The sequence below is a fragment of the Diceros bicornis genome, chromosome 35 (assembly GCF_020826845.1).
Source record: "Diceros bicornis minor isolate mBicDic1 chromosome 35, mDicBic1.mat.cur, whole genome shotgun sequence".
NCBI classification, from domain to species: domain Eukaryota; kingdom Metazoa; phylum Chordata; class Mammalia; order Perissodactyla; family Rhinocerotidae; genus Diceros; species Diceros bicornis.
The window spans coordinates 27,890,068-27,961,319 of record NC_080774.1 but is presented as its reverse complement, the minus strand read 5'-3'; the positions used below and the strand labels follow the sequence as shown (position 1 = coordinate 27,961,319).

Here is a 71,252-nt window from a genome sequence, read left to right as displayed (position 1 = left end):
CCTGAACCCATCAGTTCCCTCTGTTGAGAGTTCCCTGTTGTTTTACATATTAAAAGCTGACCTGGTGACTCTGGAGAGAGAAAAGGAGTTAGTAGCTGAGTGGTCAGAAATCTACAAAGGGAGAAAAGAAGATAGATTTGAATGAGGATGAACAAGCAGAAAGGAAGGGATCAGAGCACATCTCCTCACACCCCATTAAACCAGTTCCCCAATCCTGGGCATGAGTCAGTGCAATAAAATGGGTGGGCTTCCCTCATCTGATGGAAAATATTAATCTTCTCTTTAAGTAGATGTGAGTTAGATACTACTTGCCCTGTTTGGTTCACATAAAAGCAGCATTTTCCACTGATGACTGCACAAGCTGCTCCTTGCTGGGCAGTCAGTGTGTCCAGAGCACATCGATGTTTGAGGCCCACAGAGGCTAAGCTGTTCACCTCTGACTGGAGTATTTTCAAGGTTTGCTTGGTGGTATAGGGGAGGAAGAACTGTTACTCTACCCTCTAGGTCCTTCTGCCTGGTCTAAGAATTAAGGTGACATGAGACAGAATAACAGGAGAAAATCAAAGTTTATTATACATGGGAGAAACCCAGCAAAACTGGGTAACTCACCAAAATGGCAGAAGCCACCACCTTAAATACCATCTTCAGCTAAAGAGAAAGGAGGATGTTGGGGGCAGAGGTTTGGGACTTCAAAGGGGACGAGGGCAATTTACACAGAGATGGAAAAGCAAACATTTTATAACAAATGTTTGCTGGGCCATCTATAGACAGTGTGATGAGAGAAAGAGGGAGGGAGAGAGAACTTTGATAAAATTGGGCTTAGCAAGGATCCTCCCAGTCTATTATAATCAGAGTTATCTATGGTGATGGCTTGTCATGGGGATAGGCCTTCTATCTTAAATTCTTTTAGGTAGTTAGAGGGGAGGTTAAAGCTTCTTTCACAGCCTTTTGTCTTTAAAAATAATCAAGTCAAACAGACACATTTTGGGGTGGCCAATTCTGATCCACCAGAGTAGTGTTGAACTCTTGTTCCATTATCATGGAGAGATTTAAGATCGCCTTTTCCAATTCATAATTTCCAAAGATAGAGAATAAGGCTCTCGATGCTGAAAAGAACTTGGAGTTGTCACACACAAGTGGATTCTCTACGATTCTCAACTGTGTCGTTTATGTGGCACAATCTTATGAAGAAAGGAACCCGAGGTTGCAATGTGGCTGGCATTTAGGGTGGAGTGTCTGGTGACAGAAGTTTCCAGGTATCCAAGTCCACATAATCCTGACCCATTAGGTAGGAACCCTTTCTATACTTTGTTGCCACACAAAATAAAAAGACCAGTGTGGTTTACAGACAAGGTTAGCATGGAACCTGTTGTTCCCAGGGTCTGGAGTATTCCATGACCTTTGCCACTGGTACTGTTAGTGCCTAAACAGCTCCATTTTCCACACATTCCTGTCAATCTGAAAGAGCAGAACACATTGTGGAATAGCTGGTACAGGAGGCCTGCAGTCTGATTCGGCAGCTGTAAGGCCTGGTCCAGTCACCTGACCAAGTGAGTCCAGAGTTTGGATCCACCCCTATATAGTTTGTGGTTTTGGGCAGCTTTACCATGCTGGCAGCTGCAATACTCCAAGTTGTACAAGGGTGGCTCATAAGCCATCCAGAACATTTGGTGATTTGGCAAATGTTTGTGCCGAAGGGAGGAGTGTTAGAGTCACTTATAATTTCCCTGAGAGGTTTGAAGATCCACCTGTGGAATCAAACCACAGAGTTTGATTGCAATATTGTCCTGGAATGTCACCCAGGAAAGGTCCAGTGTCATGTTTACTTTCAATGCAAAGGGAACAATTTTCACCTATTGTCTTTATCTGGGCAAGGGACAGTCCTTGAGCTTCTCTAGAGGTTTTCTGAGGCCCAAGAGACTCACCAGAAGGAGAAGCAGAGCGATGTTTTCCTTGTCATGGATACCATACCCTGTCGTTCACCCATCTTCCGTACTTAGTCCACCAGGTGTTCACATCAGCAGGAACAGAGACTAGTTCAGGTTCTTTTGTGCTCTCTATCTCTTGACATAACCAACAGCAAGATTGATTAGTTAGCTTGGCTGTGGTTTGGTAAACTGGCATAGGGGATGTTTGGACTGTGTTCGACCTGTTGAGAAAGAGAGGGTTGAGAAAGAGACTTGTTGAGAAGGACACAGATGGGAAAAGAGCCCGTAGTGGAAACTTAGAAAGGGGAGGTAGGACAGATAGAGACCAGCACTCTCCAGTCAGCTTTCTAATAAATGGTGAAGAGAAATATATATATTTGTTAATAGGAAAGGTGTGTGTGTGTGTGTGTGTGTGTGTTTAGGGAGTTTTAAAAGCAAGGGGGAAAATAGGTGAAAGCAAGATTTCTTGATCCATGATCTTGGGAAAAACCAATTTACTCTGTGAGTCTGGCTGATTCTCTGATCTGGGAATTGGCCCTGGAAATCCTTAGTTTAAGGTCACCTGTGGGGACTGTCTCTCAGTTGTCTTGTGGGTAATATTCTGGATCTATTTTGGTGTGGCTTGCATGGATCCAGGGAGACTTTTCCTTTATTTTGATGGCAGTGTAGGTGGTCAGTAGGACTTCATAAGGTTTTTCTCAGTGAGGCGACAGTGCATTTTTTCTTCTAAAGACCTGGATGTGCACCCGATCTCCTGGTCCAAAGGGATGGCAAAGCGTGTCACAAGGTGAGGGCCATGCTTCTTTTCCCTGTTTACCATATGCTACAAGTAGACTTGTTAATTTTTGTCTATGGCTAGTCATAGCATGAAATTGTTCACTTAAGTTTCCATAATATTCACTTAATCCAGGAATGGAAGGTGTAGAGATGCCAGTAGGTATCAGGCATCCGAAAACTATTTCAAAAGGAGTCAATCTACGTCTCCTATTTGGAGTATTCTGGATCTTTATAAGGGTCAAGGAGGAGCTTCTGCCCACTTAAGTTCAGTTTCTTGACAGACCTCTCTTAAAGTCCTTTTGATGTCTAGATTTTTACACTCCACTTGCCCTGATGATAGAGGGCAATATGGGGTATGAAATTTTAATGAGTACCCCAGAGTTTCTGCAAGCAAGTGGTTTATCTGCTGTAAAATGAGCTCCTTTGTCTTATTTGATCCATAAAGGAATGCCAAAACAAGGAATAACTTCAGTCATTAATTTCTTTACCACTGTTGTGGCGTCTGCAAGTCTAGCTGGATAGCATTCAGTCCATCCACTAACCATACAGACCATAACCAAGCAGTGAGAATAGCCTAAAGATGGGGGCAGGTCTATAAACTCCATTTGGAGTGCCACAGAGGGCAGTGTGGGCCTGGGAGGACTTCCTGGGTACACTGATTTCTCCCAGAAATTCGGTGAGTTTGGCAAGCAGTGACCTGGGAAACAGTTGGGTCAGGAATTTTGTGGATGCCAGGCAGGGCAAAACCAACTGTGTTTTACTTCCTTAATTTTCCCCTGTCTGCACATATGTCCCATTTAGGGGGAGATAAGTGCAAGCCAAAAAGCCAAAGGAAAAGGAGATACAGGAAGTCCTTTTGATCCAGTGTCTAATCCACCTGATCATTATTTGCTGTACTTTTGTATCCAATTGTCTTTTTCTGATTCTGGCACATTTGCCTGATAATTAATCATATCAGTCAGGGATTAAGGCAGGTTTAAGAATTGGATGGAGAAGTGGCAATTTGAGAAGGGAGGTGAATAGCTTGTAATGGGGCAGCAATTAGTGTCTGCTAGCAATAGGAGTTCCTGTGGAAGTTCAGAATCCACAGGATTTCCAAATTGTGCCAAGCAGCATGGCAGACTCCAAAAGTGTACCTGGAGTCAGTGTAAAGAGTGGCAGTTTCCCTTTAGCTCTAGAAGGAGCTATGACTCCAGCAGCTTGGGCTGATCTTACAGTGGACCAAGAACAAGCTTCAGTTGTTTCATGTGGGGAAACTGTGGCATAACCAGTAATTATGATTCCCTGGAAATTCCACTTACAGGAGCCGTCACAATAAAGAAGTAAGTCTGGAGTGTCTAAAGAGACCCTTTCGTGGCTTTGAGACCATTTCTGTAGCTGCAGGGCAAAGAGTGGGATGGAGTGGGGCTCTCCCTCAGCATGGAGGGGTCATAAGGAGGCTGATTCAAAGTGTTACAAGGATGTAAGATGGTGGAAGGGTTAGTTCAAAGAGCCTGCTCATAGGTGGTCTGTCACCCTGTAGAGAGGTGTGGTGCCCTGTGAACTTGCAAAATAACAGACAGAGCATGGGGCACATAGAGATGAATGGGAGAGCCTAACGTTAGAGTACTGGCTTTGTCAGTCAGGGTGGCAGCTGTGGCTGCTGCACATAAGCATGGGGACATGCCTGATGCCACAGGGTCTAGTTGGCATGGGAAATATGCTACAGGATGTATCTGAGAGGCAAAAGACTGTCCTAGAATGCCTGCAGCAATTCCATTATTTCCATGGCAGTATAGATGAAAAGGTTTGTCAAAATCAGGTAAGCCGAGAGCCAGGAGTGTGGACAAAGTTAATTTTAAGGCTTCAGAGGAGTGTAATGGCTCTGAAGGCCAGGCAACAGGCTCTGGGGTGATATCTGGGAGAACAGCACACAGAGATTTAGCAAGGGCTGCAGAATTAGGAATCCATTGGGGCAGTAACCAGCTGCCCCTAGAAATTTACACAGCTGTTTTTTTCATTTTGGAGAGAAAGATGAACAAAATGGACTCAAGGTGTTTGGGGTCAGCTTTTGAATGCCTTGGGACAGCTCATGTCCTGAGTAGGTAGCAGTCATTTGCACCCACTGAAGTGTAGATCTGGAGGGTTTATGGCCTCGAGCAGCTCGTGCCTTCAGGAGAACGAGGGAGTCTGTAAGGGCTACCTGATGAGTTTGATCACAGAGTAGAAGGTCATCCTCATATTGAACAGGAGTGGAGCCTGAGTAAAGTCTACAGAATCCAAGTCGGCTGTAAGGACTTGGGAAAATATTGAGGGGGACTCACAATATCCCTGAGGTAGGGGAGTCCCTGTGAATTGCCTCCGTTTAAACGTAAATGCATAAAGAACCTGTGACTCGGGGTGCAAAGGGATTGAAAAGAAAGCTGAGCAAAGGTCAACTCCTGTCACCCAGGCTGCACCTGCAGGAACTGAGGTCAGGATGACAACTGGATGAGGGACCAGGGATGCTGAGGAATACACAAGAATTTATGGCCTGAGGTCTTGTACGAATCGATAGATTTGGTTCCCCTCTGAGTCACACTTGCCTTCTTTTTTCACTGGCAAGAATGGAGAACTACAAGGTGAGGAAGTCAAAACTAGTGCACCCTGTTGCAGAAGGGAGTCTGGTATACATTCAATTCCTTGCTCTATCTCTGGAGAGTGGTTATGGGGCTACTGATGGGCAAGATTCATTCTTTTTCTAAGTGCAAGGGTTCTGTACTAACAATCCTACCACATTTGTATGTGTAGCCCAAAGACAAATTGGGACATCTTTTAAAGACTTGTCATCTTCAGAAGAATTTAAATCACGATGAGTTTCCAGCAAGGAAAGTAGGAGATTTGGGGTTTTGTCTGAAGGCAGGGAGATGAAACATCTTTCTCATTACAATTTCTAGTGGTGTTAAATTTACAAAACAAACTTCCGCCAAAATGGTTTGCTTGTGAATAGTGGGAGACTAGAAAGGCAGGATGAGTGTCAAGGGGCCTAAAGATACTGGAGGGGGTGAGATACGGGCCATGAAACAGGTTGCCTAGAGACTCCAACAGCTTGAGTAGAATCAGGGGTGACAGGTAGAGATAAATCCTCTGAAGGAGTAGTAGATAATATCACACCACTGTCAATTAAGAAATCCAGTTCCATATCCTCTATTTTAAGTTTAATCGTAGGCTCAGGGGTGAGACTGAGGATCAGCTGACCCCATTGTGGCTGGAAAAACCAGGGACCCTGTCACCATAGCCGAATCAATGAACACAATGAGAAGGGATTCAGGAAAATAAAAATGGTTTAATTTTGCCAGCAAAATGAGGCTGCGGTGGGCTTGGGCTCCAAGACCCACAGTCCTCCTGAGGCCTTAGGAGTGGAGTTTTTAAAGGAAAGTCTGTGCGAAAGACTGTACTCTTCGTGACTGTGATTAGAATACCGTGGGGCTCCCAGACCTTCTGGCAGCAGACCAGCTGTTATCTCTATCTATGGCAGGAGGTTTAGGGCTCCATTGGTCAATCTTGCCGTGCCACCCGACATTGGGCCCTGGGGAGTGGAAGGAAACTGCCCCCAATTAAGGATGACAAAGTTTACAAGGTTTAGATAGGGGAGGGGGAGCTGTGGCTTTGCAGTTCAGTGTCCTCCCGTCAGCCTGCGTTTGGCTGAGATAAGGGAAGCTGCAGGTGTCCTCTGTCTGTCTCCGTGAGGAATGGTGGATTCGGCACCAGGAACAAGAAGTTGGGAGCTTCCGCTTCTTGATAATTTGAAGGTGTCAGTCTCCTTGTAACAAACCTCAAGAACTGGTAATTAGCCAGAACTTCAGTGTGTAATAATTTATTACCTCCACTTGCCTTGTGGAATTCAGGGACACAAAGGCTAAAACAGCCAATATTTACATGTGAATGTACCTTAGAGAAGCAGGAAAGGGGACTGAGTGCTTTCTGGTTTTTAACCCCATATATGCTGGGTTCAACGCAGGGGAACTGATATCAGGGCCAGCATCACCATCATTTAAGGGGGAAATGCCCCTCAGGAGGAGAAAACAAGCCTTCTGGGGGTGCTGGGGCCAAGGGAGGGGTATGTTTTCAACTTTCCCTTCTCTTAAGAGCAGGACAATCTCTTTTCTGATGCCCTGGTTTCTTTCAAAACCTGCCATTGTCTGGAGACAAATAGGGAGGTCTCTGAGTGGGCTTTATTTTACTCTCAGAGTTATATTTTTGCTTCTCTAAAGATTCAAGTTGTAAAGTCAGAAGACTTGCTGTTAATTCCTTTTTCCTTTTACTTTCCTGTTGATTATTTTCAAAGAATTGTGTAGCAGCCTCCATTATTACACTTAATGGTTGCCCTGACCCACGAACCACACTATTTTGAATTTGTTTTTTATATCAGGAAGACCATTTCCTACTAAAGCAGAAATTAGGAGGTTCCTGTGCTCTGGGGCTTCCGGGTTTAATATAGTGTGCCTTTGAAAAGTTTGTATGAAACGTTCAACACAGGCTTTTGGATGTTCCCTCTCATTCTGAGTGCATAACTCAATTTTTGACCAATGAAATAACCAATAACCATTCTATAGATAAGAGAAATAAGGTGAGTTTACTTGAGCCAGAATGAGGATTATAATCTGGGAAGGCCTTAGAAAGTGTTCCAGAGAAGCTCGATTTTCAGTACAGTCATATCTTTTAAGAACAAAGAACATACATGAAACACAACAAGGATACATTTTCATCAAAATTTCAAAGAGGTATCCAGTTGCAAATTAGCAGGTCAAGGAGGCCCTGATGTCAGGAAAGGGATTAATTGGACGTTACCAATAGGGCCTGGGAGGGAAAGTGTGCATTCTTATCTTAAGAGAGTATATTCTTTAATGGTTAAGCAGATGTACAATGTATGCTTGATAGGCCATAAGTCAGACATTTTAGTTCAAGCCCAATCTGTTTTGAGCCAAAATAGTTACCCCACATACCTCAATATGTGAGAATCTCTTGTCATAACTTTAGGAGGAAATGCCTCTAAAATCATTCCTATTAAACCTTGAATATCAGGCTCTAGCAGCACCACTTCCTGGAAATTTGCAGGAGGGCCTGGGAGAGAGTCTGGCCATTTATTTCCCCTATGAGGGGGGTTTCCTCCAGGGGGCCCTCTGGCTTCTCTGATAACTACAGTGTAATCCTGGGCTGGATGAACCCCCCCTTAGCAGTCAGTCAAGATCTCTGTGGGTGGGGTTATGAATAGCCACTAATCTTTCAATTCCTCTCTAAATTTAGTGGCATCTTCTGACAATGGAGGCAGGAGAGTTTTATAATTTAATAGATCGGCTGCTGTCCAGGGGACATGAATTCTCTGCAGTGGAGGTCCAGGACACAGCCACAGTGGACACTGTGAGGAATGACTGAAGCTGGCAAGGCCTGATGACAGAGCCCTGGACAGTAGGAGGACTTGGGAGGGACAGCAAAGCCAGCCTTCCTGCCTCTCCTGGCTGCTTCTGCTGAATTCACTTTCTGGCTTTCAGCATTTACACAAGTCACCTGTATGCCCCCAGCTTGGAGGGCAGGCCTGAGTGCCCCTGTAAGTCTGCTAAAGAGAGGGAAGGGAAAATGGGCAGCTGAGTGCTGTTTGGAGAAGGTGGGGTTTTAGGATCTAAGGGAACTGGTTTAGGAGCTAAGTCTTGAGATGGGGAGTTGAAACCGGGGGTCCATAGATCCAACAGATTTTCTGGGGAGTCATGGACAGGGAGTTGGGGATACAGGGGAGTATAGGAGGGAGGAGAGGGGAATTTTCATTAAATTTGCTTTTTTTTTTTTTTTGCTATATGCCAGGCCCTCTTATTATTTCATTTCATCTTAACAGTGGTCTCATGAGGCAAGTACTATTATTTTCTCTCTTGTGTAGATGCAGAGACTGAAGTTCAGAGGAGTGAAATAACCTGCCCAGGACCACCTGGCTGGTAAATGTTCACAGTAAATTCCCTCTGGTTGCTGCACAGAGAATCAATAATGTAGGGGTGACAGGAGGGAGCAGGGAGACCTGCTAGGAAGCCGGTGCAGTGATGCAGATGAGAGAGAAGATGGTGGTGGTGGTGGTGGAGGTGGTAAGAATAGATCACATTCTGGATATATGTATATATTTTTTATTTAGTTATTTTAGTGAGATCATATTGGCTTATAACATTGTGTAATTTCAGGTGTACGTTATTATATATCAGTTTCTGTGTAGACTGCATTACACTCACCGCCAATAGTCTAGATTTTATCCATCACCATACATATGTGCCCCTTTACCCCTTTTTCCCTCTCCTAACCCCCTTCCCCTCTGGTAATCACTAATCTGTTCTCCTTATGCGTGTGTTTATCTTCCACATGTTGGTGAAATCATACGGTGTTTGTCTTTCTCTAGCTTATTTCGCTTAGCATGATGCCCTCAAGTTCCATCCATGTTGTTGCAAATGGCACAATTTTGTCTCTCTTAATGGCTGAGTAGTATTCCATAGTATATATATATATATATACACATGACACCTTCTTTATCCATTCATCTGTTGTTAGACATTTGGGTTGCTTCCACGTCTTGGCTATTGTGAATAATGCATAAATCTCTTAGAATTGTTGATTTCATGATCTTTGGGTCAATATTCAGTAGTGGAATAGCTGGATTGTATAGTATTTCTATCTTTAATTTTTTGACAAATCTCCATACTGTTTCCATAGTGGCTGCACCAGTTTGCATTCCCAGCAGCAGTGTATGAGGGTTCCCTTTTCTTCACATCCTTTCAAATTTTTGTTATTTCTTGACTTGTTAATTATAGGCATCCTGACGAGTGTAAGCTGATATCTCATTGTAGTTTTGATTTTCATTTCCCTAGTAACTAGTGACATTAAACATCTTCTCATGTGTCTGTTGGCCACCTGTATATCTTCTTTGGAAAAATGTCTATTCATATCCTCTGCCCATCTTTTAGTGAGGTTGTTTGCTTCTACTGTTGTTGAGTTTTATGAGTTCTTTACATATTGTGGAAATTAACTCCATTATCCCAGACAGATAAATGATTTGCATATATTTTCTCCCAGTTGGTGGGTTGTCTTTTCATTTTGTTCTGTTTCCTTTGTCTTGCAGAAGCTCTTTAGTCAGATGAAGTCCCATTTGTTTATTTTTTTCTTTTGTTTCCCTTGCCTGAGTAGACATGGGATTCGAAAAGATATTGTTAAGACTGATGTCAAAGTGTATATTGCCTATATTTTCTTCTAGGAGATTTATGGTTTCAGGTCTTACATTCAAGTCTTTAATCCATTTTGAGTTAATTTTTGTGTATGGTGTGAGATAATGGTCTACTTTCATTCTTTTGCATGTGGCTGTCCAGTTTTCCCAACACCATTTACTGAAGAGACTTTCCTTTCTCCATTGTATCTTCTTTGCTCCTTTGTCGAAGATTAGCTGTCCATAGATGTGTGGTTTTATTTCTGGGCTTTCAATTCTGTCCCATTGATCTGTGTGTCCGTTTTTGTGCCAGTACCATCTGGTTTTGATTACTGTAGCTTTGTTGTATATTTTGAAATCAGGGAATGTGGTGTCTCCAACTTTGTTCTTTTTTCTCAAGAATGCTTTGGCTATTTGAGGTCTTTTGCTGTTCCTTATAAATTTTAGGATTCTTTGTTCTATTCTCGTGAAGAATGTAATTGAGATTCTGATTGGGATTGCATTGAATCTTTAGATTGCTTTAGGTAGTATGGACATTTTAACTATGTTTATTCTTCCAATCCATGAGCATGGAATATCTTTCCATTTCTTTATGTCTTCTTCGATTTCTTTCAATAACGTCTTATAGTTTTCATTGTATAGGTCTTTCACCTCCATGGTTAAATTTATTCCTAGATGTTTTATTCTTTTCATTGTGATTATAAATGGGATTGCATTCTTCACTTCTCTTTTGCTATTTTGTTATTAGTGTGTAGAAATGCAACTGATTTTTGTATGTTGATTTTGTACCCTGCAACTTTGCTGTAGTTGTTTTCTTTCTTTCTTTTTTTTTTTGGTGAGGAAATTTATCCCTGACTAACATCTGTCGCCAGTCTTCCTCTTTTTGCTAAAGAAGATTGGCCCTGGGCTAACATCCGTGCCCATCTTCTATTTGACTGGCCACCAAGGTGCACTCCGGTAAATGCACCTTCTGGATGCTGGAGACCAATGCGAATCTTCTCACTGGTCAAAAAGCCAAGTTCTCAGGACATAGAACAAGATGGAAGGAAAAATCTCACCTGTTTTTTTTTCTTATATGCACAATAACAGCTTTAGTATACCTTGGATTTCTTGGAGCCAAACTAACACCTAGGAGGGGTATGTCACAGAGTGGGGGATTGTGTGTGTTTCATAGAGTACTTCATTGCACAGAAATACTCTGGAGGTCGTTGGGGGACCTGTTGTCATCTACCCTGTTCTGTGTTCAACCTACCCTATCACAGGAGTCTTCTTGAGGAGGTAAGCACCCTAATGGCTCTTAACTGCATGACTCATGCCCACCAATATTGTGGCCTTTTGGCTTCCAAGATATCCCTTAGCAACAGCTTTTACCTCATGTGTATATGAACCCAGAGCAAAGTATGTCTCAATAGATGCCAGTCTGATGAGACTGCAAACTCAGCAGCCTCTGGGGCTGGCCCAGGCAACAGGCTTTTAGGGCCTGTGCCTGTGTCCTACCCTATGGTATTTCTTTCTTATCACATATGACACAAAAGACACAGACAAAAAAGAAATAAAACAGTGACCACCTCTGTGAAGAAAAGGACCAATAAAGCCAAGAGTACTCTACCACTTTTTAGTACTCACTAAAAAGCATAAGAATCTAGTTTCCCAAATATTCTTTCCTGCAAATCTAAATTTAGAAAGACAGAAAACAAATTCTCACCACTTACTTCCACTGGACCCCGCAGATAGAGATTCCAGGAGGCTGATGTGGTCAGAAATCTTAGCTCTTGCTGCCTTTCATCAGGCGACCCAGAATCTCCTCATCTGCAGTCATCCTGGGGAGAAAGCAGTTCTTCCAGCCAGAGAAGGCAGCTTGCCAGCCAGTGTGGATGCTGACAGCCATGCCAAAACTGTAGGAGAAGAGGGAGAATTCCCCCCACCTTTTCCCTTCTGGTTCTTATGGCTGGTCAAAGAATTAAAAATGATATAAGGCAGGTTAGCAGGAGAAAATCAAACAAAGTTTAATATGTGCACATGGGGAATTCACATAAGCAGGAAGAATTCCAGAGTCAGGCAAAATCAGGTTTATATGTCTTTCTGGACTAAGGAGATGGAGATAGAGGGCTGAGACTTCAACGAGGGAGAACGTAGTTTACAGGAAGATGAAAAGAGTTCATATTTGGTAAACAAATGTTTGCATTATCCCATCTATAGACAATGACACCCCAAAGAGATCTTTTGAAAAAATGGTCCTTTCTAGATGCCTTCCTGCCTACCACATCTAGAATTATCAGTGGTAAGAGTTTCTTTCTGGGACAGGTCCTTCTATCTTAAATTCTTTTAGGCAATTTGTGGGGGAGGTCAAATGTTCTTCCAGAGTCTTCTGAGCCTTGATTATCTCCAGCTCAAAATAATCCACATACCAGAGTGGCACATCTTGGGGCAGCCTGCCCTGAAACCCATCAAAGGTTTGTGGCAACCCCACATCAAGTAAGTCTATTGGCACCATTTTTCCAACGTCATTTGCTCATTTTGTGTCTTAATCTCACGTTGTATTAATTCTCACAATGCTTCAAACATTTTCGTTATTATTAATTTGTTATGGCAGTTTGTGATCAGTGATTTTTGATGTCAGTGTTTTAATTGTTTGGGGTTGCCATGAACCGCATCCACATAAGACAGCAAACTTAATTGATAAATGTTATGTGTGTCCTGACTGCTCCACTGATGGGCCATTCCCCCATCTCTCTCCCTCTCCTCAGGCCTCCCTATTCCCTGAGACACAATATTGAAATTAGGCCAATTAATAATCCAATCATGGCATCTAAGTGTTCAAATGAAAGGAAGATTCATACCTCTCTCACTTTAAGTCAAAAGCTAGAAATAATTGAGTTTAGTCAGGAAGACATGTCAAAAGCTTAGACAGGCCAAAAGCTAGGCTTTTTGCCACAAAAAGTTAGCCAAACTGTGAATGCAAAGGAAAAGTTCTGAGAGAAATTAAAAGTGCTACTCCAGTGAACCCATGAGTGATGAGAAAGTGAAACTGCTTTACTGCTGATAAGGAGAAAGTTATGGTGGTCTGAATAGAAGATCAGACCAGTCACAACATCCCTTAAACGAAAGCCTATTCCAGAGCAAGGCTCTAATTGTCTTTAATCCTATGAAGGCTGAGAAAGGTGAGGAAGCTGCCAAAGAAAAGGTTGAAGCTAGCAGAAGTTGGTTCATGAGGTTTAATATAAGAAGCTGTCTTCATAAAATAAATGTGAAGGTGAAGCAGCAAGTGCTGATGTAGAAGCTGCAGCAAGTTATACAGAATATCAAGCTAAGATCACCAATGAAGGTGGCTACTTTAAACAAGAGATTTTCAGTGTAGGTGAAACAGCTTTATTTTGGAAGAAGATGCCGTCTAGGACTTTCATAGCTAGAGAGGAGAAGTCAATGCCTGGCTTCAAACTTCAAAGGACAGGCTGACTCTCTTGTTAGGATCTAATGCAGCTGGTGACTTGAAGTTGAAGTCAATTCTCATTTAACATTCTGAAAGTCCTAGAGCCTTTAAGAATTGTGCTAAATCTATTCTGCCTGTGCTCTACACATGGAACAACAAAAGCCTGGATGACAGCACATCTGTTTACATCATGGTTTACTGAATATTTTACACCCACACAATTGAGACCAGCTGCTCAGAAAAAAGATTCCTTTCAAAATATTGCTCCTCATTGACAATGCACCTGGTTGCCCAAGAGCCCTGATGGAGATGTGAAATGAGATTGATGTTGTTTTCATGCCTGCTAGCATAACATCCATTCTTCAGCATCTGGGCAGCCTTTTTGATCATGGATCAAGGAGTAATTTTGACTTTCAAGTCTTATTATTTAAGAAATACATTTCATAAGGCTATAGCTGCCATAGAAAGTGATTCCTCTGATGGATCTGGACAAAGTCATTGGAAAACCTTCTGGAAAAGATTCACCATTCTAGTTGCCATTAAGAACATTCGTGATCCATGGGAAGAGGTCAAAAATATCAACATTAACAAGTTCGGAAGAAGTTGATTCAACTCTCATGGATGACTTTGAGGGGTTCAAGACTTCGGGAGGAAGTAATTACAGATGTGGTGGAAACAGCAAGAAAGCTAGAATTAGAAGTGCGTCCTGAAGATGTGACTGAATTGCTGCAATCTCATGGTAAAACTTTAATGGATGAGGAGTTGCTTCATATGGATGGAAGAAGAAAGTGGTTTCTTGAGATGGAATCTATTCCTGGTGAAGTTGCACTGGAGATTGTGGAAATGACAACTAAAGATTTAGAATATTACATAAACTTAGTTGATATAGCAGTGACAGAGTTTGAGAGGACTGACTCCAATCTTGAAAGAAATTCTACGGTGAGTAAATGCTATCAAACAGCATCGCATGTTACAGAGAAATTGTTCAAGAAAGGAAGAGTCAATTGATGCAGCAAACTTCATTGTCTTATTTTAAGAAATTGCTACAGCCACCCCAACCTTCAGCAACCACCACCCAGATCAGTCAGCAGCCATTAACATGGAGGCAAATCCCTCCAACAGCAAAAAGTTTACAACTTGCTGAAGGTTCAGATGATGGTTAGCATTTTTTAAGCAATAAAGTATATTTTAATTAATGTGTGTACATTCTTTTTTTAGACATAATGCTACTGTACACTTCATAGACTACAGTATAGTATAAACATAGCTTTTATATGCACTGGGAAACCAAAAAATTCATGTGGTTCACTTTATTGTGATATTTATTTTCTTGCAGTGGTCTGGAACCAAACCCTAATATCCCCAAGGTATGCCTGTATAGTTTCAGCTCTTAGATTTAGGTCTTCTTTGATCCATTTTGAGTTAATTTTTGTGTGTGGTGTGAAGTAGAAGTCTGACTTCATTCATTGGCATGTGGCTATCCAGTTGTTGCAGCACAGTTTGTTGAAAAGACTATTGTTTCCCCATTGAATTGTTTTGGCACTCTTGTCAAAAACAAATTGACCATCAAAAGAATGAGAAGACAAGGCATAGACTAGGGGAAAATATTTGTTAAAGACATATCTGATAAAAGATTCTTATCTAAAGTGTAGAAATAGCCCTTTTTTAATTTTCAATTTCTTTGTACACTACATGATCTTCACCACTCATAGACTAATTGTAATCCTTCACCACACGCATGTGCATAATCCACCCTTTCACCCTCCTCCCTCCTCCCTTCCTCTCTGGGAACCACCAATCCAGTCTCTGTTTCTATGTGATTTTGTTATTGCTTTTATCTTCTACTTATGAGTGAGATTATACAGTATTTGACTTTCTTTCTCTGAGTTATTAGCTTAGCATAATATTCTCAAGGTTCAAAGTCCATCAATGTTGTCATAAATGGCTGGATTTCATCGTTTCTTATGGCTGAGTAGTATTCCATTGTGTATATATACCACATCTTCTTTATCCATTCATCCCTTGATGGGCACTTAGGTTGCTCCCAAGTCTTAGCTATTATCAATAATGCTGCAATGAACATAGGGGTGCATGCATCTTTACACATTTGTTTTTTCATGTTCTTTGGATAAATACCCAGCAGTGGAATATCTGGACCGTATAGTAGTTCTATCCTTCATTTTTTGAGGAATTTCCATACTGTTTTCCATACTGGCTGCACCAGTTTGCACTCCCACCAGCAGTGTATGAGAGTTCTCTTCTCGCCACATCCTCTCCAACACTTGTTGTTTCCTGTCTTGTTAATTATAGCCATTCTGACAGGAGTGAGGTGATATCTCATTGTAGTTTTGATTTGCAATTCCCTGATAGTTAATGATGTTGAACATCTTTTCATGTGCCTGTTGGCCATCTGCATATCTTCTTTGGAGAAATGTCTGTTCAGATCTTTTACCCATTTTTTAATTGGATTGTTAGTTTTTTTTGTTGTTGAGATGTATGAGTTTCTTTATGAATTTTGGATATTAACCCCTTATCAGATATATGGTTTGTAAATATCTTCTCCCAATTGTTAGGTTGTCTTTTTGTTTTGTTGATGGTTTCCTTTGCTTTGCAGAAGGTATTTAGTTTGTTGTAGGCCCATTTGTTAATTTTTTTCTATTGTTTCCCTTGCCTGGTCAGACACGCTACTTGAAAACATGCTGCTAAGACCAATGTCAAAGAGCATACTGCCTATGTTTTCTTCTAGAAGTTTCATGGTTTCAGGTCTTAAATTCAAGCATTTAACCCCTTTTGAGTTAATTTTTGTGCCTCGTGTGAGATAATGGACTACTTTCATTCTTTTGCATGTGGCTGTTCAGTTTTCCCAACACGATTTGCTGAAGAGACTTTCCTTTGTCCATTGTGTGTTCTTGGCTCCCTTGTCGAAAATTAGCTGTCCTTAGATGTATGGGTTTATTTCTGGGCTCTCACTTCTGTTCCATTGACCTGTGCGTCTGTTTTTGTGCCAGTAACATGCTATTTTTGTTACTATAGGTTTGTAGTATATTTCAAAATCAGGAAGTGTGATACCTCCATGTTTGTTCTTTTTTCTCAAGATTCCTTTGGCTGGGATCTTTTGTTTTTCCATATAAATTTTAGGATTCTTTGTTCCATTTCTGTGGAAAATGTTGTTGAAACTTTTCTAGTGATTACATTGAATCTGTAGATTGCTTTAGGGAATATGAACATTTTTTTTTTAATTGATGTTTTAATGGTTTCTAACATTGTGAAATTTTGGGTTGTACATTTTTGTTTGTCCATCACCATATATATGACTCCCTTCACCCCTTGTACCCACCCCCCACCCCCCACCCCCACTGCCCCTGGTAACCACAGTCCAGTTTTCTCTGTCCAATATGAACATTTTAACTATGTTAATTCTTCCAATCCAAGAGCACGGAATATCTTTCCATTTCTTTGTGTCATGTTCAGTTTCTTTCAACAATGTTTTGTAGTTTTCAGTATTCAGAGCTTTCATCTCTTTTATTAAGTTTATTCCTAGGTATTTTATTCTTTTTGTTGCAATTGTCAATGGGCTTGTATTCTTAATTTCTCTTTCTACTACTTCGTTGTTAATGTATAGAAATGCAACTGATTTTTACACGTTGCTTTTGTATCCTGCAACTTTACTGTATTAATTTATTATTTCTAAGAGATTTTTGGTGGATTCTTTAGGGTTTTCTGTATATAAAATAATGTCATCAGCAAATAAGAAGTTTCACTTCTTCCTTTGCAATTTGGATCCCTTTTATTTTTCTTTTTTCTCACCTGATTGCTCTGGCTAGGACATCCAATACTATGTTAAATAAGAGTGGTGAAAGTGGGCATCCTTGTCTGGTTCCTGTTCTTAGAGAGATAGCTTTCAGTTTTTCTCCATTGAGAATGATATTAGCTGTGGGTTTGTCACATATGGCCTTTATTGTGTTGAGGTACTTTCCTTCTATACCCATTTTATTCAGAGTTTTTATCATAAATGGATGCTGTATCTTGTCAAATGCTTTTTCTGCATCTATTGAGATGATGATGTGATTTTCATTCTTCATTTTATTGATGTGGTGTGTCACGTTGATTGATTTGCAGATGTTGAACCATCCCTGCATCCCTGGAATAAATCCCACTTGATCATGGTGGATGATCTTTTTAATGTATTGTTGTATTTGATTTGCTAGTATTTTGTTGAGGATTTTTGCATCAATGTTCATCAGTGATATTGGCCTGTAATTTTCTTTTTTTGTGTTGTCCTTGTCTAGTTTTGGTATCAAGGTAATGGCTTCATAGAATGAGTTAGGAAGTTTCCCCTCCTCTTCAATTTTTTGGAAGAATTTGAGAAGTATAGGTATTAAGTCTACTCTCAGTGTTTGATAGGATTCACCAGGGAAGCCATGTGGTCCTGGACTTGTATTTTTTGGGAGGTTTTTGATTATTGTTTCAATCTCTTCACTGGTGATTGGTCTATTCCAATTCTCTATTTCTTCTTGATTCAATTTTGGACGGTTGTATGATTCTAAGAATTTATCCATTTCTTCTAGATTATCCAATTTGTTGGCATATAGCTTTTCGTAGTATTCTCTTATAATCTTTTGTATTTCTGATGTGTCTGTTGTAATTTCTCCTTTTTCATTTCTAATTTTATTTATTTGAGCCTTCTGTCTCTTTGTCTTGGTGAGTCTAGCTAAAGGCTTGTCAATTTTATTTATCTTTTCAAAGAACCAGGTCTTAGTTTCATTGATTTTTTCCATTTTTTTTTAGTGTCTATTTCATTTATTTCTGCTCTGATTTTGATTATTTCCTCCCTTCTGCTGATTTTGGGCTTTGTTATTTCTTCTTTTTCCAGTTGCTTTTGGTGCATTGTTAGATTGTTTATTTGAGATTTTTCTTGTTTGTTGAAGTAGGCCTGTATTGCTATAAACTTCCTTTGTAGAACTGCTTTTGCTGTATCCCATGAATTTAGGATATCATATTTTCATTTTCACTTGTCTGCACGTATTTTTTGATTTCTCCTTTGATTTCTTCATTGACCCAGTCATTGTTCAGAAGCATTTTGTTTAATCTCCGCTTATTTATGGCTTTCTGATTTTCTTCCTGTAGTTGATTTCTAGTTTCATACAGTTGTGGTCAGAAATGATGCTTGGTATTATTTCAATCTTCTTAAATTTATGGAGACTTGTTTTGTGGCCTAATATGTGATCAGTCCTGGAGAATTTTCCATGTGCATTTAAAAAGAATGTGTATTCTGTGATTTTTTAATGGAATGTTCTGTATATATCTACTAAGTCCATCTGGTTTGGTGTGTCATTTAAGGCCAATGTTTCCTTATTGATCTTCTGTTTGGATTATCTACCCATTGGTGTAAGTGGAGTGTTAAGTTGCTTTACTATTATTGTGTTACTGTCTATTTCTCCTTTTATGTCTGTTAATTATTGCTTTATATATTTAGGTGCTCCTATGTTGTGTGCATAGATATTTACATGTGTTATATCCTCTTGTTGGATTGTTCCCTTTATCAATATGTAGTGCCCTGCTTTGTTTCTTGTTACAGTTTTTGTTTTAAAGTCTATTTTGTCTGATATATGTATTGCTACCCCAGCTTTCTTTTCATTACCATTTGCATGGGGTGTCTTTTTCCATCCCTTCACTTTCAGTTTGTGAGTGTCTTTAGGTCTGAAGTGTGTCTCTTGTATGCAGCATATATATGGGTCTTGTTTTTTTTATCCCGTCAGTCACCCTATGCCTTTCTATTGGAGCATTTAGTCCGTCGACATTCAAAGTAGCTATTGATAAGTATGTACTTATTGCCATTTTGTTACTTTTCTTCGTGAGGAAGATTAGCCCTGAGCTAACCTCTGATGTCAATCCTCCTCTTTTGGCCGAGGAAGATTGGCCCTGGGCTAACATCCATTCCCATCTTCCTCTACTTTATATGGGACACCACCATAGCATGGCTTGACAACCAGTGCATTGGTCCGCACCCGGGATCCAAATCTGCGAATCCCGGGCCGCCGAAGCAGAACGTGCGAACTTACCTGCTAGGCCACTGGGCCAGCTTCCAGTTTGTTACTTCTTTTCTGTGTGTTTTAGTAGTTCTTCTCTGTACCTTTCTTCTTCTCTTGCTCTCTTCCCTTGTGGTTTGACGGCTTTCTTTAGTATTATGTTTGGGTTCCTTTCTCTTAATTTTTTGTGTATTTATTTTAGGTTTCTGGTTTGTGATTACCATGAGGTTCATATATAATAACTTACATATATAGCAATCTATATTAAGTTGATGGTCTCTAGTTTGACTTCTTTCTAAAAGCTCTACTCTTTTACTCTTCTCCTCCCACATTTTATGTTTTTGATATCATATCTAACCTCTTTTTTTTTGTGTCTGTTTCCGTTACCCTCTTATCATGGAAATAGGTAATTTTAGTGCTTTTGCCTTTTGACCTTCATATTATCTATATAGGCGGTTGATCTACTACCTTTTCTGTATTTTTGCCATTACCTGTGATTTTATTGCTTTTTTAACAAATAATTTTCTTATTCCTATTTGTGGTCTTCTCTTCCCACTTAAATAATTCCCTTTAGCATTTCTTTGTAAGACTGCTTTCTTGGTGATAATCTCCTTAATTTAATTTTTGCTATCTGGGAAACTCTTTATCTCTCCTTCCATTCTGAATGATAGCATTTCTGGGTTAAGTATTCCAGTCTGTAGGTTTTTTTCCTATCAGCACTTTAAATATGTTGTGCCACTCCCTTCTAGCCTTATAGGGTTTCCTTTGTATGTAACTTTTTGCAACAAATTCTTGTTGCAGTTTTTCTCTTGAGTAGGCCCCAGCATGGCTAGTTGCCAGGCTCATGGGCTCGTAATTGCTGTAGACCTCTGGCCTACAAGGCTATTATCAGCACTCTCAGGATTGCAGCTGAGTGGGGTTGGCCCCAGGCATGGGAACACCCAATTGTTTCAGGCTTTGGAAGGTGGGGCCAATCCCCTCTGTGGCTATTTGAGAAGCACAAGTCTTCTACAGCTGACAAGCCCCACCACCCACAGGGCCATACACACTGTCAACACAGACTTGCCTTGTGTGTGTGCCTGAACCCCCAAAATGGACCCAGTCACCCCACTGCAGATGCTTCACACACTCCACCAATTCTCCACACACTCCACCCACTTCTCATGCACACCCTGCCCCACAGAGGCGGACCCACTCACCCAGCTGCAGAGGACCCAGGCACCCAGCCTGTGCAGGACCTCAATTTGCCCAAGGGCTTGCTGTTGGGTAGGGCCACTCCCTAGGGCAGGCTGCCTGCCCTAGCTGAGCTGGATTAAATCAGTGCTCTAGCGGGTGGCGAGACCCTGGGTTAACAGGCCAGGGGAAGAACTCCAATGGTGTCTGCCAGCATCTGTGTCAGCTCGCCTGTGCTAGGTCACAATAATGGCTGCTGCCAATGTCTCACTCCCTGGAGAGGTCTCAGTCCTCACCAAGATGCATCCAGAGCCCATCAGGTGAGTCTCTTTTCACCAAAGAACTGTGCACCTTTCTTTCTGGTGATTTTAGGTTGCTTTCCAAAATGAGTGAATTTGTGCACAGGCCCTTTCAGAGAAGGCTTTTTCCCCTTTATGTCTGATAGCTTTTCTGGGGGTATTCCTCATTGTAGTTACTAGCCAGCAAAGCCAGATATTATGACACTCATCTCAGTTGTGCTGAGTCCAAAAGATGCTCATAGCAGTAATGCTCCCCTGCTCAGGTCCCCGACTCCTCCAGAGAAAGCTGCATACCTTAGGATTTCTCCCAGCCAGCCATGAAGCACCACAGCTTGTGACGGTTGACTTTTTTCTCTCCAGAAACGAATTTCAGCCTCTTACACCTCAGTCAGGACTGTCCCTTGTTACAGTGGTTCTTTTTATCCAATTTTCAGTTCTCTCTCAGGGGTAATTGTTCCAAGAGTAGTTGTAAATTTATTGTGTCCATGGGAGGAGGTGAGTTCAGAGTCTGCCTACGCCGCCCTTAAAAGAACTCTTAAAACTCAACAATAAGAAAACCAACAATCTAACTAAAAATGGGCAAAAGATCTGAACAGATACCTCACCAAAGAAGATATACAGTTGGCAAATAAGCCTATGAAAAGATGCTTCATATCTTATGTCATTAGGGCTTTGCAAGTCAAAACAATGAGATACCACTACACATCTGTTAGAAGGGCAAAAGTTCAATTCATGGACAACATCAAGTGTTGCTGAGGATGCAGAGCAACTGGAACACTTATTCATTGCTGGTGGGAATGCAATGTGGCACAGCAATTGTGGAAGACAGTTAGGCAGTTTCTTACAAAACTAAACATACATTTACCACGTGACTCAGCAAGCACACTCCTTGGTATTTACCCAAATGAGTTGAAAACTTATGTCTACACAAGAACCTGCACATGAGTGTTTACCACAACTTTATTCATAATTGCCAAAACTTGGAAGCAACCAAGATGTTCTTCAGCAGCTGAATGGATAAATAAGCTGGTAAATACAGACAAGAAATATTACTCAGCACTAAAAATAAAGGCGCTATCAAGCCATGAGAAGACATAAGACGACCTAAACGCATATTACTAAGTGAAAAAGGCCAGTCTGAAAAGGCTACATGCTGTATGATTCGATTCCAACTATCTGACATTCTAGAAAGGCAAAACTGTGGAGACAGTGAAAAGATCAGTGGTTCCCAGGGTTTAGTGAGGAGGGAGGGATGAGTAGGCAAAGCAGGGATGAATTTTAGGGCACACTGTAACTGTGTATATATGTCACTATACATTTGTCATAACCCATGGCATGTGCAACACCAAGAGTGAGCCCTAATGTAGACTATGGACTTGAGGTGATAATGATGTGTCAAGGTAGGTTCATCAGTTATAACAAATGTACCAATCTGGTGGGGATGTTGATAGTGGAGGAGGCTGTGCATGTGTAGGGGCTGGGAGATATGGGAACACTCTCTCCTGATCTATTTTGTTGTGGACCTAAAACTGTTCTAAAAAATAAAGTCTATTTTTAAAAACTGAATTGGCCATAAATTTTTAAAAATTAATTGCCAGTAGTTTTGGACTCTCAATTCTATTTCACTGATCCATATGTCTATCCTTAGGTCAGTAACACTGTCTTGATCCCTGTAGCTTTGTAGTCAATTTAGAAATCAGAACATGTAAGTCCTTCAACTTTGTTCTTTGTCAAGATTGTTTTGACTGTCTTGTGTCCCTTGCATCTCCATATAAATTTTAGAATCAACTTGATAATTTCTGCAAAATAGGCAATTAGGATTTTGATAGGGATTGGACTGAATCTGCAGACCAATTTGGGGGGTATTGCTATCTTGACAACATTAAGTTTTCCAGCCCATGAACGTGGGATGTCTTTCGACTTATTAAGTCTTCTTTAATATTTTTCAATGATGTTTAGTGGTTTTCAGTGCACAGGTCTGTATTTCTTTTGTTAAATTCATTCTAAGTGTATTCATACATAAATTTATTCTTTTTGATGCTATGTAAGCAGAATCATTTTAATTTCATTTCTGGAAAGTTCATTGCTAGTGTATAGAAATACAATTGATTTTTGTATGTTGATCTTGTGTCCTGCACCTTCACTGAACTTGCTTATTAGTTCTAATGTGTTGTGTGTGGATTTCTCATGATTTTCTCTACATAAGATCATGTCATCTGTAGCTAGAGATTTTTACTTCTTCCTTTCCAATCTGGATTCGTCTTATTTCACGTTCTCACCTAATTGCCATGGCCAGAGCCTCCAGTAAAATGTTGAGTACAAGTAGTGAGAGAGGACATCCTGATGTTGTTCCTGATCAATAGGAAAGCTTTCAGTCTCTCACCATTGAGTACAGTAGCCAAGGGTTTATCTTAGATGGTCTTTATCAGTTTGAGGGCGACCTTTCTATTCCAGGTTTGTTGACTGTCTTTTTCTGTGTCTGTTGAGACGATTATGTGGTTTTGTCCTTTATTCTATTAGTATGACATATTACATTGATTGATTTTCATATGTTAAATCAATCTTGCATTCCTGGGATAGGTCCCACTTGGTCCTTTTTATATGTTGCTGGATTCTATTTGCTAGTATTCAGTTGAGCAATTCTGCATCTATATTCATGAGAGATATTGGTCTGTAGTTTACTTTTCTTGTGATGTCTTTGTTGGGTTTGGTGTCAGGGTGATCCTGGCTTTGTAGGATGAGGTGGGAATGTTCTCTCTTCTTCTTGTACTTTTTGGTGCTTTCTCTTCACTACATCTTCCTGGTGTTGCTCTGTGTAACTGCCTTGCTCAGTGGGGTCCAGCACTTTGCCCAGACACGTCCCTGGAATTTTACACTTCACTGTGTGAACCATGCTTGGATGTTGGTGCCTGGGAAAGGGGATGTGGTGAGAGCCCCTCTCTGGGTAGATAACAAGTCAGTGCTCTGAAACCAGCTCTCACGCGGTCATCGGTAAGGCCTTGGGGGAGCTCCTGTTACAAAACTGCCCAAGCCTATTGGTTGGAAATGCATTTTTCTGTTTTTTTTCTGAAGGCATTTAAGAACAAGAACACCTGCTCAGTTATGTTCAGGCCCCACAGGAGCGAGGTAAGGGAGACATCCTCCCTGCAGGAAGTGGGAGCCCATCTGAGAAGTTCCTCAAGACAATATCAGCCAAATACCAGAAGGGAGCAAGGGGGCAAGCTAAGGCAGAGTGTTCTAAGTGGCACCATCATGTCTGGGAGTCCACCATCCTGTCATCTTCCCACTGAGGGAGACAGCCTGCAAGTGCACCTAAAATCCTAGTCCACAAACCACAAATAACCCTGAAAACGTGGAGAAAGTTCTGGGGCAAGAGGATGTCTGTGTTGGTTTTGCTTTGCTTTGATAGATGGTCATCATTTTGCTGTGAACAAGTTCACACCCTGTGACACCAACCTTTCGACTTTCACAGAAGTAGGAGAAGCAGAAGGACAAAGACCCCTCAGCCCCCGGAGTAAATAAGTCTGAGGGGGAGGGTTTGTGATGGTCATGTGATGAGACATGTGATGTGTCTCCCGTGATGCGGGGACTGGCATGGAGTAGGTGCTCAGTCCATGATACTCTCATGGATATCCACAAGTGGGGAGCTGCTGTTAGGGTCCCCCAGGGTCCTCCAGGCTTGACAGGTGCTCCTGGGCTAGGAGGGGGCTGCCATTGGTGTCTGAGGGGCCCTAGGGGTGTCCTAAGCTAGAGGGCTGTAGTCGTCCCCAGGAGTCTGCTTGCCCCCTTTCAGGACACGCTCTGTAGCTAAAAGCTCAGAACAGCCAGCATGAGTTCTGCCCATTCACAGAACACTCCCCAAAGCTGGGCACTCCCTCATCAGTGGATGAGGGTGGCTTCCTGCCATCCCATTGTGCTGGGAGGTCAGGGACTGCCCAGGGCCTCTCAGCCAGATTCATACCCTCCTCGTACCAGTCTCCCCTGACTCCTGCAGCCCCCACACCTCCCACTGTTGAGGGGCCTGGATGGTGTCCAGGTGGTAGAGTACATGTGTTGGGATGAGGGATCAAGGAGGGTGTCTTCAGTATCGGAAAGCGGGTGGGCTCCATACCCCTCCCAGACCTGGGCTTTAACCTTCATGAGCCTCTCAATGCCACCTCAGTGACCTGGGCTAGTCACTTACGTGGTGGCCTGGGCTTCCTCATCTGTGAACCAGGCACAGTAATAGGGCTTCCCTAGAACCCGGTGAGCTTTGGTTTCGAGGGCATGAGGTGTGGGTAGGGCGGGCTGAGTGCCTGTGGGACCTGGAGGTGGTGCCCAGTTCTGGATATGTTCCCAGGGGTGGGGGTGGGCACAGAGCGGTGGCAGCCATGGTGACAGAAAGTGAGTCCCAGCAACTCCTGTGGGGACAGACTCAGGCCAGAGGAGAGGTGAAGGCTCGGGAACTGGGGACAGGGGCACAGCAGTAGATGCGTCAGTGGTGTGGTGGTGGCCTGTTGTACTCTGGGGCCTTGGCTTCAGGCGCAGGGCCCAGGGCGCCCCCCACTCCTGGCAGCGTGCGCTGATACACTAGTTTGGTGGAACAGGGAGGAGGGTGATGAACACTGCTGTCTGGAGCCAGGTGGCCGCCTCTGCCAGAACACTCCTGTTCCTGGTCCTGGAGTTCTGACCCAGCTGCTGGGAAGCCTCGGGTTTCCATTCTCTTCTGGGATCCCAGACCACTGGAGAGGTTCCTAGCTGGGATCCCCAGGGCTGCCCCTTTCCCACTCTCAGGGCCTCTCCCAAACCCACTCAGGTCCAGCTCCACCAGGGCCCCTCGCTTGCCTGGGAGGGAGGCCAAAGGGATCTCCATGCTTCCCTGTGACTTCCTGCCCACTCTGCTCATGGGCCCTGACCCCTGCCTCATCCAGCCCTCCAGCTGGCCAGTGGTTCAAGGCTTGGGGCCCCAGGGCAGGATCAGAGCAATGATTGATGGCTGGTCAGCACCCAGCTGGGCAGCTTGTCACTCCCTCTCACCCTTGTAGGTGCTGGCAGCTGGCTTGCCCACCATGGCCCGGGGGCTGCCCAGCACTGAGAGCCTGGTGCACTTCTGCCAGAAGCTGAACCGACTGAAGACAGTGGAGGAGACCACCAGGGAGACGTCGCTGCGGCGCCACCTGACCACGCTGGACCTGACCTTGCTGGGTGTGGGTAACATGGTGGGCTTCGGCCTGTACGTCCTCACGGGCACCGTGGCCAAGGACATGGCTGGCCCTGCGGTGCTCGTGTCCTTCAGCGTGGCTGCCGTGGCCTCCCTGCTGGCAGCCCTATGCTATGCAGAGCTTGGGGCAAGTGTGCGCAGCAAAAGCTCTGCCTACCTGTTCACCTACATGTCCATGGGCGAGCTGTGGGCCTTCCTCATTGGCTGGAACACGCTCCTCCGGTGCCTCATCGGTGGTGCTGCTGTGGCTCGCGCCTGGAGCGGCTACCTGGACACCATCTTCAGCTACCGCATCCGTAGCTTCACTGTGGCGCATGTGGGCATCTGGCAGGTGCCCTTCCTGGCCCAATACCCAGACTTCTTGGCTGCTGCTATCACACTTTTGACCTCAACAATCGTCTTGTGTGGAGCCCGCGTCACCTACTGGCTCAACCGCACCTTCTCCGCCATCAGCCTGGTTGTCATCCTCTTCATCATCATCCTGGGGTTTGTCCTGGCCCGCCCGCACAACTGGGGTGCTGAGGAGGGCGGCTTTGCACCCTTGGGCTTCTCTGGAATCATGGCTGGTGCTGCCACCTGCTTCTACGGCTTTGTGGGCTTTAGTGACATTATTAGATCCAGCGAGGAGGCCCGGAACCCAAAGCGAGCTGTGCCTATGGCCATTGTCATCTCGGTTGGCCTGGTGGCTGGTGCCTACATCCTCATCTCCACTGTGCTCACCCTCATGGTCCCCTGGCACAGCCTGCACCGTGATTGGGCACTTGCTGATGCCTTCTACCAGCGGGGCTATAGCTGGGCAGGCTTCATCGTGGTGGCTGGCTTCATCTGTGGTAAGGGGCCCTTCTGGGCAAGGTGGGAGGGGACAGGGCGGTGGGGCCCTGCCCTAAGCCTCCCAGGGAGGACATCTCCATCTGGGCCTGTGTTCGCAGTTGCATCATGGGCCCAGGAAGGGGCTAATGATTAGACTCTCCACCCAGGCTTGTTGGGAGAGAACTGCTCACCGCCCCTCCCAGTTGTACATAGAATGCCAGCTCTGGGCATGTGCTTCCAGATCCTTTCCTGGCAGAGGGACTCAGCCCTCATCAGATTGTCCAGTGGTCCTGTCAACTAAACAGAGCTGTCCATTCCTGGGTGGTGAGGGGGAACAATCCAGCACCCCACATACACTCAGGCTCACTCTGAGAGACCAAACTCATGCCCTTGTTCGCAAGGAGCCAGCCCTGCCCTGGTCCACAGAGCGGCCCCTGGTGGGCCTGTCCACCATGCTGACCAGTCTCCCACCCTCTGCCACAGCCACGACCACTGTCCTGATCGGCGACCTACTTTACCCGTCACGCACCGTCTGTGCCATGGCCGCCGACGGGCTCTTCTTCCAGGTGTTTGCCCACGTGTACCCCAGGACACAGGTGCCCGTGGTGGGCATCCTGGTGTTCGGGGTCCTCATGGCTTTCCTGGCTCTGCTGCTGGACTTCAAGGCACTGGTCCAGGTCCTGTCCTTCGGTGCACTGCTGGCCTACACCTTCATGGCCACCAGCATTATCGTGCTACGCTTCCAAAAGGCCCCTCCATCCAGTTCCCTGGGCACAGAGCAGGCCTCAGCCCCTGAGCCCGGGCAGCTGCGACCAGCCCTGAGGCCCTACCTCGGCTTCCTGGGTGGGTGCCGGCCTGGAGCTGCCGTGGCTTGGGCACTCCGTGTCCTGGTGGCCTCAGCCATCACTCTGGACTGTGTGCTGGTCTTCGGGGACTCGGCCCTGCACCTCCCGCTCTGGGGCCACACCCTGCTGCTCCTGCTCAGCTCCGTCATGTTTCTGCTCAGTCTCCTCGTCCTGGGGGCCCACCAGCAACAGCGCCGGCAGGACACCTTCCAGGTACTTCCTCCAGCAGCACCCATCACTCTCAGCCCAGCCAGCTCCCCTCACCCCTCCCTCCTCTGCCGTGGCAGAATACACCAGGGCTCACGGGGAGGGGGAGGCCTGTACCCCATCCCCCTCTTTCTGCATGGCTAGTGGGCCCTTGTCTCCAGAATCTCCAGAGGCGGAGAAAGGCTCTGTGGACTCCCAAAAAATCAGGCCCTGGGCCAGCAGACCGTCCCACAGCCAGCCCAGCCCTGCCCTTGTCCCCTCAGGTTCCCCTGGTGCCCCTGACTCCAGCCCTGAGCATCCTTCTCAACATCTTCCTCATGCTGCACCTGAGCCACCTGACCTGGCTGGGCTTTTCCATCTGGTTGCTGGTCGGTGAGTGGGGGCCAGGCTGGGACCCTGGGTAGCTGCAGGAGGAGGGCAAGCAGGGAGCAGGGCTAGGACCTGCCCCTCAGACTTGTGTCCCCCTTGCAGGACTCCTGGTGTATTTTGGCTACGGCATCCGGCACAGCAAGGAGAACCAGCGGGAGCGGCCGGGGTTGACTGCCCCACGCGGCAGCCTGGAGGAGACGGTGCAGGCCCTGCAGACCCCCAGCCAGGCACTGGCCCAGAAACCCGGACACGCAGAGTAGACCACCAGAGCATGAGGACTGCTGGGGGCCATACCACCCTCCCCTACTTCCTCAGGGGGCTGGAGGGGCTGGCAGCACATACTATCCAGAGCAGGTCAGGTTTGCACCCCTGCCCATGCCAGAAGGACTTTAGGACCTTAAGCCAGGGGCCACGTTTTGAGTCCTTGGGAGTGGGCCGTGGCCAGTGCTGGTGTGGTGGACTCTGCCCAGCGCCTTCCAGTTTATGACCAGCTCTAGCTACCTGGGCAGGTGGAGAAGGGCGGGCAGGGAAGAGGCCCGCAGCCCCAGGGAGCCACAATAATAACTGCTGGGCCAGCTACATGGCCTGTTGCTGTGTCCACCTGGCATTCTTTGTAGCACTGAGTCTTCACCTGCCCCCGGGAACCAGGTGATTTTCCCCAATCCAAGGCAAAGGCGCCAAGGTTCTGTAAGGGAGGTTCAGCCAGGGAAGAGAGAGCCCTGAGTCAGGGACACGGCCAGGCCTGGGTCCCAGGGTCATGCCCTCAAGCCAGTGCCCTCTGCCGAGCTCAGAAGGGAGGTACACACAGCAGTACAGAGAGGTTCCTGACAGGGTAGGGTCAGGCTTCCTCCCATGGGGGCTGATCCTGAGGGCAGAGCTTGGACCCCAACGAGGCTGCCTGGAAAGGGCAGTGGAGCTCCAAGCTTCCTTCGCTTTCCCAAGGTTCCCGGAAAGCAGGGCATGTGCCTGAGGCCTGCCCCGGGATGCAGAGGCCCACTTGCCCGGGTACATGCATCTCTCAGGCACAAGCCCTCCTGCCCACACGGCTCCCCTGGGGGTGCACACCCACATGCAGACTGAGGCACAGCTGGTTCCAGGCTCAGGGCTGCCAGCAGTCGTAGCTCCTCTCCTGCAGCTGGAAGGAGTCGTGGGGCCGCAGCCAGAGCCCCTGGCATCCAGGTCACAATCCCAGCCTGCACAGATGCCCACAGCCCCGCCCTGCACACAATGAATTACTGCTCCACTAGCACGCAGGCATGGACCCTCTCCCTGAGCCCTCCCAGAACCCTTTCCCCTATGGAGCCACCAGCAACACCAGATCCTCACAGACCCCCTCCAGCCGCAGCCACGAGGTCCCTGATGTGGAAAACAGGGCAGTAGAGGCTGAAGCCTGGGTCACCGTGGCAGCACTTGAAAAAGATGGCGTCCCAGGTCTCCAAGGCATTGGATGTGAGAGGTGGTGGGGTGAGGGGGTCCAGTCAGGCAGGGGACAAGGAGGATCTGGGACAGCCAGGACACGCCATGCTGACCTGGAGAAGTTGAACTTGCTGAAGGTGACGGTGTTTTTGATGAACAGCGTGGAGTTCTCAGCCTGGACCAGTAGGGGCTTCCTGCAGGTGGGGGAGGTCAGGGGCAGGCTCTGTTGGTCCTGGGACCTGCCCTGGGTGTCGGGGACACTTACACGGGCACAGTGTCACTCTCCATGGGGCATCAGCCCCGGATCTCACAGGTCCTGTGGGTCCCATTGAACTCTACACACTGGCCTATTTTTATGCCTTGAAAACACAAGACAAACTCTAGGTCCTCAAGTCTCCACAGGGCCTGGGAAGGGAGTGGGCAGGGGGCTGTTGGCAGAAAGAAGAGGTGCAGAGGCACCACAGGGCCTGCAAGCGGGAGCCATCCAGGGTCCCAGCATGGCCCCCGGAACCCCCCTCCCAGTGGAGGCGCTGGAAGACAGGCCCACAGTTACCGTGGCTGTGCATCCCCGTCTCCCCTCAGGACAGTCCTCGTCAGCCCAGCGGTTCACAGTGGGGTGGAGGGTGGTGAGGTGGTGAGAGAAGAGTTGTCCAGGCCCAGGAGGTGTCTCCCTTCTGTGACCCAGCCCTGCAGTCTGCAGGGACACGCACCTCCTCCTGTTAGCCCCCAGGGTTCCCTGAGTTTGGGGGCACATGGGAAAGCTGGGGGGTGCAAATAAAAGGAGGTGGTCAGAGGGGGGAGGGTGAGCAGCCTCAGCCAGATCGGGGTGCAGTGCTGTATCCCAAGAAAGAGCAAGACTCCTGCCCTCTTGATAGTTCTGTCCCCGGTGGGGGCAGAAGTGACTCCTTGAGGCCCAGCTCCTCTGGTCCAACTCAGATGACAGAAGAGGGAAGGTGGAGGGACTCTGGGAGGGTAAGTTCATGCCAGGGTGGAGGTGCTCGGTGTGGCAGACAAAGGGAGGGACCCTCCTGAGAGAGGCCTGTAGGGAAGTGGGACCCCACACACTGACCAAGGGACCACAGGCCAGCCCATTCCCAGCTTGTTCTGCTGTGAAACAGGGACATTAGTGCTTGCACACGGTCACAGAGTTCTGGGCATCAGCCAGGAGGGGACGTTGGCAAGCTTTCTGGGAGTCCCTGACCCCGGAGAGTAAGCACCCTCAAGGGTCAGGTACTCACACGGATATGGTTCTGCCAGGCGGAGGGTGGACGCCGCTGTCCAGGGCCCCGGGCTCAGGGGCAGCAGGAGGAACGCAGCAACAGCGGGGCAGGAAGGGCTTGGGACTCTGAGAAGCCTAATGAGAGGGTGGGACTTTGTAGGGGGATGGGACTGTGAGAAGGGGACAGAGGACAGTGTGGGGCTACCTGCTCTGCTTCCCTGTCCCTACCTATGTCCTGAGTCTCCACCCTGGCTGGGTCACCATCTCCTCCGACCAGACCCCATGGTGACCACCACGGGGCCCCACCTCTGCCCTCATCCAGCTCCCTCCAGCAGCCCGAGTGGCCCATCCCAATGACAGACTATCGAGCACCCCTCCCCTGAGCCCATGGGAGGCTCCCCCCTCTGCCTTCTCCAATTCAGCTCCTTAGAGGGGCTCCCAGGCCCCTGTGATCTGGGGCTACCCCCTCCCTGCCCCAGTCCAAATCTAGGCTCCACCCCACTCAGCAGCAGGGAACCCTGGTGGTGCCTCCTCTCACACAGTTGGGGCCTTTGCCCACACAGCCCCTCTGCCTGGACATCCTCTAGATCCCACTCAGCCTTCCATCCTGCAGGAAACCCTTCCTGAGGCCCCGGGTTGGCTGACATGCCTCCCTGGGTCTCCCAGCTGCAGCTTCCATCCCATCACAGGCCCTGCCACCCTGGCCGGGCTGTGTGTGCAGGAGCTCCGGGAGGTGGGGAGGGTGGAGTTCTGCAAGCCTGCTCTGGGGGAGGCTCGGAAGGTGTTTGCTGGAGGCTGTGACACTACAAGGAGCACAGAGCATGTGCTGGGAGGGACCATACGACCAGACCCTGAGAGGAGCTGGCAGGAACTCTGCTATTCTCAGGAAGCCAGGGTGTCAGGTCTGATGAATTACCCAGTCCCGGCAGCTTTGAGGAAAGGGCCAGAAGCCCGGCTGTGGGCAAAGAGGAACCGCGTGGATTCCAGAAAACACAGAACTGTAGCCACAGAACAACTTCAGGACAGTCTACAAACCGAATATCAACTAGACGTCTTGGAGCATTCAGAAAGGGGGGGACATCGTGTGTGTTTCCGAAAGTCAGCACATCCTCTGTGCACGTGCCTCACCTCGTCTGTGGATGGGGCCAACCAGGGACATGTGCTCTCCAGCAACTGTGGTGGGACCAACGACCAGGACTAGGGACAGGAGCCGTACGGTGACCCTCCAGCCCAGCAAACGAGCCATGTTGGGTTCAGTTAAAGAAAGATGTCACCATGGAGGGAGGCTTCCAGGGCTATTTCCCAGGTCACAACTATCCAGACAAAATCCACAACTGGGGAACTGTACACGTGAAAATGGTTAAGATGGTAAATTTCATGTTATGTGTATTTTATGGAGTAAGAAAATTGGAAACGAATCCACAGCTGGGAGGAGAGCAAGTGCACTCTGGGACAGACACTGGATCCCTGGGACGCCCCCAGGCGAGAGGAAAAGGTGAGATTTGGGGCAGAGTCTGCATTTCTGCATGATTGGGCCAGAAGAGGGTGGGGTACTCTGGCTTGATCTCAGTTGTGGTGAAAAATACCCAGAGATCATGGGTGACCCTGCACTCAGCACAAGGAGTGTGCTGTGTTTGCCCACAGAAAATGGAGCTGCCCTGGGATACATTAACAGAGCCTGGGCATAGAGAAGGGAGGTGATCTTCCAGCTTGGCTCTTGCTATTAGAGCCCACCTGGGCATTGTGCCCAGTTCTGGGGGTTACACTGACAACCTGGAGACTGTCCAGAGAAGGGACCATCATGGGGCAGGGCCTGGATACCTCATGAAGAGCAACAGCGGAAGGCTCCAGAAGCACGCTGCTCAGAAGTGCAGAGTCCCCAGGTGGGGCTGGGAGGCCTTGGGTCAGTGACTCAACCTGGCTGGGCCTCAGTCCTCTCATCTTAAATGGGGACTGCAGTACTTCCTGCCAGGCAGGATGTTTGGGAGACTGAATGAAATGATTCACGAAAAGGTTTAGCTCAGTGCCTGGGACACAGCAGCACATACTGAGCCCTCAGTCACCTGGGAAGGAGAAGTGGGGAATTGCTGGTGACCCAGGGCTGGTAGAGGAACAAGGACCCACGGGGAGGCTCCCAGGCTGCCTTACCTCTGGGCATCCGCCCTGAACTTGTTCTGGTGTCACAAGGAAATTGCTCACAAGAAGAGCATGATCTCTCCCTGGAAGGCAAGGGTCAGGGTGGGCCCCTGCTTGGCTCCCTCAGTGGGAGAGGCCAGAAGCTGGCAGTCGGGTCTGTGAGAGAAGGGGTCCTGGCCCATCCAGTCATCAATGCTGTGCCCCAGGAAAACGCCTCCAGTGAGGCAAGTTGAGGCACAGGCGGGAAGCTGGCTGGGTTTCTGCCATTTCTGAGCCCACGTCCACTTCTTTTTTTTTTTTTTTAATTTTTTTCTTATTTATTTATTTTTCCCCCAAAGCCCCAGTAGATAGTTGTATGTCATAGTTGCACATCCTTCTAGTTGCTGTATGTGGGATGCAGCCTCAGCATGGCCGGAGAAGCGGTGCGTCGGTACGCGCCCGGGATCCGAACCTGGGCTGCCAGTAGAGGAGCGCGCGCACTCAACCCCTAAGCCATGGGGCCGGCCCCCACATCCAAATCTTTGAGGCAAATTTTCTTCTCATATTCACTCTCATTTGCTCAACCACAATTTTCCAAGAGCCTCCTGCTTCTAGGCACTGAAGATCCCGAGCCAAATTGGGCCGGGCTCCCACCCAGGCTGGCGGGGACTGGACCCCTCACTGCACACAAGGCTGGGGGCCAGGGGAGCAGGTGGTGAGCTCTGCCTGGGACAAAAGCAGGGTGGCTGTGGAGATGGGTGGCCTGCCACCTGTGTGCTGTGTGTGACAGCTCTGCACATTTGGGGGGATGCACACCAGGGAAGGGGAGGGGAGGGCTGGGCAGAGGGCAGGGGTGTGGCAGTGGTCAGGATCTACAGGGACTTGGTGGCCACCATCTTGGAGAAGGAGCCTTCCCAGGGTGGAAAGCAAGGGCTGGCAGGCTCTGATGGTGTCACCTGTGAGGGCTCAGCCTGGCTGCTGCATGGAGTGCACCTGGGGGCCCACAAGCAGACCACAGGCACAGCGGGGGCAGCAGGGAAACCAGTCAGGAGACGGAATGGACAGGAAGGGGGCAGGGAGGTGGGGAGCTGGGTCCAGCTTTGGTCCCGGTAGACGGCATGGCCCTCAGTGGATGGAAAGAGGCTGCACTGGGAGAGGGAGAGGGTTTCTCCTTGGACGTGGTGGGTGCGCATCAGGAGGCAGCTGTGCTCGGGGCAGGTGGTCACCGGGGCTACAACTTGGGCATCAACAGAACAGAGGTGGAAACTGGGGCTGTAGAGGATCTGGGTGGAGGGAGAAGGGGCTGGAAATGCAGCATGAGAAGAACAGAGGAGCCAGACCACAGTGCCCAGGTCAGGGAGGAGAGCACTCAGGAGCTCCAGGCCCTGGCCCCTGCCCCTCCACCCCTCCCTCAAGATCAAACCTTGAGTTCCCAGGCCCCCCACTCTTCCGGATGCAGCCTTTGTGAATGCAGTACCTATGGCCTGGCTTCCTGACTTGTCCCTTTGTCCACCCAGAAAGCTCTTACACATCCCCGAGAGCCCTGTCCAGGGCCGCTCCTCTGTCAGGCCCTTCCTGAACCCGGACTGTGACAGTGCCAGCACCCCCTCTGGCATCACATGCCCCTCTTGCACACACACACTCGCTGCAAGGGTGGGGTCAGAGATGTCAGCGCCTGGCAGCAGCACCAAGGCACCCACCTGTGGCGGCTTCACGAATTCAGTCACGTCCCACAGCCGGATCCCTAGCTCCTTGATCTGGGTCACGGAAACCCCTTTGAGTTTGGTGATGACAGAAATCTGGGGTCCAGGTCCTGCTCCTGGTAGCCTTTTGTGGCGAGGAGGGCCCACCTTGGGAGGAGACGATGGGCAGTGTGGTGTGTCCCTGGCACTCAGTGAGCAGTGGCAGAGCTGGGCCCCACCCACTCAGCCCCTACACACCCTGTAAGGCTCCCAGCACCACGTTCAGGGCCCCCACCTCTTTTCCAGCCTCATTTCCACCCCAAACACCCTGCACAGGCCAGAAACCCCGGCCATGCATCAGAGAGCCAATGCTCTCAGACCCAGATGCCCACCACCACCTCCTACCCCAGCCTTCCCCCTCCCCTGCCCCCGCCAGACCCAGCTCCCTCCTTAAAGTCTCCCCTGACCCAACCACCACGGTGGTCTTTCTCAGGGGCCCCAGGGCTCCAGCTCTCACAGGAATCAGGGACTACCTCCTGCCTCTCCCACGTCCTCCTGGGCAGAGTGAGACCCATTCTGCTCTGTGCCCAGAGCCCAACACGGGGCTGGGGACAAGGTCCAGGAAAGGAGGCAGGTGGGCACACAGGAGGACACGAGCACACGGCTTACTCTTGTACCTGCTGCCTCTAGACAGACGGAGATCCTACCTTCTGCCCCTACCCTGTCCCAACCTGCCCCCTCACTGCCACCAGTCCAGCCCCTGAGAGTTCACACTCCCACCCTCAGCCCAGCAGGACCAGTCAGGGTCCCTCCAGCCAGCCTGCCCAGGAGCCACTCTCTTACCCCACCACGAGGAAAATGACCCCGAGCTGCAGCAGCCTCTGTGGGGCGCCTACCCCCCAGTTCCTGGTCATCACCTACTTCTCAGTTTGTAATCCAGAAGCCCCCAGCCTGTCGCGGCCCACGGGGAGCCCACGCTCTCAGCTCCTGCTGGCTGCCGGGGAGCAGGGTCAACACTGCAGCTGCAGCCCCAGCTGAACAGGAGGAAAAGCAGGCCCCCAGGCCAGGCCAGGCAAGCAGCTGGTAAAGGGACACTCCCACTGGGGGCAGGACCCAGCCCCACCCCCGCCCTGGGCTCAGTCCCCACCCCCGGCTGCCCTGGGCCTCCCTTCCTCTCTGACTCCCTCTGCCTGGCACTGGGGCGCAGAGAGGAGTAGCCTCTCTCCCCTGCCCTTTGGCCTCACTTCCTTGGGGGCTGAGGGGATGACAGGTGTTACAGGTACTTTGAGAGGGCAGCAGGAGGAGATAGGAGCCCAGAGGAGGGACCAAGGAAAGCTTCAGGAAGAAGGCACCTCTGAGCTGACACCAGCAGATTGTGAAGTTCAACAAGCACAGCAGGGGAGGAATGTTCCTGGAGGAGGAATCCTCATATGCGACGCTGGAGCCTGAGAGAGAACTGGCACCCACAGAGGGAGTGGGACTCTGGCTCCAGAGAGGAGGGTGGCTGGCTCTGGGAGGTTCCCAAGTCATCCTGTGCGATGCCAGGCAGAGCTGCCCCTCCCCACAAGTGCAGGGATTAAAGCCCAGCTCTGGAGTTAGGCAGGGTCCCCAGTCCGCGGAAGGGGGGTGATGCTGGACCCACACGGGACAGCAGGGGGTCAACGCCTGCAAGGCGCCCAGCCCTGCGCCTGGCCCATGGGGCGCTTCCTTCTGTGCCCCGACCAGGAGCAGGCTCAAGGTCAGTGCAGGCTGCTGGTGGTTTCTGCAGCAAGGAACAACAGGGGGTTGTCCTGATGACTGCCCCCAGGAGAGTGCGTCTCTACTGGCTGTTGGGGGCTACTGTTCACTGCATGCCACATTTGATTGGCCCATGCAGCTGGCAGGTCAGTCCACGTCCCAGGGCTGTGCTCTAGGAGGGGCCTGACTCAGTCCCAGCCTCAGTGCCTGGGACTGTGAAATAGGCGTAACCATGAGGGGTCCCTTCGAGAGGTCCCGAGAGAATGAAGAACAGGAGGAAGAAGGGGCCGCTGGGCGTCCTGCAGGAGTCCCGGAGGCCGAGGATGGTTCAGGTGCGGATTCAGACTCTGAACTGAAGACAGGTGCCCCAGGCAGGGGGTTCAGGCCTGTCTCTTCACCTTGTGGGATCTAGGCAGGGGTGGAGGGGCGGGCTGGGGCTGAGGGCAGGGGACCACTGTCCAGCAGAGAGCGCATCCCTCCATGGGACACCCTCAGGGCAGCCCACGGCCCCTCCAGCCCCCTGTCCTCCAAGAAATGCTCTTGGCAGCATCAGTTGTTCCACCTTCAGAACCCGCTTCCAGAATGACGTTAAAATGCAGAAACCTAGCCAAACCATCTAAGAAGGGCTGTCCCACTCCTTCCTGAAATGGGATGAGGGCTGGATTTTCCCAAGCCACAGGAGAAACTAAGCTGATGCATGTACAGAACTTAGAAGTATTTCAGTGTTTTCTCCTATAAAATGTTCATAAATCATTTGTGGTCTGTAATCCCACAGAAAAGGCACAGCATGCACTTCGGTGTCAGACAAGCAGGGTCCTAAGCCTGGCTCTGCCGGGATCAGCTACTACTCGCTGTGTGACTTTGGGGAAAGGATTTGCTTTCTCTGAGTCTTGATGTCCCCATCTGTATATGGGGCAGGAGTCCCTACTAGCACAGGAAGTAACGCCTGTAGAGGGAAACAGGCTGGGTAGTGACGGAGGGCAGGGGAGGAGGCAGGCGGCTGTGCCTGGGGAGGGGGCCACATGGACCCCTGTCTCTATCAGGCACCAATGGGCTCGGAGAACTGGTCAAGGATACCGTCCACCTGAGGTCTTGCCGGGCCCACAGCGTCGTGCCTGCCTCCTGCTTCCTGTGCCAGGGAAGCGCCCCAGAGCTGAGCCTGCGGCGTCGTGGCCTGGGGCCCCAGGTACCCCCAGAGGGACCCTGGGCCAGGCTTGGAGGGGAGGACCTGGGAGGAGAAGCCATGGAATGGCCCTCCCTGAGCCCTCTCCACACATTCCCCAGTCTTGCTCTGTGCTTGGTGTGTCCCATCCCCCACATCTGAGTGACATGGGATCCAGGCTCTGATGGAGATCAGTGTAAGGACTGGGGAGCCTGCAGGGGCCCCTAATGCATTGGGGGTCAGGGAAGGCCCCAGGTGGTCTGTAGGAGCCTAGAAGGAGAAGCAGGTGGCCCCTGGGCCTGTGGGAACGGGTGGGCCTTTCAGTTAGAGGGCATCGAGTGGGCTCAGCCCTGCGAACAGGAGCCCAGGTAGTGACCAGCTATGCATGGGGCCTTCAGCTCTGGGAAGGACCAGGCCTCTCAGGACTCTCGGTCCCAGGGCGCCTGGGCTCTCCCGTCTGCATTGACCTCCAATCCCGGTGTCAAGCGGCTGGATTCGGGACAACGGGCTCTGTGGGGCCGGTGCAGAGGCCTTGGCACGTGCCCTGAGCAAAAGCAGCAGCATCTGTGGGAGGTGCCAAGCCTGGGACAGGTGGGCAGACCTGAGTCTTCCCTTTCCTGAGGGGTGTGGACTCCCCCAGCCAGGCCTTCTCCCCGTGGACCTGCTGGTGTTGCTGGGGGCAGGGCCTCATCACAGGGTGGGGTGGGTGGGGGTGGTGCACCCAAGGCTGGACGCCACTCCCTTCCTGACCCACCCCACCCCTCCAAACCTGCTTCTGCTGGACAGCACCCCCTGCAGATGGTGGCCTCCTGGTGTCTGAATGCTGTCTTTCAACACAGAGAGAGGGGGGCTGGCAGTGCGAGAGGAGGGAGGGCTGGGGGGAGTTTGGCGGGGCTGGATCCAAATGCAACCTCTGCCACAGAAGAGCAGGGTGACCCTGAACAAGCAGCAAACCTCGCTGAGCCTCAGTTTCCAATCTGTGAAATGGACCCAACCACACCACTTAGCCCTTGGGGTTGTGATGAGCATTAAAAGCTCAGCAGAGAGTCTGGCCATGTAAGTGCTCTGTGCAGGGCACGTTGCCTGTCATTGCCAGTCCCCAGAGATGCGGCCATGAGGGCTTCTGTGTGGGGTTATATTGCTGCCAGGCACGAGTCATCAATGGGGTGGCTGTGGCCCCATCACAGGTTCCTGCACAGCACCACAAAGGAGGGGGTTTAACCCCTTGACAGAGAAGCTTGTGGACACATGGGGTGGGGATGGGGCATCCAGCCAATGGGTTGCAGAGGTGCCATGCAACCCCAGGACAGTCCGCCTGCAAAGTCCCTTCCACCTCCTCAAGCCTGGAAGTTTGGGGGATGGAGGAAGGTGGAGGAGGGCGGTGTCTGACTTTGGATCCCACTGACTGGTGAGTGATGTCGGACCCCAGACGTGGAGCTGTCGGAGAACCAGCTGGGAGCAGTGGGCAGCCAGGCTGTGTGTGCCACCCTCACAGTGAACCTGGCCGTCAGAGGGTACAGCTGGCAGGGAATGGCCTGGAGGAGCAGGCGGCCCAGTATCTTGCTGAACTCCTGCTGGCCCACACTGGCCTGAAGTCCCTGGGCCTGAGCTATAAGCAGCTGACTGACCCAGCAGGTACCATGCAGACTTGGCCACCATGGGGCCCGTCTTCCTTGGGCAGGGATGGGGGGAGGTTGGCAGGACCACTCTGAGCATCCATGCTCTGGCCCCTCTCCCCACGTCCTACTTTGCCTGCCCCTTCCCCACTCCTTCCACACAGAACTCTTAGGTCACTCCCTGGACATCTCATTGCCTGTTGCTGCCTGTGCTGGGTGCTGATTTAGCCACGAGGAACCCAGCATGAACACAACAGAGGCCCTGGCCTCAGGGAACACACATTAACAAGATCATTCTCCATAATTATTGGCGCTACAAAAGAAACAAACAGGGGTGATTCTAGAGAAGAATGAGGATCCCTGATACATGGGTGGCTGGGGTGGCCTCTGTGAGGAGGTGACATTGAAGCTGAAATAGGCAGGCTGTGGAGAAATCAGCCATTACAAGACCAGAGGGAGCACATTTCAGGCAGAGGAACAGTGAACACGCAGACTTATTTCTCAGTCTGACGGACACCAGTGTGACTGGGCTATTTGGCCAGGGCAGAGTGGCTAGGCTGCGGGGTGGAGAGGTGACAGGGGCTATAGGGCTACAAATCATGGCAAAAGGCATGAAGATTTTATTTCAAGTCTGTGGAGAACAACGGTGGGATCCCTGATCTCACCACTTTCTCTCATGCCCCAGGACCTTGGCATGGGCAGTCTGCTTTGCGAGGTACATGCAGTTTGACCTGCCTGTCCTCAACCACTCCAATCAATTATAAGAAACACCTGGGACCCTGGGTTAGGAATACAGATTCCTGCACCTTGGATCTGCTGAACCAGCCTCTTGGGGGGAGGCCTGTGTGTCTGCATTTTAGCAGGTGTCCCAGGAGATTTGTCTGATTGAGAAATTTTGGGAGTCACTGCTCTGTGTCAGACTGCTTAGAGTGAGTGGGGTGGCACCAGCTTTGGCCTGTGAGAATCAGCCCTAGAATCTAACTGCCAGAGAGTCAGTTTACCTTCTAAGAAAATTACTGTGGGAAGTCAGTGAAACGAGAAGAGAAGCTCATTTCAGACTTTTGACAAACCAACTAGACGCCTCCCTCTGGGCCTACATGGTCAGAGGGTGAGCACCAGAGAGGCAGCCAGGAGGGAGGGGCTGGAGGCTAAGGCCCTGTGAAGGCTGCAGAACTACGGGAGGGGGCGGTCTTCAGCCTGGGAAAGGACAGACTCAGCAGGGACATTTTGTTTCCCCAAGTGGGGATCTGTGGGTGGGCCCGATTCCCTGGAGGGTGAAGTAGCTTGGGTCCCAGTCTCCCCACCTGACCCACGGTGATTGTAGCACCTGCCACATATGTTGTTTTCAGGGGTCACGAAGACCAAGATTCAGAACTACAAGAGGCTGATTCCTGTGTGTAGAACCTTCTCACCTTCTAGCTGTTCAGCAAAGAAGGGGCTTCCCTACAAAGTGGGAGGCCGCTGTCCTCTCCTCCCAGCCCTGGGAGTGTCTGAGGAGGAGGAAAGTACCCCTATCTGAGAACCTGCGGGGGTCAGACCCAGCGCTGGGCATGGAGTCTGGAGCCCTGTTCTCAGGGAGGCAGCACAGGGGCCTCCCCACCTTGCGGGGAGCTCTCCAAGGTTCTGAAAGTGTCTGCCCAGGCTGTTCTGGCCCCGAGGGCTGGCTGAGCATTCTGCTCGGTCACTGCATCTGTTTTCCTCTGTGCATTTCTTTAGACCAGCCTTACTAGCCCTGTGCTCGGTGCTGGGACCACGGAGAGGGGTCAAATTCAGATCTCTGAGAAATTCCTAGGCTGGCGGGAGAGACTGGCTGGGCAGAGAGAGGTCTAATGGCCAGATACTGGAAGGATAGAAGCACATTGAACTTGAGGTCCGAGGTGGCCCAGCCCAGGCAGGTGGGCAAGGCTTCCTGACACCGTGACCCCAGGTTAGAAGGATGAGGAGCTTCTAGCCAGGTGAAGAAGGGGGTCAACAGTTGCACACAGGGGGACAGCCTGGAGGCACGTTGGTCCCAGCACTTCTGAGAACTGGACACGGGTCAGACTGGCTGAGTGCTGACAGAGTGGAGAGCAGGGTGGGTGGATGAGTGAGGCTTCTGCCCATTTTACATCCTGAATATCTCTCAGGGTTTCTTAACCCCACAGGGCCCCACTTTCCTTTTTCTACCACCACTGCCTCCTCTCTACCACAGCTGCGCTGGCCTTGTCACTTCTTGCCTACAGACTATCGCACAAGCCTCCTGGACTCTCGTCTCTGCCCCTGCCCACCCTAGTCCATCCCCTACACCCACTGCTAAGGAATCCAGCCTTGTCACTTCTTAAAGCCCTCCCTGCCTCCCCACCCCCGATAGGGCAACGCCCAATACACTTATCCTAGCATTCAAGGCTCTCAGCATCTCTCAAGTGCCCATGGCTCCTACCTCATTTTGCTAGCTTCCCCCCTCCCTCCGCCAGCGCCAGACTTGCTGCATTTCCACAAGTGCCCCGTGCTCCCTCATCCTCTGGACATTCACTCTTTCTTGTATCTGCTCTCCACTGTGTGTGCACATGTACCTGGGAGAGTCCCATAGTCTTCAAGGTTATCTCCTCTGTCTTCAGTTTCCTGACCCCTCAGGCAGGGTTAGCCACCACTCTGTTCCCACACCTCTCTTTTTGTAGACCAGAATAGCTCACATCCCATCAATTTGTATTTATGTCTCCCCCGTTAAATGTGAAATCCTCGAGGGCAGAGCAGGCCCATTTTGGGTTCAACCCCCTGACCCTCATGCCCAGCAGAGACCCTGGCACACAGCGGCATCAGTGTCATTTTTTGAAGGAATAAACAGTGACTAATGTCTCCCTTGGTATTTCTGAAGGGGAGACGCTTGGACCAGCCCTGGCAGAAAACTCAGGACTCACCGAGCTTAACATAAGTTGGAATCACCTTTGAAGCTCGGGAGCTATGGCCTTTGCCAGGGGTCTGGAGGTATGAGGCCCTCTCCTATCAGCCCGTCTGGCCTGTCTTTTGGGGGCAGGTCTCCCAGGTGCCAGCTCCCAGTCTTTGCAGCTCTTCCGAAATGAACCTTGGATCTTTTCAGCAGAGCTTCAAGAATATTTCTTTAAGTGACATTCATGTTCCCAGCTCCACTTAATGATGACAATGTTCCGTCTCCCTGTGTCCACTGTCACATCACTTACTGAGGAGTCTGAAGCTGACTGTCGCATAGCTTCCCCAGACGGCACAGACACTTGGCTGGTGGGGACATGTTGCACTCTGGTGACATATGCTGGCTGTTGGGAGTATGCAGATGCTTCCTGAGACACCCTGGCACCCCTTGGTCCCATCACACTCTCCAACAGCCCACTTACTCCCTTGGATGTTGTGGCTTGTAGGCCTCAGGAACAGGTGGCTCCAGCCCCTTCCAGGATGGCACAGGGGCCTGCAGTGCTCCTGGTGCCAGCTCCCTTGGTGGGTCCTCCTCAAGGAACAGGAGCTGTTGCCCTCTGACAGGGGTGACCTGGGGGTCCTGCCCACAAGATGACAGGTTGGGCTCTGTCTTCTCAGCACATCCACAAGCTCTACCCTACTCCCCATCACACCCCCAAGCAGCCCTTCACTGGAGCCCTTCTGGGTCCCTGGGTGGCTCTGTACCTCGGGATCTCTGCCCTTGAGAGGCCCCCAAGTGGGCATGGGGCCTGATGGCTTGTCTCTGGCACCTGATGCCACGTGGCAGCCCCCCCAGGCTCTGAGGGTCATTCACATCCACACCCCTCTCTCCACTGTGCTTCCAGGGGTTCGGCTCCACTGCTCACCACCATCTAAGCCACAAGACTCTAAACTGGACTCTGCCCTTTCACACTCGGTCCACACTCTTTGCGCCTTGGGTCTCTGGGCCCCTGAGGCTGAGACCCTTGACTTTCTCTGCTGTCACATGTGGTCCCATGGCTTTGCTCTTTTGCGTTCCAGGAAAACATCTTCCTGGGAGTCCTGGACACCTCAAACAATGGCTTTGAAGATCCTGGAGCCTCCACGGTGGGTGAGGCACTTAAGATCGACAACGTGTTGGAGGAACTCGATATGAGGTGAGTAGCATGGGATGCCCCCAGTGTCACAGTCTTTGGTTCCATAGCACCCCAGGGACCAGGAACTCCACGATCTTGCTACTGTTCACCACTTTAATTCCCAAACCTACCACACTCTACCCATGATGGGACCTGAGCTGCAACCCAAGAGTGCCCAGTTCTGTCCTTGTCACTCGAGTTCATCAATCAAACACTGGGGCTCATAATTCCCACTGCACAGGCGGGGGGCTGGGAATCACACACGTACATGTGAAGCATCCTCAGAAAGCCTGGTGCCGGGTGGGTGCTCACATGCTCTGCTCGGCACATGGCTGCTGGGGGCCTGCTGTGTGGGAGCTGCCCCTCCAGGCCCAGGCAGGGTCCCAGGCCTCAGCAGGTCACCAGAGCAGGGGCTGCAAGCCAGAAGGAGAAGAAAGAGGCAGAAGCTCCACAGGTGATGGGCTGCCAGAGGGGGCAGGGCCTGCCTGCTGCAATCTTGCCCACCTTTGCTCCCCATGGTAGGAGCTAAGGCCAGAGGAGACCATGGGGGATACTGAAATTCAAGGCCAAGCTGGGGTCTGAGAAGTCAGAGAGAAGTGGGACTGGCTCTGAGAAGAAGTGGCCAACAGCCATTCTAAGCCCTGGAGCTCAGGTCCAGCAGGAGGAGGAGGAGGAGGAGGAGGAGGAGGAGGAGTTGGAGGAGGTAGAGATGATGTGGGGAGAGAGCTGGGGGGTTTTCCAGAACAGATGCTGTCATAGTGACAGATACAGGGTGCCAGCTGGGGCAGAACTCTTGGGAGCACCCGCTGAGCTCTCAGGGCCAGGGAGCAGCTGCTGGCCTCCACCAGGGGAGGGACGGTCTAGGTGTGTTTGCTGGGGGAATCTCCTTGAACACTGGGAGCCTCCAATGTAGTAGGGTCCTTTCCAGTTTTTACTCACTGACCTGGCCAGGGTCCCCAGGGCTTGTGTGGAGACTGGAATGTGAAGCCTGACCCGGTGGATGCACCAGCAGCTCCAGCTGGGACCCTGGGGAGATCTGTGTGCAAGGCAGCACAATGCATATGCCTTTCTGCTGCAGCAACAACCGCATCTCTGCGGTGGGAGCCCTGAGCCTGGGCCTGCGCCTCCGGGTCAACCAGACACTGAGGATTCTTGCTGTGAGTGCTGCCTGATAGGGGAGGCCCCACACAGACCTGCTTGTGCGTGTCCACACAGATCCCTGCTTTGTCACATCTCCCCACCCCAGTGGCAGCAGGGGACACTCCTTCAAGAGTCCGGATGGGGAGGGAGCCTCCTGGCTTCTTGTGACCACTTCTTCATTTTGCCATTCACTCACCCATCTGGCCTGGCCCATGCACTTCTGCAGACTCCTCCCCCTCCCTCTTTCCCTCCCAGCTGCCCTTCCTCCTTCTCAGCCCACTGGGTGCTGCTCTGCTGAAGATGGCCAGGGCACCTTTGCTTCCTCTTCATCTTCTCCCCTTCTCTTCCTCTGGCCTTGCTGGACCCAGGCTCAGACCTACCTGAGGCCTTGGGTGCACAGCAGGGGTTCCTTCCTCAAGGGTTGCCAGTGGGGAGGGAGCTGCTGAGCAGGGCTGAGAGCCAAAGACAGAGAAGGGAGGGTGTGATCGAGGGTGGAGCAGGTCCACGAAGACCACTGTGCCAACAGCATGTGCTCAGAGGACAAAACCACCAGCTCCAGGGGATCCAGTGGTGCCTGGCCCTCAGCTCCCTCAACTGGCAGAGGAGTCCCCTATAGCACCCCGATCCCCAGCCTGAGGCTCACTCCTCTCTTGCCCTTGGCTGGAACCCAGATCTTTCTCTTAAGCTCTGGATCCCCATCTCCAGCCACCTGCTGATGATCCCCCAGATGGCTCATAGGCACATCGGATTCTGAGAGTCCGACATGAAGGCATCATCTTCTTCTAAGGGCTGCCTCTTGGTCGGGGGTACTCCTTCCCTTCAGAAGCTGGGGCCCAGTGCTCGCCCCTCCATCTCTTTCTCACATCTTCCCTCCTCCATCTCACCTCCTGCAGAGTGCCCAGGCTGCCTGCTCCTCCTTCTCACTTCCCCTCCCACAGTCCTGTGGTCCTGCTGCTTTCTCCTCTCTGGCCCTTCCTTCCCACCTGCTCCCAGGTGATCATCTAAACCAGAAATGTGCCCCTGTCCCTCATGCTTTAAACCTGTCAGCAGCTCCTCTCTGGATAAATCCAAGCTTAGTAGTGTGTCACTCACAGCATGTCCTCAGGATCTGGGTTCTGCCAACCCCCCTCTTCCCTCCCACTTTGAAACACATCCTCTCATTCCCAGCTGCCTGGGATTCTCCATGCACACGGGGCGGGATCTCACCTCTGCTTTGCTCCTGCTGCTCCTCTTGCTAAAATGCCCAGCTCCCCCCACCTCACTTGTGGAGTTCAGCTCAGGGCCTCTGTGCCCATCTGACCTTAACCCCCAGGGAGAGCTGGGGCACACTCTCTATTGCACTTATCACAGTGCATTTTTATGATGTTCCTTTTCCTCTCCTCTCTTTATGGAGGAGTGAGCTCTTTATGGGCAGGGGTGTGTCTTGTGTGTCTGTACCTTTGTCCTGGCACAGAGCTGGCACTGGGTGGGCACTCAGCCAGCACTCTCTCCCTTCCTCTCTCCCTGGCCCTGCAGCCTCACCCAGGGCATTCTGTCCCATGGAGACACCTTCTGAGCCGAGAGAGTGGGGTTGTCCTCGGCCATGTCACCAGAGATGAGGAATCCCTCCTTCCCTTTCACGCTGCTCTCCCGGCCTCCCAGGGCTCAGCTGTTCTCAGTGTGTGTGTGGGTTTCTCAGGTGTCAAGGAATCCCAGGCGAAGTGCAGGCTGATTTGCTGTTCTCAAGTCTGCCCAGGAGAGTCCAGTGTCTGCCCTGGAACTGCTGGATTTCTCTGTAGGAGCTTTTCATAAACCCCACCTTGGACACTCCCCACAGCCCTGTGAGGGATCATTCAAAGGGAGAAAGTGGGGATTAGAGAACTAGAGCACCCTGCCCAGATCCATGGTGTGGCTGAGTCCACGTTCCAGCCAAGGCCTGAATGTGGGTCATGATGCCCCTCTGGCTCCACTCCTGCTCCCGACTGGGGTATCACCCTGGTCTCACCTCAGACCCCTGCCTAGTTCTTCACTGGCTGAGAGAGAATAGCTGGCTTGGGGGTCATGATGCTCACTGTTCTCTGATGTTTGGATTTGTAGGTTCATTCCTTGCAAGACGGCCCCTTCTCCCAGCCCATCCGGCCTGCAGGTGGATCCTGGTGCTGGAAGATTCCCTTGTGTGGCTGTGAGAGATACCAGGACCCATTTTCACTCAATTTTGTCTTTTTAATGTAGGAAAAAAGGTCATTCTTTTCCAAAGCAGTTAAACACTAAAGAGAGACTCCCCAAATACAAATTATTAAAAGAAATATCACTGCTTATTCTTACCCTGATTTATTTCCATCCAGACTTGAGTCAAAGCCTCTCCAGAGATGTGTTTTCACAGTTCAGCCCTCAGGCTTTGGACACTTGGTGCCGAAGGTGCTTGTTTCCTTCCACCTGCCTCGTCTCTACGGCTCCACAGGCAGAGATGAGCTTGCCTTGACTGTGTTATCTCAGCTCTGAGAATGCCTGTTGGCATGGACTCTATCATTTGAAAACAAATGGAGTGATGTATGAAATTGTCCTGCAACAATACAGCTTATTCACTATGATGTGTGGTTATTAGCAGAAGCTTTAGTATAATGAAAATCCCATGGGGTTTGGCGTCAGACGGGCCTGGGACCAAATCTTGATCCATCAACATTGGATCTTGGATTCTGAATCAGAGATCAGCCCTAGTCTAGATGTAATGTTCTATTTCCTGTTCCTTCACTGTTATTATTAGTCTAATCTGCTGAGCCCAGATTGTATCCTCAGTTTTAAGGAGAATACGTCTGAATCCTTACAGTTCATGTAAATCCCTTCCCAAGACTCAGCCTTGTGTTTGTGTGAAACAGGGCTAGTATCCACCAGCCAGGGTCACTGTGAGACCGGATGAGATGAAAGACCCCACAGAAAGGGTCTGTGCAGAGAAAGACTCAGTGTTCGTTCTCTTCCTCCAACCTCCTTGGTTCATTTTTCATTGAGGAAGAATATTTATGCTGAAAAGTGCATCTGGATCAAGGGCAGGTCCCGGTGAGTTTTCACAAACAGTATAGACCTCTGTAACCAGCCCCCAGATCAAGAAATAGAGCAGGCCCCCAGAAGCCCCCTGAGCCCTTGCCCTTCTCTATTTTAGTAGTTTGGGGAGTAATGACATTGTCACCCATAGGAGAGAAGCTGTTCTGAGGAGCTTCTTCGAGACCCTGTATAAGTAAAAGAAGTCAAGTTCTCAGAAAGTGATGATGTGCTGCCTTGTCCTGGGTTTCTCCTCAGGATTCCAGGTGAGCAGAGAGTTTGATGACCTCACTGCTCAGTGAAGGTCATTCTTCCAGGGCTTTGCATAAAGACTGCAGCCCACAGAGTGGAGCACAAACAAGAGTTGCTGCCAGTCTTCAGACCATCCTCACCATTATCTGCCCCTAAATGTCTGTGGAGTGTGGCTTCCTCATCATCCATAGGCCACTTCAACTTCCACATGGAGGGTTCTGGGCCTCGCCATGCCTTGTTACCACTTGAGTCTGCACTGAGTCCCCATGACAACCAGGGGGTACCTCCTATGGAGCCAGCCTTCGCAACGACTCAAACACCTGTACCTCCTCGGCCCCTATGGTCCTTGCACTAATCTGGGCCTCCCTCTGCTCTCACTCATTTGGAGAATTCACTCATGGGTGAATTGCATGGTATGTGAACTATATCTCAAGAAAGCTATTACCAAAAAAAAAAAAAAATTATATTGTTTGATCCAAATTGTGTAAATAAAAAATGTATGATTGTGTATACACAGAAAAAAAGACCAAAAAGACCCATCATCTTAATAATGTTTATGTCTAGGTTGTAGGTTTATGTATTTTAATTTTCTTTATATTTTTGTGCATTTTCCACACTTTCTACTCTAAGTATGTGTTATTTTAGACTCAGAAAATAAATAGTACTTAAAAACACAACATGATACAGGTTACAATTCAGTCATGTGAATGGCCTGGTTGGAGCCTTGAGGAAAGAGGGTGCTATTGACTGAATTTTTCCCCCCAAAATTCATATGTTGAAGCCCTAACCCCAGCGCGACTGTATTTGGAGACAGGAAGTAATTAAGGTTAAATGAGGTCATAAGGATGGGGCCCTGATCCCATAGGATTAGTATCCTTATAAAAAGAAGCACCGGAAAGCTTGCTTTCTCCCCCTCCCCCCATGTGAGGACAAAGCCAGAAGGCAGCCCTCTGCAAGCCAGGAAGAGAGGCCTCACCAGAAATCAACCCTCCCAGACCTTGATCTGGGACTCATGGCCTCCAGAACTATGAGATGTCAACTGAGGAAAAATTCACTACAATTCAAATAGCAGGTACTCATTTGGGCAATTAGACTTGAAACTCACGAGACACAGATTCAGGCAGAAACCCAAAATGTGTTCAGAGGAAAACAAAGGAGGTAAGGGTTTATAAAGGCAAAAAAAGACAAATTATACAGGTTGTTTTGCAAAATTTGTGATGGGTGCCAGCAACAACTGTTACTACTTGGCTACATGTGATTGGTTGCTACGGCTATCTCTAAGGAAGAAAGTTCTTATCTATAAGTAAGCATATTTCTTGAAAGAAGGTCAAGATGACAACAGTGAAGCACAGTTCAAAAGCTACATTCCCTCTGGGTAGAGACGTAGTGTGCCTGCATAAGCCCCATTTCCTTAATGGCCACCCGGCTCCATTTTAGAAGCCTTGGCATATGATACTCCATTTTGTTATCACTGTCTACATTGTCCCCTTCTCATCAAGATCTTTGAGAACAAAGAATCGTGGATCAACCATTTGCTATATTGATATTTCCCTCATTGCCAGGAAGGCTCAGTCCTGGGAAGTCATATCCCTCATGAGGGGGGAAGGGAGGTGCTCGGTCATCAGTAGGGTTAATGCAGTCAGAGGCTCTGGCCCCATCTGAGCAATAAGGATGCAGTCAGGAAATGAGTCTTAGGCACAGTCTCTATCCAGAAAAAGTGTCAAACTCTGTTTGGAGTTTCAAGATTGGTCGATCATCTCAAGTCATTAAGCAATCATTATTCTGGAGGTAGAGACAGACACACAACATCGATAAATACAAATCTTTAGTAGCTTGAACCTGACAAAGATCTCATAAATCAGAATAATCATTAGTACAACTTGGAGCAGATCTGAGTGAGTAGTAGCATAAGAAGCTTAAATACAAGTACACATAGCAAAATTCTAACAATAATCATAAACAGTGTTGGAAGTCCTGATCTCAGCTAAGCACCTATACCTGAAGGAGATCAGCTGAAAACATCAATAGGGAACCAGAGAGTGTCATTAAAAGACACTGGACTGGAAACCTCCTGTGCTATTTTTATAATTTTTCCAAGTTCTAACTCAACTTCACAAGAAGAGTTGATGCAGGTACAGCAGGAGGTCTTGGCTACAGCACAGATGCCACCCTGTTCTGCAAGGAGATAATTGAGTGCCATTCAATTATCTAATATAACCCCCGCTAGGGAAACAGGGATTGTTGTTGTTGAACTAAGGCTCCAGTGGTAGAATTTGCCACTTTAGCTATGGTTAGGGATAAATTTTTAATCAACTGGTCATTATGGACTACATCAATCAAACAGACAAAGCCTTCGACAATGATAACCAATAGAGAGTATATGGGGTGTAAAACAGGGCAGCACATCTTGCCTAGGCCAATGAGACTGCGGTTGGGTTTTTTCTTTAACAAGAACTTGAAAAGGAATCCTAAAAGGCATTGTCCCGCCATATGCCAGCTGTCTAGACATTCATAAGCCCGTGATTCCCCATAGTAATCACACACAAAGGTGTACCCAAAAGGGACACAGAATATGCAATGCCTTCTAATTCTGTAGCAGTGTCAGTGGTCAGGAGCACTTGGTAAGGTCCTTTCCAATGGGGCTTGAGGGCTGTCTTCCTCTGGTGATGCTTCCAGAAGACCCAGTCACCAGTCTCTAGACTGTGACCAACAGGATCCTTCAAATTGGAATCTGGGACAGTGTCTTTAACCTGTTGATAATAGGCTTGAGCATAAGACAGTGGAGACACAGTAGCTGGTCTGACTCACATAAGACAACAGAGGATAAGTAGAAGGTTTATGCCAACAGACACTGATCTGCTGGGGTCATATGGAGTCAGTTCTTGTTTTCCAAGGAGGGCACTGCGAACAGTCAGCAAGACCAAAGGCAATACCTTAGGCCAGGGTGTCCAGTCCACAGTATATAACAAACCTCAAAGACAATTAACGGGACTAGAATCTAATATCTACAAAGGTGCAAACGTCATTTTTCTCTCTACAATTATCCTCTTTTTTTTTTTGGCCAAAGACAGTCACAGTAAAACTAATTTCTTTATATTAAAAACTTGGCCTGATTATACAAGTGAAAATAAGAATACTCACTGAGTGCTGCTGAATTCTAGAAGGATCAGGTAGGGAGAAAAAGTCAATGTTTCATCTTTGTTCACAAAGGTTGGTCTTACCAAATTGTTGATAGGCTAAGAGAAAAGCCTTGTTTAAATTTGGAAAAACAAAACATTAGAACATCCTCCTCAGCTCATGTAGCCCCAGGTAACTAATACTTGTTCTGCTTCAATCCGGTTTTCCCATTAGTTTTCTTGACTTTGCCTGATGATTGAGGGTGATAGGACAGTGAGAATCCCAAGAAGTTTGCAAAGTTTTCATTAAGGTCCGTATGATTTGCCCAGTGAAGTGGGTGCCTTGGTCACCAGAGATTGTGGAAGGAACATCCCAAGTGGGAAGCATATGTTCTAACAGTTTCTTTACCATTGTGAGGGCACCAGCTTTGTGGTGAGGGAAAGGCTTTAACCCATCTGGAAAACACAGACAATAATGAGAACATATTGATGAGCCATAGGAAGTGGCAGTTGAATGAAGTCCAGGTGCAGGTGCTCAAAGGACCCAGGTTTTACATAGCTGCCAACCTGTAGCTGGAAAAATCCGGGACCCTGTCACCGTAGCCAAATCAATGAACACAATGACCAGGGATTGAGGAAAAGAAAAATGGTTTAATTTTGCCAGCAAAATCAGGCTGCGGTGGGCTCATGCCCCAAAACCCATAGTCCTCCTGAAGCATTAGGAGTTGGGGTTTTTAAAGGAAAGTCTGTGGGAAAGAATGTATCCTTGGTGACTGTGATTATTTGTTGGAGGAGGGATCCCAGTCTTCTGGCCCCAAACCAGCAGTTAATCTCTGTCTACAGCAGGAGATTTAGAGCTCCATCAATCAATCTTCTCACATCACCGGAAATTTGGTTGGGGAGTGGACGGCAACTGCTGCCAATTAACGATTGCTAAGTTTATGAGGTTTTAGGTGGGGGAGGGGGAGCTGTGGCTTTGCAATTCGGTGTCTTCCCATCAGCCTGCATTTAGCTGAGTTAGGGAAGTTGCAAGTGTCCCCTGTTCATCTGTCCCTGTGAGGAATGGTGGATTCAGTGCCAGGAACCAGGAGTTGGGGAGCTTCAGCTTCTTGATAATTTCAAGATATCAGTCTCCCTGTAACAAACCTCAAGAACTGGTAATTAGCCAGAGTTTCAGTTTGTAGCTACCTGGGCTTTTAATAATTTATTACCTCCACTTGCCTTGTGGAATTCAGGGACACAAAGGATAAGACAACCAATATCTACACGTGAATGTAACTTAGAGAGGCAGGGAAGGGGGAATGAGTGCTTTTTGGTTTTAACCCCATATATGCTGGGTTCAACGCGGGGGAACGGATATCAGGGCCGGCATCAAACCCTTAGCTCTTTCTTATAGGAAAGACTCAGCTTTTAACATAAAGCATTGGAAATTATTTTGGTAAAACATAAAATCTCTGCCTTTTAGGTAGTGTTGGGGAAAAGGGAGAATCCCCCTCTGCCCTTTCCCTTAAGGTTCTTATGGCTGGCCAAATAATTAAAAGACAGGTTAGCAGGAGAAAATAATACCAAGTTTAATAACATGTATACATGGGAGAAACCAGGGAAACTGAGTTATCAACAAAATGGTGGAGATTCTCATTTTAAATACTATCTTCAACTAAAGACAAAGGAGGATGTTGGGGGTGGGGGGAGTCAGTTATGGGAGATTGCCAGAAAAGCACAGTAAACAAGAGTAACATTATTATGCAGATTTCAAACCTCACCTTCCACATTGATAAGTTTCTAGAGATGAGGTCATCCCCCCTCTTCCCACTACAGAGAGGGAGATACCTTTACAAATGGAGATTTCCCTTATAAATGTAAATGTTTGTCTGACAAGCCTTTGTAGGGCCACCTAGAGGATATGACCTGGGAGAGACAGAATTTTTGATAAGATGGGTTTGGTGGTGCCTTTCCTATTGTAACATCTATTTTACATTATATTACAGCCATCATATGGTAGTGGCTCCTTCCTGAAACAGACTTTCTATGTTAAATTCTTTAGGCAGTTTGGGGGAAGTCAAATGTCCGACAGAGAAAATAATCAAGGTAAAGAGACATATTTCAGGGTGGCCAATTTTGATGTCCCACAGCAGATTACTCAAAGGTAAAGAAAAACTTTTCATAATCTCTTTATCAAGAGTAGATTAGGGGCTGGCCCAGTGGCACAGCAGTTAAGTTTGTGTGTTCTGCTTCAGCGACCCGGGGCTTGCTGGTTAGGGTGCTGGATGTGGACCTACTCACCTCTCACCAAGCCATGCTGAGGCAGCATCCCACATAGAAGAGCTACAACTCTACAACTATGATACCCAGCTATGTACTGGGGCTTTGGGGAGAAAAAGGAAAAAGAGAAAGATTGGCAACAGATGTTAGCACAGAGCCAATCTTCCTCAAAAATAAATAAATAAATAAATAAATAAATAAATAAATAAATAAATAAATAAACAAACAAAGGGGCTTGAGAATTCATTGATTTAAAAAAAAAAAGAGTATATTGAAAGCCCAAGAAACCCTGTCCTTATAACAGAGAGAGAAAACCAAATACTAATTTTGCACCAGCTTATTTTTGATATTAAAACTCATTTACTCAATTAAATTCACTCCAATCTTAGCCAGCTTGACTATGCACAAGACTCTTCTCAAGGTTCCTCTTCCATAAACTTTCTTTTTTACATTGAGAATTTGTCTTTTCTTCTTCCCCAAAACCAGTTCTATTTTAGGACCAATTTACTTTCTTAACAAAAATATCTCCTTTCCTTAGACCTTCTTTTATGTACATTTTCATACATTTTCTCACAACATGAATTTTTAATGTGACACAAGTTGTGTTTATTAATAAACCTTAACATCTTTTTGTTTTTCTATAAGAAGAAGCCAAAAGTAGAGAAATCTCTGTTCACTAATTAACATTTTCCTGTTTTATCTTATCTGGAGATCTGTTTTATCCTAACTAGATATTCAATGAATTTTCCATCATTTACTTTCAGTTAGCAAAAATCTAAAGTTTCAAGTTACCAAAAGATTTGGAGAAGCTATTTTAAAGTACACATACCATAAAACATAATTGTTGCACTTAAAATTCTTTATTTCATTAACATCTTTATAATTGATTCTTAACAATCATACTTAGATTATTCATGAAAATTTCATGGACTTTAAAGCAGTTAGCTATCATTTGAAGTTAATTTCTTGCTGACAAATGTTATAGCAGTGATAACATGAACTTATCTGATTAATAACCCAGGTAGAATAAAAGTTGTATGTTTCCATTATATCCAGTGCTGATAACTCTGAAGACACGCCTTTTCATTAAAGCAACAAACTTAAGTGAGATTTTCTTGACCAAAGATGATTTTATATCACGTTAACTTGAAAAACATTTGGGTTAGCTTCTATTATATTTAGTGTCAATGCAAATAATCCATAACCAATCTATAAATTGAAATTGTGGTGAGTTTATTATGAGCCAGATCTGAGGACCATATAGCCCAGGAGAGTCCTTTCACAAAGGAATGGAGCACTCCACAGAAGCGGGGTGTACAGAGTGCTTATATACCGTTAAAGAGCACATATCACATACAATTGGAATGTCCCTTTTACAACAGTCACAAGATTGCTTTGCTGGCACAGCAGTTCTGTGAACACAGTGGGTCAGTGGTCTCTAGGTGGGTGGTCACAAGGTGAGCACAGCAGGTCAGCAATCAATCCCTAGTCTCCTCAAGGAAATGCTGATGTGGGGGAAGTTACATCCTTATCTTTAAGGGCATTGTTCTTGTCTTTGAGACGTAGTAAGTACTTAAAGCAGATGTACAATGCACGCTCAATGGCCATGTCAGGCCCTTTTGGAAAAAAAAAAAGTTCAGGCTGAATTAGTTTAACACCAAATGGCTTCCTCATATACTCCAATATAATTTATATAAGCACTTACTTTAAGTTCATTAAATAGAACTCTTTTTAGAAATCAACTTTGTTAATACCATCTGGAGGTAGAAAAATATCACACATATATAATGTATGTACATATATATAGACCAACACAGACAGAGATCTTACAGCTTTTATTTGAAAAATGTCAGCCATGAATCAGGTATGACACAAAACTCACTAGTTTACAAATAATTGTGTCTCTAGCAGATGGAACAAGTCAAGGTTACCTACTTAAAATTTTTGTTTTTGTTAATATTTTGGGGAGAAGACTTTAAGATTTATCTTTGCTGTAGATAAGGAGGCGATGAGTTAGATTTGCGGTGAGAGAGCCTGCCTAGCAGCCTACATTTAAAAGGAAACATTTTTCCCCGTTTTTTCTTTAACCTCAGGCTTTACTGATTCAGCTAGCCAGGTTTAGTCTCAGGTGACTGTGGGCTGTTATCTCCTGGGGTGTGTACATTCTAAAGATATGGACAGATTTACTACTTCAAAGGACAGAGAGAAAAAACGCAGGTTTTGTCCTAGGAGTTTCGGGTAATTTTAATTTAAAATTTTCCTTGAGTCTTAGGAATTGGGGATGGTCTAAATAAGAGTTCCTGGAGAGGTTACCAGGCTGTGAGTCAGATCAGGGAGCTTTTAGGATTGGTGAAAGGGAAGGGGTGGAATCTGAACTGCCTGTAGAGCTGCATCTTCAGTTTTACAAAGATTTCTGAGACAAGGACAGTTGCTCTCAATGCCTCAGAAATCGGGCTGTAACTTAAATGACAACATAGGTTGATTTACCCTTTCAATTACAATATCCCTAATTTGCTTCTTTCTCTCTGGGTGTGTTACCACCCAAAAGTGGGGTTCGTCTGCCCACCACAAGACATGCCAATAGGCAAGAGGCAAGGTGATAGGAGAGAAAGGCTGGTTTATTACAGCTTGCTAGCAAGGGGGAAGATGGCTGACTAATGTCCAAAAAAACCATCTTAAGGGGGCACAGAACCTTACAGCAGTTATATAGGCCATTGGGTTATTGGGGAGGGTGTTAGGAATGTTGACCTTCTGGTGTTACAGACTGGGAGTGCCACACCAGATCTTTCATTTGTCATTGATGATGGCTATCAGCATAGACTGTCTGTTCGGGGGTCATCACATTGCTAAGGAACTCAAAAGAACAAAGTTGTCATCTTACCCCAGCTGGAAGGTACATGCACAAGGAGGGGTCGTAAAATCTGCAGAGCAGTTAGATCTCCTGGAGGGTGCATATCCAGCTGGGTTAGTTTGTCAGAGGTCATTCAAAGTTACAATAGGATTTCTTGTCTACAATATGGCTTCCCTTATGTTAACCTTGTGTTGAGCCGGTATCAGGTTCATAGCTTTATTTTAATTTAGGGAAGAAAGCCTATTAAAAATTCTCTATCATGTTCTGATTATCAGCTTTCAATCTGGCCAATTTTTGACCATAGAGCTACTAAAAAAAAAAAAAAATCCTTCTAAATATCTTTTTAGTTTACATCCAGGAAAAACAGTAAACATTTCTGGCAGTATTAAACAACCCCATTAATTCTAATTTCAGTTTCCCCTGCACTGTTTAAGGGAATAACATAGCAGTTTACCAGGAAAACCCTCAGAGTCTCATCAACTCTGGAGGGGCCCATCCAGGGGCCTTCCTATGAGAGTGGATATGAGGGTGTCAGTAAGGCCACTAACTTGGTGGACTTCTGTTTATGGCTGTGTGGTCTTTTCTTTAAGGTCCCTCTTATATCTTTAATTTTTCATTAGCTTTTTGCAACAAAACTTCTAATGAAGCTATTTTAGAATTTTGAAGCCTTTGCTTTTGAGTGCATTTTGAAATGATCTTATTTAATTGGCATGTTCCCTCTACTGTCCATTGTGATTTTAAATCATTCTTAGTAATTTTGTTCCATTGAGACAGAAATTTACAAGGGAAGGGACCATAGTTCTTATACATAAAACCAATGGGTGTTCCTGAGGGAGAAACTTTAGAAAATGAAAATCTCATGTGAAAGAAAAGCACACAGACAGGAATGACAATAGGGAAATCCCTCAATTTAGTGAGAGTACTCACAGACCAAGGAAAAACCCTGCTAAAGGAATCCCCTCCTGTGGCAATGGCCGCCACAGCAGACTGAGACAGTCATCTCCTGGATGGTCACCCCCTGGCCCCCAAAAAAGGCACTGACTTACCCCAAGTGGAGACAGGTCAGAACCTGAGAGGACCCACAATTGGAAGAGTCTGTGATCCATGGAGACAGTGATCCCCAGGTGGCTCGTGTGGCTACCATACCTGGTTCCAGGGGAGGCCGGTCCATGAAGGTGAGATCATTTCAGGTCCTGCTTCCTGACACCATGTATGTCAAGATAGAAGTAAAGAACAAAAACGAGAGGCACAGAGGCATTTATTTGGGGATCAGAGAATTGCAATTCTAGGGGCACAGATTCAGGTAGAAACCCAAATATGTCCCACCAGGGAGTAAAATTCAGGAGCTTTTAAAGGCACAGAAGGGAGGTTTGCATTACAAAGCATCTTAATTGGGCTTGGCAGGAGAAAGCTAATCTTGACTAAAAATAATTGACTGCCAAGGCTAGCTAGAGGGAGGCAACAGTCCCTCACTGTGAGGAGCTGCAGGTTTCTTGCAACATTACTCAGTTCAACAGTTCATGTTCTGCCTGATGAGACGTGCATGAGACCCATTTCCTTCGTGGCTTCCCAGCTCCGTTTTAAAGCCCTTAGACATAAGTGAGTCTGTTTTGTTTCACATTTCACAACCTCAGTCAGGTAATGCACAAGGGGCCAGCTCGGGGGAAACACTGGTCTCCTGACTTCTCACTCTGTCCCTCTGTTCACCAGGCTGCATCTCTGTCGGGCACTCAGCCCTTCCTGCCCCTGGAGTTCTCTCTTGGAAACAGTTTGGTGATTTATCTTTTATTTTGGTAACAACTTTGTTCACATACCGTAATACTCACCAACTGAAAATGTATGTTTCAGTGGGTTATAGTGTATCCACAGAATTGTGCAACCATCACCACTATCCAATTTCAGAATATTTTAATCACCCCAAAAGAAACTCTGTACCCATTAGCAGTAACTTCCCATTCCCCTCTCCCCCATCCTCTGGCAACTGTCACCCAGAGAAGTCCCTACAACCGTTTCCATGTCTAATGCTTTCTTTTTAAGTTGTGCTTGCTTATAGGAACCAAGGCAGAACACTGCCAGATGGCCAAACCACAGAACTGATCCAAACCAGAGAGGTCCAAGATGGTGATGGGGTGCCATATGCAAAAGGAAACATGTGCAAAAAGAGTGGTGTACAAGAAGGGAAGATTTGCACGTGCCCCAAATGCCCCCACCCCAAGTGATGATGAGGTAACCCCCCCTTCACATCCCATAAGAACCCTGCTCACCTTCCCTTCAGGGAGAAGGTGTTTTAGAGCATGATCTCTGCCACCTCCCTTCATTGATCAAGTTTTGTTTCTGCTCTGCTATTCCGAACCCAGTCTCATTCTATTGGTGTGAGCAGCTCTGGGCAAAAGGACCCACTTGTGGGTCACGGGTCCCTTGGGGCTCGGTAACACAACCACTAATCTACTCTCTGTCTCTATAGACTTGCCTATTCCGGACATTTCATATCAATGAAATCATACAATATGTGGTCTTTTCTACCTGGCTTCTTTCACTTAGCATAGTGTTCTCAAGATTCATCCATGTTGTATCACCACTTTGTTCTTGTGGACAAATAATATTCCATTGCATGGATATTTCACATTTTATTTCTCCATCATGAGTTGATGGGCATTTGGATTGCTTCTATTTTGGGGCTATTCTGAGCAACGCTGCTATGAAAATCCATGTGCAAGTTTTTGTGTAGACACATGTTTTCATGTCTTGGGTATAGAATGGCTGGACTATACAATAACTTCATGTTTGGCATTTTAAGGAACTGCTCGATGGTTTTCTAAAACAGCTGCACCGTCTTACATTCTCATCAGCAGTGTATGAGGGTTCCAATCACTCCACATCATCTTCAACACTTGTTCTTATCCGACTTTTACCCTAGCCATCTTAGGGGGTGCACTGCACTGTGGTTTTGATTTGCATTTCCCTAAGGACTAATGATGTCAAGAAACTTTCCACGTGCTTATTGGACATTTGTATATCTTCTTTGTGTTGCTGCACAAAATTGGGGTTTTCTTGCCTGATGTGCATAAACAAGCCAATTAATTACGGCATCAGTGTTTGGGAAAGAAATCACCTTTATACTGTGAGATTGATCTGCAGGGAGACAGGGGGCATGTGCCCTCAGATCTATCTCCCTGATTCAGGATTTACGAGGATTCAAAATTTAAGAGGTTAGGAAGAACAGGTTGGCACGTGGAAATGCTCCTGGGACAGGTTTTGATTGGTGGGCTTCAAGCAGTTATGATGAGGTTCTAATCATTTATGATAGAGTTCTAAACTTTTATGATAGGGCTCTAAGCATTTATGATGAGGTGGGGAAGGAAATTAACACTGGATCTTCCTGAATGAGGGACCCCTCACTTCTGATCAGAGCCTGACTTTTAAGTTGCAGTCATGTCACGGTCCTTTGGTTCTATGGGGAGGAGAATATTTGGTTCTGCGGTCTTTTCAGGTCAAGATTTCTTCTTATGCACATGTCCTGGCTACGTGACTTTGTAAATTTTCTGAAATACAGTTCTTAATCACTCTGTTGATAAGGGATGGGGTCAGTTGAACTGCTCCTGCAGGGCCCAGGGTTACATTTGGAGAAATGTCTATTCAGATCATTTGCCCATTTTTAAATTGGGCTATTTATCTTTTTATTGCTGAGTTGTAGTAAGAGTTTTTTTTATATATTCTGGATCCATTTCCCTTATCAGATATATGATTTGCAAATATTTTCTCCTGCTCCGTGGATTATTCTCTTTTCACATTCTTGATGGTATCCTTTGAAGCACACAGTTTTTAATTTTGATAAAGTCCAATTTATATTTTTCTTAGGTTGCTTGAACTTTTGGTGTCATATTTATAGAAAACAATGGGCAGAGGGTGAAATGGGTAGAGGGGGTCAATTATATTGTGATGGATGGAAACTACACTTTTGGTTGTAAGCATGCTGTAGTGTATAGAGGTGTCAAATTATAATGTTGTACCCCTAAAACTGTCAACCAGAGAATTCCCTAAAACATTTTGCATGTCTAATGCTTTGTTTTTAAGTTGTTCTTGATTATAGGAACCAAGGGAGAACATTGCCAGATGGCCAAACCGTAGAACCGGTCCAAACCAGAAAAGTCCAAGATGGTGATGTGGTTCCATGCACAAAAGGAAATGTGTGCAAAAGGTGCTTTGTGCAAGAAGGGAAGATCTGCACATGCCCCAAATGCCCCCGCCCGAGCGATGATGCGGAGACCCCTCCCCCTTCACATCCCATAAGAATCCTGCTCACCTTCCTTTCGGGGAGAAGGTGTTTTAGAGCATGAGCTCTGCCTCCTCCATTCATTGATCAATGAATAAATTTTCTGCTCTGCTATTTTGGACCCGGTCTCCTTCTATTGGCATGAGTGGCTCCACGCAAGGGGACCCACTGCGGGTCACTGGTACTTTAGGGCTTCATAACAAAACCTATACAATGTTATAAACCAAGGTTACCTCAATAAAAGTAAAAACTAAAAGAAAGAAAGACAGAAACCATTGCCTACTCCATGGTCATGAAGATTTACTCCTAAGTTCTCTTCTAAGAATTTGTGGTGAGTTTAGCTAAACTGCCCCACAGCGTTGCTGCCTTGGCATCCATCTTGTGTGGCCAAGCAGCCTGCAGGGGCCTTGAAGTGACACTAGCCCCTCCCGAGAGTGCACGCCCCAGATAACCACCCGCAGAGCCACAAGTCAATGTAAGTTCCTGAGATGACTCCCGCCACTGCCCTGTGAGAAGCATTCTCCCCGCCTCCCAGGGCCTTCCCCTGTGCACCCCTTAGATAAGACCCCTGTGAAGCTTACCAAAACCTTGCTTTTTTTGCTTTCAGTTGACCAATCCAGACAGCCTGGGGACCTCAAAGCACTCTGCCTGTGGACCCCAATGAAGGCATATGCCCCAGGTCCTGCCCTGCTCTCTGCCTCCGTTCTGGCTTAACCTCCCAGTGTGGCCCCTCAAGGTGTGCTGTGGACCTTCTCCAGGACCTGTGAGTAACTGACTTCTCTATTTCAGTTGCTTTGTGGTCTGTTGTTAACCCAGGCTCACCATCCAATACCCCAAGGGCTCTATGTAACGAATATTAATTGGACAAAATCTCAACACATATTGCAGGTATACCTCATTTTGTTGTGCTTTGCAGAAATTGCATTTTTTACAAATGGAAGGTGTAGGGGAAGAGGGAGAATAACCCCCTTTTCCCCTTCTGGTTCTTATGGCTGGTCAAGGGATTTAAAATGACATAAGGCAGGTTAGCAGGAGACATCAAACAGAGTTTAAAACATGCACACAGGGAATGCACATTAGCATGAAGAATTACAGGGACAGTCAGGCAAAATGAGGTATTTATGTCCTTCCGGACTAAGGAGAGGGAGCTAGAGGTCTAAGACTTCAAAGGGGGAGAAGGCAACCTACTAAAAGATGAAAAAAGCTCATATTTGGTAAACAAATGTTTGCATTGTCACATCTATAGACAATGGGACCCTAAAGAGATATTTTGATAAAATAGCCCTTGTTAGATGCCTTCCTGCCTACCACACCTAGAATTATCCATGGTAAGAACTCCTTCCAAGGACAGGTCCTTCTCTCTGAAATTCTTTTAGGCAATTTGGGGCAAGGTCAAATGTTATTCCAGAGTCTTCTGAGCCTTGATTGTCTTCAGCTGAAAATAATCCACATACCAGAGTGACACACCTTGGGGTGGCCTGCCCTGAACCCCATCACTTCCCTCCTCTGAAACTGCCATGAGAGGTCCACATGTTAAAAGCTGAGCTGGTGACTATGGAGAGAGAAAATGAGTTAGTAGGCAAGTGGTAAAAAATCTGCAAAGGGAGAAAATATCATAGATTAGAATGAGGATGAACAAGGAGAAAGGAAGGGATCAGAGCACATCTCCTCACACCCCATTAAACCAGTTCCCCAATCCTGGGAATAAGTCAGTCTGGTAAAATGGGTGAGCTTCATTCATCTGATGGAAAATGTTAATCTTCTCTTTTAATAGATGTAAGTTAGACACTACTGGCCCTGTTTGGTTCACACAAAAGTTAACATTTTTCACTGATGACTGCACAAGCTTCTCCTTGCTGGGCAGTCAGTGTGTCCAGAGCAGGTCAATTGTGGAGGATCACAGAGGCTAGGCTGTTAATCTCTGGCTGGAGTATTTTCAAAGTTTGCATGGTGGTGCTGAACTCCTGTTCCATTACCATGGAGAGATTTAAGATCGCCTGTCCCAACCCGTAATTTCCAAAGCTGGGGAATAAGACTCTCGATGCTGAAAAGAACTTGGAGTTGTGATAAACAAGCAGATTCTCTATGATTTCTCAACTAGCACTTTTTTTTTTTTCCCCAGGCTTTCACTTATGTATTTATTTATTTTTATTTTTTTAATTTTTTGTTTATTGCAGTAACATTGGTTTATAACATTGTAAAAATTTCAGGTGTACATCATTGTACTTCTATTTCTGCATAGATTACATCATGTTCACCACCAAAATACTAATTACAACCCATCACCACACACATGTACCGAATTATCCCTTTCACCCTCCTCCCTCCCCCCTTCCCCTCTGGTAACCACCAATCCAATCTCTGTCCCTATGTGTTTGTTTATTGTTGTTATTATCTACTACTTAATGAAGGAAATCATGCGGTATTTGACCTTCTCCTTCTGACTTATTTCACTTTGCATTATACCCTCAATGTCCATCCATGATGTCACAAATGGCTGGACTTCATCATTTCTTATGGCTGAGTAGTATTCCATTGTGTATATATACCATAGCTTCTTTATCCATTCGTCCTTGATGGGCACTTAGGTTGCTTCCAAGTCTTGGCTATTGTGAATAACGCTGCAATGAACACATGGGTGCATGTACCTTTACGAATTGGTGTTTTCAAGTTCTTTGGATAAATACCCAGCAGTGGGATGGCTGGATCATATGGTAGTTCTATCCTTGATTTTTTGAGGAATTTCCATACTGTTTTCCATAGTGGCTGCACCAGTTTGCACTCCCACCAGCAGTGTATGAGAGTTCCCTTCTCTCCACATCCTCTCCAACACATGTTGTTTCCTGTCTTGTTAATTATAGCCATTCTGACGGGCGTCAGGTGATATCTCATTGTAGTTTTGATTTGCATTTCCCTGATAGTTAATGATTTTGAACATCTTTTCATGTGTCTGTTGGCCATCTGTATATCTTCTTTGGAGAAATGTCTGTTCAGGTCCTTTGCCCATTTTTTAATTGGGTTGGTAGTTTTTTTTTTTGGTAAGATGCATGAGTTCTTTATATATTTTGGAGATTAAGCCCTTATCAGAAGTATGGTTTGCAAATATCTTCTCCCAATTGTTAGGTTGTCTTTTCGTTTTGTTGATGGTTTCCTTTGCTGTGCAGAAGCTTTTTAGTTTGATGTAGTCCCATTTGTTTATTTTTTCTATTGTTTCTCTTGCCCGGTCAGACGTGGTGTTTGAGAAGATGTTGCTAAGACTGATGTCGAACAGCGTACTGCCTATGTTTTCTTCTAGAAGTTTCACAGTTTCAGGTCTTACATTCAAGTCTTTAATCCATTTGGAGTTAATTTTTGTGTATGGTGTAAGGTAAGGGTCTACTTTCATTTTTTTGCATATGGCTATCCAGTTTTCCCAACACCATTTGTTGAAGAGACTTTCTTTTCCCCATTGTATGTTCTTGGCTCCTTTGTCAAAGATTAGCTGTCCATAGATGTGTGGGTTTATTTCTGGGCTTTCGATTCTATTCCATTGATCTGTGTGTCTGTTTTTGTGCCAGTACCATGCTGTTTTGGTTACTATAGCTTTGTAGTATATTTTGAAATCAGGGAGTGTGATACCTCCAGCTTTGTTCTTTTTTCTCAGGATTCCTTTAGCTATTCGGGGTCTTTTGTTGTTCCATATAAATTTTAGGATTCTTTGTTCTATTTCTGTGAAAAATGTTGTTGGAACGTTGATAGGGATTGCATTGAATCTATAGATGGCTTTAGGAAGTATGGACATCTTAACTATGTTAATTCTTCCAATCCAAGAGCACGGAATATCTTTCCATTTCTTTGTGTCTTCTTCAATTTCTTTCAGAAATGTTTTATAGTTTTTGGTGTACAGATCTTTCAGCTCTTTGGTTAACTTTATTCCTAGGTATTTTATTCTTTTTGTTGCAATTGTAAGTGGGATGGTATTCTGAATTTCTCTTTCTGCTACTTTGTTGTTAGTGTACAGAAATGCAACTGATTTTTGTATGTTGATTTTGTATCCTGCAACTTTACCATATTCGTTTATTACTTCTAAAAGTTTTCTGGTGGATTCTTTGGGGTTTTCTATATATAAAATCATGTCATCTGCAAATAGTGACAGTTTCACTTCTTCCTTTCCAATTTGGATCTCTTTTATTTCTTTCTCTTGCCTGATTGCTCTGGCTAGGACTTCCAGTACTATGTTAAATAGGAGTGGTGACAGTGGGCATCCTTGTCTGGTTCCTGTTCTTAGAGGGATGGCTTTCAGTTTTTCACCATTGAGGATGATATTAGCTGTGGGTTTCTCATATATGGTCTTTATTATGTTGAGGTACTTTCCTTCTATACCCATTTTATTCAGAGTTTTTATCATAAATGGATGCTGTATCTTGTCAAATGCTTTCTCTGCATCTATTGAGACGATCATGTGATTTTTATTCTTCATTTTATTAATGTGGTATATTACGTTGATTGATTTGCGAATGTTAAACCATCCCTGCATCCCTGGAATAAATCCCACTTGATCATGGTGTATAATCTTTTTAACGTATTGTTGTATGCGATTTGCTAGTATTTTATTGAGGATTTTTGCATCGATGTTCATCAGTGATATTGGCCTGTAATTTTCTTTTTTTGTGTTGTCCTTGTCTGGTTTTGGTATCAGGGTAACGTCAGCTTTGTAGAATGAGTTAGGGAGCCCCCCCCCTCCTCAATTTTTTGGAAGAGTTTGAGAAGGATAGGTATTAAGTCTTCTTTGAATGTTTGGTAGAATTCACCAGGGAAGCCATCTGGTCCTGGACTTTTATTTTTGGGGAGGTTTGTGATTACTGTTTCGATCTCCTTACTGCTGATTGGTCTATTCAAATTCTCTACTTCTTCTTGATCCAGTTTTGGAAGGTTGTATGATTCTAAGAATTTATCCATTTCTTCCAGATTGTAGAATTGGTTGGCATATAGCTTTTCATAGTATTCTCTTATAATCTTTTCTATTTCTGAGGTGTCTGTTGTAACCTCTCCTCTTTCATTTCTGATTTTACTTATTTGTGCCTTCTCTCTTTTTTTCTTGGTGAGTCTAGCTAAAGGTTTGTCAATTTTGTTGATCTTTTCAAAGAACCAGCTCTTGGTTTTATTAATTTTTTCTATTTTTTTTTGGTCTCTATTTCATTTATTTCTGCTCTGATTTTTATTATTTCCCTTCTTCTACTGATTTTGGGCCTGGTTTGTTCTTCTTTTTCCAGTTCCTTCAGGTGCATTGTTAGATTGTTTATTTGAGATTTTTCTTGTTTGTTGAGATAGGCCTGTATCGCTATAAACTTCCCTCTTAGAACCGCTTTTGCTGTATCCCATAAATTCTGGCATGTCGTATTTTCATTTTCATTTGTCTCCAGGTATTTTTTGATTTCTTCTTTGATTTCTTCGTTAACCCAGTCGTTGTTCAGTAGCATTTTGTTTAATCTCCACGTATTTGTGGCTTTTCTGATTTTCTTCCTATAGTTGATTTCTAGTTTCATACTGTCATGGTCAGAAAAGATGCTTGGTATTATTTCAATCTTCTTAAATTTATGGAGACTTGTTTTGTGGCCTAACAAGTGATCAATCCTGGAGAATGTTCCATGTGCCTTTGAAAAGAACGTGTATTCTTTGGTTTTTGGATGGAATGCTCTGTATATATCTACTAGGTCCATCTGTTGTAGTGTGTCGTTTAAGGCCAATGTTTCCTTATTGATCTTCTGTTTGGATGATCTATCCGTTGGTGTAAGTGGAGTGTTAAAGACCCTACTATTATTGTGTTACTGTCTATTTCTGTTTTTATGTCTGTTAATAATTGCTTTATATATTTAGGTGCACCTACATTGGGTGCGTAGATATTTACAAGTGTTATATCCTCTTGTTGGATTGTTCCCTTGATCATTATGTAATGCCCTTGTCTCTTTTTACAGTTTTTGTTTTAAAGTCCATTTTGTCTGATATGAGTACTGCTACCCCAGCTTTCTTTTCATTGCCATTTGCGTGGAGTATCTTTTTCCATCCCTTCACTTTCAGTTTGTGAGTGTCTTTAGGTCTGAAGTGTGTCTCTTGTATGCAGCGTATATATGGGTCTTGTTTTTTTATTCAGTCAGCCACCCTATGCCTTTTAATTGGAGCATTTAGTCCATTGACGTTTAAAGTAGCTATTGATAAGTATGCACTTACTGCCATTTTTTAACTTTTTTTTTTTCTCAGTGTTTCAGTAGTCCTTCTCTGTTCCTTTCTTCTTCTATACAGAATTGATGGTCACTTTAGTTTGACCTCTGTCTGAAAGCTGTACTCTTTAACTCCCCTCCTCCCTCATGTTTTTGATATCATATCTAACCTCTTTGTTGTGCATTTGTATCCATTACGTTCTAATCACAGAAATAGATAATTTTTCCCATTTGTGGTCTTTTCTTTTCCCCTTAAATCAGTCCCTTTAACATTTCTTGTAGCACTGGTTTCTTGGTGACAAACTCCTTTAATTTTTGCTTATCTGGGAAAATTTTGATCTCTCCTTCCATTTTGAATGATAACCTTGCTGGGTAGAGTATTCTTGGCTGTAAGTTTTTTCCTTTTAGCACTTTAAATATATCGTGCCATTCTCTTCTAGCCTGTAAGGTTTCTGCAGAGAAGTCAGCTGACAGCCTTATGGGGTTTCCTTTGTACGTAACTTGACATTCTCTTGCGGCTTTTAGGATTCTCTCTTTATCTTTAATTCTGGACATTTTGATTATGATGTGTCTTGGTGTGGGCCTCTTTGGGTTTATCTTGTTTGGGGCTCTCTGTGCTTCCTGTACCTGGATGTCTGTTTCCTTCCTTAGGTTAGGGAAGTTTTCATCTATTATTTCTTGAAATACATTCTCTGACCCCTTGTCTCGCTCTTCTCCTTCCGGGACACCTATAACACGGATGTTAGTGCGCTTGATGTTGTCCCAGAGGTCCCTTAGACTGTCCTCACTCTTTTTAATTCTTTTCACTTTTACCTGTTCACCTCGGGTAATTTCTTCTAGTCTTTCATCCAGCTCACAGATCCGTTCTTCTGTATCCTCTACTCTGCTTTTGAGTCCCTCTAATGAATTTTTCATTTCCAGTATTGTATTCTTCATTTCTGATTGGGTCTTTTTTATATCTTCCATTTCTTTGTTGACATTCTCACTGAGTTCATCTATTCTTCTCCCCAGATCAGTGAGCATCCTTAACACTCTTAGTTTGAACTCTCTGTCAGGTAGGTTGCTCATTTCTGTTTCACTTAGTTCCTTTTCTGGGGTTTTGTCCTGTTCCCTTACTTGGAATGTATTCTTTTGCCTCTTCATCTTGCCTCTTTCCCTGTGTTTGTGTCTACGTATTAGGTAGGTCAGCTACGTCTCCTGCTCTTGGATAGGTGAGCTTATGTAAGTGATGGCTTAGGAGGCTTCCAGTGTGCTTCCCTCAGTTCTCAATGTTCCAGGGGTGACCCCTATGTGGGCTACGTGTATCCTTCTGCTGTGGCCTGTTTGCTCTCCCTGTAGGCGCCCAGGGAGGCTGAGTTATGCTCCTGGCCAGCTGTTGTAATGCTCAGCTGCTTGTAGTTGTTGTGGGCCCTTCAGTCTCTTTATCAGGTGTGGGGATCCCCAGCACAGTTGGCTGCAAGTTCTAATACCACATTTGTGTTGCAGTTTTTCTTTTAAGTGAGTAGGCCCCCACCATGGCAGGTTGTTAGGCTCAGGGCCTTACAATTGCTGTAAGCCTCTAGCCTATTAGGTCTCTTGTCAGCTCTCTGAGGATTGCAGCTGGGTGGGGCTGGCCTCAGGCACAGGAGCACCCAATTGTTTCAGGTTTTGGAAGGTGGAGCAAACCTCCTATGTGGGTCTTTGAGAAGTACAAGTCTTCTGCGGCTGAGAAGCCCTGCCGCCCACAGGTCTACACACACAGTCAACACAGTCCTGCCCCGTGTGAGCGCCCCGACCTCCCCAAGCGGACCTAGTCTCTCCACGGTGGGAGCCCCACACACTCTGCCACCGCCCCACACTCTCCACCCGCTCCTTGTGCACACCCTGCCCCGCTCAAGTCGGCTCAGTTGCCAGGCTGCAGAGAATCCAGTCACCAATCTAGGCAGGCCCACAAGTTGCCTGAGGGCTTGTTGTTGGGTGGGGCCAGTCTCTAGGGTGGGCTGCCTGCCCCAGCTGAGCTGGATTAAATTGGTGCTCTAGTGGGTGGGGCAGACCCTGGGCTAGCAGGCCTCAGGGAGAACTCCAATGGCGTCTGTGTCAGCACGCCCACACCAGGCCACAACAATGGCCGCCGCCAATGTCCCAGTCCCTGGAGAGGTCTCACCCCTCATCGAGATGCACTCAGGGCCTATTAGGTGAGTCTCTAGTCACCAAAGCACTGTACACCTTTCTTTCTGGTGATTTTAGGATGCTTTCTGAAACGGGTGAGTTTGTGCGTGGGCCCTTTAAGAGCCAGTTTTAGTTTCTTTGTGAACCGGGTTTTCTGGGGGTGCTCCCCAGTGTTTTAGTAGCAGGCACAGTCAGATATTATGCCGCTGGTCTCGATTGTGCTGGGTCCACAAAATGCCCACAGCGGGGGTGCTCCCCGGCTCAGGGCCCCGCGTCTCCAGGGAGGGCTGCGTACCTGTGAGCTGCTCCCGGCGGCCGTGAAGCTGGCGGCTTGTGAAGGCGGTGTTTTTCCTCTCCAGAAGGGAGTCTCTGCCTCTTCCACCTCAGTTAGGATTGTCCGTTGTTGCAGGAGTTCCTCTTATCCAGTTTTCAGTTCTGTCTCAGGGGTAATTTTTCCACGAGTAGTTGTAAATTGGCTGTGTCCACGGGAGGAGGTGAGTTCAGAGTCTGCTTACGCCGCCATCTTGTCAAGACTCACTTCAACTGGCACGTTTATGTGGTGCAATCTTATGAACAAAAGAACCCAAGTTTGCAACATGGCTGGCATTTAGGGTGGAGTGTCTGGGGACAGAAGGGGCCAGGTATCCAAGTCCACATCATTCTGGACTCGGACCAATTAGGTGGGAACCCTTCCTATACTTTGTTGCCACATAAAAATAAAAAGACCAGTGTGGTTTACAGGCAGCCCTAGAACTGAACCTGTAGTTCCCAGGGTCTAGAGTATTTCATGACGTTTGCTACCGGCACTGTTAGTGCCTAAACAGTTCCATTTTCCATGCACTCCTGTCAATCTGGGAGAGCAGAATAGATTGTGGAATAGCTGGTACAGGAGGACTGCAGTCTTATTTGGCAGCTATAAAACCCTGGTCCTGTCACCTGACCAATTGAGTTCAGAGTTTGGGTCCACCCATATATAATTTGTGGTATTGGGCAGCTTAACCATGTGAGCAGTTGCTATACCCTAAGTTGTACAAGGGTGGTTTGCATGCCATCCAGAACGTTTGATGATTTGGAAAATGTTTGTGCTGAAGGGAGGAGTGTTAGAGTCACAATTTCCTTGAGAGGTTTGAAGATGCCACCTGTGGAATCAAACTCCAGAATTTGATTGCAATATTGTGCTGGAATGTCACCCAGGAAAGGTCCAGTGTCGTGTTTACTTTCAATGCAAAGGGAAAAACATCCACCTATTGTCTTTATCTGGGCAAGGGACAGTCCTTGAGCTTCTCTAGAGGTTTTCTGGGGCCCAAGTGACTCACCAGAAGAAGAGGCAGAGTGATGTTTTCCTTGTCGTGGATACCATACCCTGTTGTTCCTCCATCTTCCGTACTTAGTCCACCAGGTGTTCACAACAGCAGGAACAGAGACTAGTTCAGGTTCTTTTGTGCTCTCTAGCTGTTGACATAGCCAACAGTCAGATTGATTAGTTGGCATGGCCAGGGTTTGGTAAACTGGCATAAAGAGGTATTTGGTCTGTGCTCGATCTGTTGAGAAAAAGAGAGTTAGTAAGAGCAAGACACAGACGGAAAAGAGCCCTTAGTGACAACTCAGAGAGGGGAAGAGGGACAAGTAAAGACCAATGCTCTCCATTCAGCTTTCTAATAAATGATTAAAAGGAGAATATATGTTTGTTAGTAGGAAAAGTGTTGTTTGAGTGTGTGTGTCTGTGTGTGCATGTGTGTAGGGAGTTTTAAAAGCAAGGGGGGAAATAGGTGAAACCGAGGTTTCTTGATCCATGATTTGGGAAAAGCTGTCTACTCCATGAGGCCAGCTGTTTTGGGGGTCAGGGAATTGGCCCCAGAAATCCTTAGTTTAAGGTCACCTGTGGGGGCTGTCTCCCAGTTGTCATGAGATGGATGTTCTGTGTCTATTTTGGCATGGCTTGCATGGATCCAAGGAAGATTTTCCCTTTATTTTGATGGCAGTGTAGGTGGTCAGTAAGACTTCATAAGGTCCTTCCCAGCAAGGTGACAGTGTGTTTTTTCTTCTAAAGACCTTGATGTACACCCGATCTCCTGGTCCAAAGGGATGGCAAGCTTTGTCAGAAGGTGGGGGCCACACTTCTTTTACCCATTGATGATATGCTTCAACTAACTAGTTAATTGTTGTTTATAGCTTGTCATAGCATCAAATTGTTCACTTAAGTTCTCATAATATTCACTTAATCCAGATATGGAAGCTGTAGAGACGGCAGTAGGCATTGGGCATCAAAAAACTATTTCAAAAGGAGTCAATCGATGTCTCCTATTTGGAGTATTCTGGATCTTTATAAGGGCCAAGGGCAGAGCTTCTGCCCACTTGAGTCCAGTTTCTTGGCAGACCTTTGCTAAAGTCCTGTTGATGTCTAGATTTTTATGTTCCACTTGCCCTGATGATTGAGGGTGATATGGGGTATGAAATTTTAGGAAGTACCCCAGAGTTTCTACAAGCAAATGGTTTATCTGCTATAAAATGAGCTCCTTGGTCTGATTCAGTCCATAAAGGAATGCCAAAACAAGGAATAACTTCAGTCATTAATTTCTTTACCACTGTTGTGGTATCTGCATGACTAGTTGGATAGCATTGGCTCCATCCACTAATTTTGCAGATGATAACCAAGCAGTGAGAATAGCCTAAAGCTGGGAGCACATCTATAAAGTCCATTGGGAGTGCCAAAAAGGGCGGTGTGGGCCTGGGAGGACTTCCTGGGGTACAG

At 47.0% G+C, this 71,252-nt stretch overlaps 1 protein-coding gene and 1 pseudogene across 1 annotated transcript; both read left to right on the top strand.

The window, feature by feature from the left end:
• The first annotated feature begins 25,873 nt into the window (after window positions 1-25,873).
• LOC131398389 (cationic amino acid transporter 4-like) lies at window positions 25,874-28,999 on the top strand. The gene is made up of 4 exons (XM_058531891.1): window positions 25,874-26,858; window positions 27,322-27,896; window positions 28,154-28,262; window positions 28,362-28,999. Exons 1-4 carry the CDS (start codon window positions 25,877-25,879, stop codon window positions 28,517-28,519), a joined length of 1,824 nt encoding a protein of 607 aa, XP_058387874.1. The 5' UTR covers window positions 25,874-25,876; the 3' UTR covers window positions 28,520-28,999.
• A 7,661-nt stretch (window positions 29,000-36,660) lies between these two features.
• LOC131398608 (leucine-rich repeat-containing protein 74B-like) lies at window positions 36,661-48,008 on the top strand (annotated as a pseudogene).
• Window positions 48,009-71,252: the final 23,244 nt, after the last annotated feature.

Coding starts and splice junctions, on each gene's coding strand:
- LOC131398389 (XM_058531891.1), top strand. CDS start 25,877: ATGGCCCGGGGGCTGCCCAGCACTGAGAGCCTGGTGCACTTCTGCCAG. Junction 26,859..27,321: donor GGTGGCTGGCTTCATCTGTG/GTAAGGGGCCCT, acceptor CCTCTGCCACAG/CCACGACCACTGTCCTGATC. Junction 28,263..28,361: donor TTCCATCTGGTTGCTGGTCG/GTGAGTGGGGGC, acceptor TCCCCCTTGCAG/GACTCCTGGTGTATTTTGGC.